The sequence below is a fragment of the Rousettus aegyptiacus genome, unplaced genomic scaffold, assembly GCF_014176215.1.
Source record: "Rousettus aegyptiacus isolate mRouAeg1 unplaced genomic scaffold, mRouAeg1.p scaffold_m13_p_1, whole genome shotgun sequence".
In the NCBI taxonomy this organism is placed as follows: Eukaryota; Metazoa; Chordata; class Mammalia; order Chiroptera; family Pteropodidae; genus Rousettus; species Rousettus aegyptiacus.
In genome coordinates, this window is record NW_023416284.1 from 164,637,012 (window position 1) to 164,709,100 (window position 72,089).

Consider the following 72,089-nt stretch of genomic DNA (forward strand, 5'->3'; position numbering starts at 1 on the left):
CCTAGGGCTGGTGAACAACCAGTGAAGGTATGAAGAGTATTTATCAAAGATCCTGAAACCTCAGCTTCCCAGATTCGCTTGGACCTCAGGCCTAATGATGGAATCTGAGGCTGTCCCAGAGGACAACTGCTTAGAGTTGCTGAGGTCCTGGCCACAAGGTGACAGGAAGCACAATGGCCACACCCCACACAAATAAACCACATCTAAGAATGTGCAACCTTTTTCACAATAAACAGCTATCGTATGCCCATGTTTGAATATATATGTGTATGTATGCATGTTGCAAAGTACTGAGGCAACATTTAAAAAATACTCAATACTTCTGACGTGCATAGAATGACAAGAGATGTAAAAGCAACTTAGAATTATATTCTCTTTTACAAAACTGCTGGCAGATTTCAATCAGAAGGCATAAGGTGGGAAGCAAATTACTATTGTACTTTCAGGTAAGAAAAAATAAAGTGAGGCAAGCTCTGCCTTTGAATCAAAATAGTCATATGTCTAAGTGGCTTCTCTTTCGGGTGCTAAGCACATGCTCTGGCTGTTACTAATGACGATGACAATTACATAAATAGCAGTCACTGTGTGATAGGCACCGATCTAAATGCCTTTTGTTTTCTAACTCTTTTGTCCTGAAAACCATAAGGGTGTTGCCATCCCTATTTCTAAATGAGGGCACTGTAGGACATAGTAGGTGCTCAATATTTTGTGAATGAAATGATTAAGCCAAACTCTCATCAATCACTTTATTTTCTTTTTGCTCTTAATAACAAGTCATTTTTTTCCCACTCCTGATCTTCCTTTACTGTTAGTATTATAAATCTGTTCTTCAAAACTGGCAGAATCATTTCTACAAAGATCAAGAGGAACAGAACACTCTGGTTAATATAATTATGCTCTAAATTAAACCATTAGATCAGAAACTGTTTGGATTTGTGCACAATATCAAAAGACCATGACTCCAAAATCCATTTCTCCTACCAGAGCTATCTGCCTATGCCAAAAACATAAATAAGGAAATGTGGATGGTGTCTGTTTTCCTGAAAAAGGATCAATGCATTATGAGTTTATGATTAAAACAAATGTATATTAAGGTAAATCATGAGAAATGGTTGCTTCTGCTGGTCAAAACCAGTCAAAATCAACAATTTTATATGGTTCAACTTAACACTGATTATAGAATTTTTTTTTGAAAACTTTTTTACTGATCTATAATTAACATTATTTCAGGTGTATGACATAATGATTCAATATTTGTATCTATTGTGAAATGATCACTGCAGTAAGTCTAGTTGACACACACACACACCTCTTCCTATGATGAGAAGGTCTACTCTCTCAGCAATTTCCAAATATACAACACAGCATTGTTAGTTACAGTTGCCATGCTGTGCTTTATATTAGAATTCAATTTTCTAAGCAAATGGCAAAGGAGAGGGCAATAGTTGCTGGAATTTAACTAAGATGGTATTGTTCTATGGTAAATTAGGTCCAATTATTAATACATTCAACCTTTCATAGTCATTCAACTTATTTCTTTTGTATGTCCTTGTTTATTTATTGATTTTAAGATTATGTGGATGGGGAATATTCATTCATACATATTCCAAGTAGTCTTTGACACACTGTCCTTTCTAATAGAATAATATAATAGTAACACATTGCTTCAACTGCTAAACATACTCTGGTTTTTAGCCTATGTAAATGTCTTTTTAAAAACATATTTCTAGAAGTAAATGTAATATTCTATTATAAAATGTGGGATTTTCTTTCTGGTAAGAAGCCCCTACTAAGTTATGGAGAGGACATTTTCTGACTATAAGATAATAACAATTTATGTTTACAATTTGGAATTTCTCATAAAGTTTTAATATGACCACTTAAAGTAGCCAAAAGTATGTCATATCAAGAAGATCTGTGCCTGATTTATTCACTATGAACATAGATTATTATGACTTAATGGTGGGTTAGGGTCCTTAAATGTAACCAACTTATCACCCACTTAGTGATATTAGTATGTTTTAAATATTTCATTCTTCTAACAATAAACCAAATTCTAAAAAAGTAGTATTTATAACATGAATGGTCTTCATGAAATATTTTATACAATGTTATACACTTGTGAAGTGCCCAGAAAATAATCGTAGAGGTGTGCTTGTTAGATAATAAAAAACAAAGAATCCAGAGTACACCCACATGAATACATTCTGCATCCTATTTGGAACATTTTTGAATATTTACTGGGTACAGAGCAATAAGTTACCCACTGTACTCCGGATGCCCGCTATCATTGTAAGAGATCCACGTGCATGAACCAGCCACCCATATGAGGCAGAAGGAAGCAAGTGCTATGAGAACAGAAAGAAGAAATAAGGAATTCTCACTGACACAAAAATGTGAGTAAGCTTCTTTTATCTCAGGTATTTTATTGTTCGTTCACTCATACATTTGCACTTATGTGCCTTGTAACAGTCGCGATCTGGCAGAGGAATGTTTGGGCACTAATCTTCCATTTGTACATATAATCCCCATTCCTCCAAAAATTCCCCAAGATAGGTTTCATCTTCTTCCAGTGACTTGCCTATAGCCTGTTCCTCATAGAGTCTAGACAAAAGGCCCTCCTCTGTGAGCTCCTTGTACTCAGGATACTCACAGTCTTCTGAGTCATGTTCAAAGCTAGATAATGAAGGTATACACAGCCTGCCAGTCTGAGGGTCCCAATCAACCAGTGTGGCCGATGGTTCTTCCTCTGGCCCCTCTACCATGTCCACGTACTCCTGTGGCCAGTGGTCCAAGTCTCTGAGCTGAGGAGTATATGAATACAGCAGTGTTTGTGGGTCTGTGTCTGCCGAAGCCGCCTGTTGCTCAAATAATTTTCCTTGGAGGAACACCTCCTGAAGATTGAGCGTCTGATCTCCAGGCCCCACACAAATGTCAGTAGTTCTTACATCATATTCATATTCAACGACTGTTCTAGCTGTGGGTGTTGTTCCACTGTGTGACTCTTGCTGGGTTAGGGAAGACCCTTTGGTGTGTTTCTCAGAGTCACAGAAAATGTCCATCAAATGTGAAGCATACCCTAAGTGCTTCATCTCCATCTCTTCCTGATGGGGCTCCTGGTCCTCGCTGGGCTCATTCAGGTCTGATGCATCATTGTTTTTTTCCATTGCACTTATATCCTTATGAGAAATTTTAGAATCCTCCAAAATATTGAGGGTGATAAAGTTAATCACAATTTTTTCAGCAGGTACAAAGAATCTTTTGTCAAATTCATTTCCATAAATCAAAATCTATAAAGAGAGAAGAGAATGGTTTTTACCTTTTCACTTTAGAGAGAAATTAAAAACGGCTGTTAAACAGAATTTATACTGTCATCAGATAGTTTTAAAGATCTATTCTTACCAACTCATAAAAGTGAAAGTTATGCTTAGAATATACAAAAATCTCATTCACGTGGAGGGAAGAGACCCAAGATATACAAAATGCATATTGAAGTGGAAAGTGGTTCACTGGGTGGGTGTCTGCCCAGGTCAAAGAGCAGGGCATGACTGCTCCCTCCTCTAACTGGCTGAGGAGCTATTTAATTTCTTGAACATTGATTTTTAATTTTTCAGAATGAGAATCTGCCACGTGAGAGGTGGTGAGGACTCAGACTGAGTTTCTGAAATTGCTTTGTCGGTTACAGTTTACTATGTATTTGCTAATCGGCTGTGGTTACTTGGGCTCCCAGCCCTGTTTTGGATATACTCCAGTTGTGCAATGTGGATGGGCATGAAAACTGGATGTAAAAAGAGAGATAAACATATAAGTAGGAATGATTTTACGTACATCCCCATACACCATTCTTATTATGCTATAATAAAGCCAAAAAGTGAAATCCATTTCCCAGTTTATGGCAGGTAGAGAAATTCTAAATTATGTCAGAAAAACTTGTTTCAGATTAAAATTTTGCTGGGGAATGTGGCAGATGTCTGTTTAGATTGCCAATGAGGAGTTATGTTACAATCCTCATTGTCTATCCCATGACGTGCTTTCATTTAACATAAAATAGGTCCTTCGGTTTCATTCTTTTACAATTTCTTTTGGTCTTGAAAAGTCACATGTGGTCAAATCTGTGAATTTTCCTCCTAGGACAGGTCTCCTTATGCCATTAAAAAGCTAACTCCAAGACCTAAATACAGGCTGCTTGATAGAAATATTTTTAAGTCGAACTAACAGTCCTTGCATCATATACATGTGAACATATACTAATTCCCAAAGAAACTGTTATGGTTAAAATATTCCCAGCCTTGCAAAACCTTTCAGTGCTTGGTCCAGAAGCATAAGTTTTATTCCCCTTACTTTCTTGTGAATGATTAAGTAATGGCCATTTTTTTGCCTAAATGTGTTTCTATTCCATGTCTTTGTCTCCATCCTAAATCCCACTCTCTTCTTTTAGACTCTCGTCTTCTCTCTTTTGGAAAACTGCCAGTCTCCTAGGTGCTTTACTTATTTCTAGTCTCACTTCTCCTAAAGTTGTCTTAGACCCACTATCCATTTGGATCTCAAACACAATATTGACCATTACGCTCCTAATGTAAAACCCTATGGAGATTTTTCTTTGCCAGCAGAATAAAGCCCACCCCACACTCCAATAGAATAACAGCCCAATTCTCCTGTTACTTGGCCTACCCACTCTCCAGTCTTGTCTTTCATAGCTCCTATCACCTCATGATTCAGCGATATTATGTGGTTTATTAAACACCTACCCACCTTTGCTCCTGTTGTTTTTATGCCTACAATAGCTGCCCTTACTTTTACTCACGTTTCATAACCAAGCCCACGGATGAAACTTCTCCTGATCTTGCATGTGGGGTTTCAGTGCCTGCCCTAGATCCTCAGCTTCCCTAGTACCTGCTTTCATCTTAGCCTTCACATGTCATTTTGAAATTCTCATCCCCAACTAGACTTGAACATCTGCAGGGCATGGATCATGACTTATCTTGTATCCTAAGACTTCATCTAATCTGGTCATTAAATATAAAATCTTTGTCAAAGCTAAGGAATCTTTCCCTTTGGTCATGTTGGTGAGTTAATCTAGTAGAGAAAGTGCCTTTTAATTCATCAGTTCTTTAATTTTAAACTCATTATGCCTGTAAAAGGAACAGTATCTACTGTAGAACCTCCGTTTCTATCTTCCTGGACGTGTGTTATTACAATGACTCCTGCCACACTAAGCACTCACCAAATTTGCTGGGTGTTTCTCTTTGCCGACATGGATATATCTGTACATGGAGAAGCCCATCACAGAAAAAATAAACACGATGACAGATGTGGGCAAAACATACCAGAAGATGATTTTAACCTTCAATGCTGATGTTTGATCTGTAAAAACAACAAAAAAAGGAGCGGGGTAGATACTGTGATTTGGTGGGAAAGCAACGGCAATGACCTGGGGCAAGTCACTGACATTTAGAAATTCAGTTTTCTCACTTATAAATTGAGAAGCTTGAGCTAAAAATATTATAAGGGGTCTGAGAATTTTACTCTCTCTGACAGCAGGTGGTCTTAAGGAATTATCTAACTCATCTCAGATCTTTATAGTGAGGATGCGTTAACAACCTCAGTTAACAGATATTCCAACATTTAATGTCTGGCTATGAGATTTACGTTGGTTGTTATATTTGAAGGTAAACATGTCTGAAATTAAGGCAACTCACAGTACTTCAAACCAAACGACAAAATCCTCTTGTGAGGATACCACTAAGTACCTCCACTTTTCCATGCCACTCACTTAACTCAATTCTTTCCATATATTCAGTAGAGGACAGGAATCCATGGCATCACCTTTTATGTGACTAACAGAACTACTATCCGTGTAGGTTGGCCAGACTTTCCGGGTAGGTCTGGAGGTTGGGGATGTGAGTAGGGAGGTAGCTGAGCTGGTGAATGCTGAGGATTCCAGGTGCTGTTGTGCTGTAGGTTCATGTCGAGTAAAAGTCCACAGGGAATGAAAAAACCTGGTGAATAGTTTTACGAAAAGTGGTCCTGTCCCACCATTGATCAGAGTATATAATTGATGAACCGAGCTCATTGTGATAGACCTATATTTGTTAAGCTCCTTTGGGGTACCTGGAAGTTGTGATGGTTAATTTTATATGTCAGTTTGGCTGGGCCACAGTACCCAGATTTTGGTCAAACATTATCCTAGATGTTTCCATGAAGGCATTTTTTTTTTATATTAGGTTAACATTTAAATGATCAGACTTGAGTATAGCAGATTACCAGGTATTGGGCGGGGGCGGGGAGGGAGTTAATCTGTTCCCTTACTCCGAAGAATTCCTGGAAAGCACACTTGTCATCAAGTTCCACACAGAAAGGTGCCAACACCACAGTGCGGTCGTTGCAGGTGGATGAGCATCACTTGCCCCTACTTTAAGGCTACAACTCAGTCCAGTCCTCTTCAAACAATCCCTGGTCTCAGGACTGAACTTACTCTAATTAAAAAGAGCCATTACAACATTGACTGGTGGCATTTAGTGTACATTCGCAGGTGTTGGCTGCAAGAAACCTAATAAATTATACCTGTATTTTAGGGACTGGGGACTGTGGATATAAAAAATGTTTTTTAAAGAATAGTCTCAAAAAAATAATACTGAACTTTTAAAAAAAGTAGGTCCTCATAGAAAAATCTTTCTGGAAAGGTATATGGGGTGATCAACCAGCCAAGACATCAGGTCAGAACCTGAAATGGTGTCTCCTTGTTCCTTTGCTATCTTTCCTAGACTAGTTAGAAGGTCGCTCCATCTGCTTACTGGGAAAGATTTAATTTAATCTGATCTCCAGTTGCTATAGCTCTGCCAACTGCTAAAATGACTTCCATTGGAAATTCATTCGTACCATTTGGCCACTGATCCAGCTGTTAGTAAACATAGCACTTTTTCCAAATACAAAAATGATTTCTTCAATCTGCTTTGTTTTGCCTTTTGTTTGCTTAGCATTTTAGTTTTATTTGAATGTGGGAGGAAGCCCTTCGTTTTAAAGGGAAAGGTATGATAAGGATAGAGATGAAAAAATAAGGCTTTTCACTTTTGACATGTACCCACGAAGGTCCCTTTTTATTCCTTGAGGCAGTTTCGTCATGAAACGTTAGAGGCGTGAGGGAAGAGGAAAAAGGGGTCCTGTCATCGTGCCTGTCCCATAGCTGATGAAGGCTTGTGGGAAAAGGCTGTAACTCTGGTCTTAGCAGCACATTTGGAAGAGAAACAGAAGACCAGTGGGTGAAGAGCCATTTGATGAAGGTAAACTTTAGAGTTTATTTACCATTTCCAGGTTTTGAGTATAAGGGCCTGCCTCCCTGGGAGAGGGGGGAACATAAACAAATAACAAGCTTCTAACTCTATGTCTTCTATCAGGAAGGAGGATCTTCATCCACGGTTCCTTGGCAGCCAAGTTCAGAAAACATGAGGAGACAAGGAAGAGGAAGGAGAGAGAAGTAGCTGTAAGAATTAGGCAGTAATTACTGATTTGCGGATCCCAGGCCCTCGCAGTCACTGATTTCTGAACACAACTCGTGGAGCCTGTAATTTGTGTTCCTGAGTGGGAGCAAAGGATTCTGTCTTAAAGTGTTTTTAGGATACTACTTTGTTTCTAGCAATAAAATTGTCTGAGGTCCTTGAAGACCGCAGAATGTCTACTGACCAGATTGATGATAATTTTGAAGAAGAAGAAAAAAGATGTGCGTGAAAACTCCCAATTGTTATTTCCCAAGGCAGAGGCTTGTTGACAGCAAATGCCAGGACCTGTGCTGAGAGTTCCCCAAGGGGGTGAAAACACTCCCTCATGTCGGCAGAGGCCCAGGCTGCTCAATGCATTTCTGGTGATGGTTGCTTCTGCCTTTGCCTCAATCTGTTTCAGGTAGAAATGGATTTGCCAATAGTTTGTCTATACTGCCACACTTCTGTCTAGTTTTATCAGATTTCTTTCTTCAGAGCAGCTGAGATATTTTTAAGCTTACCCTTCAAAGTACTGACACACTGCTTCTGGGAAGGCTGAGCAAGGCGAGGTGGCCCTGGAACGAACGACTCCACGAGGATGCAGTACAGCGTGTCCGGCTCCAGCCAGCTGATCATGAGTGTGTGGTTGGTCACACACTGGGACCACTAGGTTAGGGAATTGCAGACAGCAGTTAGAGGCAAAGGTTTCCAGTACCACCCCAGACAAATAATTCTATAAGGAAACAAAAGACCCAGACACCATTAATCCTTTGCTATCACTGTGAACAGTTTCTCTGTTCAGCAACATCTTTAAAATACCCTTTCCTTCAGCTCCGTGGAGCATGGTCCAGAACTGGAATTCTGGGAACAATGCTAAATAATAACACGGGGATGGATTTCTCGTTCAACCGTGCCCTGCATTCTTGCTAACATTTTTTTCTTTCTCGGAGAGTGACAGACGGATGTTATACAAGTAAAAGCTCTACATCAAAGTAAGAGGGACAACAACTCCAACGGCAATGTCATACCCCGTTAGCAGAGTTTCTGTAAAGGAACTCTAAAGAATGTTCTTTAAGTGTCTATATATCTGCCTCCATTGTATCTCGGACGGCATCCCTTCTGAATATCAAATCTTTCCATTTTTACATGCAGAGAATTAAAGCATCGGAGTTGTTTGTTCCAACATTAACTACAAAATTGACACAGATTATATGCCCCCATTCCATTTCAGGCTTACCGTTCTGTTTGATTTCGTATTATACACGGACACATTATACTTCAGATTAGAGTATATTTGTTGCATGGAAATAGAACTTTCTTCTGGATTTTTCTTCCACTTCTCTGGAGCCGTTAGAACAATAGAAATGGATTTCTCATTAGGAGTCAAAGCGACTGCTGGAGGGCCAATTTGTGCTTAAAGGAGAGAGGAGAAGGACTTATGATCAAATATAGAAATCTCTTAGGATAAAACTACAGTATAATCTTGCTGGGATCAAAGCTCTGAAGCCCATCTCCCTTATTTAAGATGCCTCAGATGCTCTAAGGTGGGCCCAAGTCATGCCAAATCTTGAAACAATCAGTTCAGGCACCCTGACACAACGTTAAAACAGTAAACTGAGGTGTGTGTACTCAGTTCCTAGTCACATGGATAAATAGTACTTTAGGATGGTAAATACAATGAAAACTGTTTATAACAGTCCTGTGACTTGAAAAGTTGGTTGTAAATAACATTAATATGATAAATGGCAAAAACCAGTCATGGAGAAATGAAGCACGGCTAAAGGATAGAGGTTGGCAAAGTTGTACCATAAAGGTCCGGAAAGTAAATATTTTTGGCTTTCCAGGCCGTACGATCTCTGTTGCAACTATTATTTATATAAACGTAAAAACCATTCTTAGCTTTCGGCCTGCAGGAGAACAGAAAGGGGCGGGAGTAGTTGCTGCATTTGGTCTGAGGGCATACTTTGATGACTTCTGATCTAGCAGGGCACTAGGGAAATGACTTCAGCTTCAGGACCTAAGTAACCTGTAAATTTCATTTTGGCAGCTCTGAGCACATCCTCTTTGCCAAGTCAACCACAGATCAGGGGACAGAATCATTAAAAAGCAAATACCATGGAGATGTTGCCTTAATTCTGAGTTACACCTAGAAATTACATCATCATACTACCGAGTTTATAAGAAGAGACTTACTTTGGTGATCAGAACAATCTTTAATCAGTCTCATGGACATATCGCAATGGCTTACAAGCCAGTAACATTTTTAAAACTCTGTTAGTCGTTCCTCAAATTACACAGTTTCCACTAAATAACAACATAAAACTAAAAATTTAATAATACTGGCATCTAGCATCAATTTTGGATCTGAGAGTGATCTTAGAGGTCCCTTGGCCAAAGTTTTCATTCTAGAGATGAGACATGGATCCAGCGATGAGAAGTACCTTGGTCTCGTCACTCCATCAGCTGATGGACAGAGTGAAGAACAGAGCCAAGCAGAGTATTGGCCTCTCAGGCAAGTCTCCCTATGAGGCTGAGACTGCTAAGAACAGGAGGTTGGATGGACTTGATATTCATATGTGTTTAACAGACAACTGTGTTACTTACTTTCTAAAAAAGGATAGAATCGTCCAGTTTCTGCCCATTTGGAACAATTCGTTCCCCAAATGGCCTTAACTTTCGCATAATATTGATGTTCATAGTCAGAAGTTTCAGCAGAGAGATCACAGTAGGTCCTACTGATGTTTCTGCATTCAGATTTATTCAGCCATTTCTTTTGCCCATATCTGCTGAGAAGGAAACTGAATTAATAATAAGGTGCCCTCTGTGCTTTACAATAGGAAAAAACCAGTCATTATATACAACTGAATGGAACTTAAGACCTTCTCTTCAGAACAACAAAAGTGCCTGTCATTGAGATAAAAAAGAATCTACTTTTTGCTGCTGGCAATTTTTATCATTAGCTGTCAGGAACATGAGTCAGAGTTTCTGTAATCACCTTTCTTTTCTGTGAATTATAATGTGGATAGTACATTTTGAAAGCATGTATTTTATTATTATTCTTGGGCTACAGTAAAATTTTTACATATTGTGCGATCAGTTCTTCTAGTAATTATCTACGTAAGTTTTTCATCCACCATGCATATAAAGGTCAGTTTGATGGATTGTTCTAAGAAAAATCAGTCATTTTCTTTCTTGGAAGAAAACTGACCTTGGCTACGAAATTTAAAAATCTACTTGCCATCAAGGGTTTGGGGAAAATCACTAGGCCGAAGTATATACCAAGGTCTACATTTTCAATAATTATAAGATGATGCTAATGATGATATTAACTAGGTTGTTCACATAGACTTTTCCTTTCCTTTATTAAAAACAGAACATATAGCAAACAGGGAGGAGAAAATAGTTTTACCACTCTTCAGAGGGGAGAGACTGAAGTATAGAGTTTAAGTGACACAGGATGAGCTGATAAAAGAGATAGGGCTGCATGGGAGGCTACTGAAAGGGTTAAAGCAGGAGTGTTGCTTTTAGAAAGATAACTCTGGTGGTAGCATGGAGAATAGAATGGGTTAGAAGGTGCAACCTAGAGAGGAGTTGAGAGGATACTGCGGTAAGTCCAGGTAAAAGATGTAGGTGGCTTGGACAAAGGTAGTGGCAGGGGAACCGAAAATAGGACAAAAGGAAGAAATATTAGGGACAGTGCTTAGTGATTCAGTGCATGCAAATGATGAGTGAAATGAAAGGTTAGTTAAGGATGATGCCTCTTTCTGTCTAAGATGGGTGAGATGGGTGAGACAACATTTACCAAGATAAACACAGAGAAGGAGTGGGTTTGGGAAATGGAGAGAGGGCAATAGAAGGAAGGAGGGATACGGAGTTCAGTTGGCATGTTGAGCTTGAGGTATGTAAAAGAATTCCAAATGCAGATGCTCATAGGGGCTCAGGAGAGAAGTGTGGGTGGGAGGTAGTGATTTTGAAATCAATGGCATGTAACTGCTAACTGAAGGCGTAGGCATGAATGAAATTACCCATGGAGACAATGCAAAGCCTAGGATAAAATTTCAAGAGCATCGGGATTTAAAGGTTGGATACAAAGTATACCTAGAAATAGCAGCTAAAGAGAAAAGGAAAAACAGATATCACAAAAGTCAAGAGAAGAGAATGTCTTGAGAAGGAGGAAATTTCAATTTTATCAAGTGCTGCCAAAGCTTAAGGGTATCATCCCTTTTAAGAACAGAGCAGCAGAATCCTGAAAGTAAATGTCTCCTTTTTCATATGTACTATACTTGCCACAAGACATTAGAAATACTATAGTCAGGTCTTGTTGACCAACTTCTTCATCCAAGTTATCACCATTGCCTAAGGGCTTTCAAACTTTTTTTGACTGTGAGCCACTGAAAGAAATACATTTACGATGTGATGCAGATTACAAAAACATACATATATCTAACATACTAAAGCAAAGTTTTTATAATACCTAATTTTTACCAAATGCCATGTATTTAGTTATTTTCCATTCTAATCCATTCGATACCATTCTAGTCCTTTGTATTAAAAATAATGCTAGTTATGTCCCTCAAAATTGATTTCATGGCCCATCAATAGATCTTGACTTATATTTTGAAACATATTGGCATTGCCTATTTGACTCTCCCTCTGCAAACTTCCTCAGACTGACAAAGGCAGGCAGCTTCCCACAACACATGTTGATGAAGGGGAAACTGCTCTTTACTGGGTTCTGTACAAAATGCTTTGTAAGTCTGACAAGCTCATAGACATGAATCATTCAACAAATACTCTAGTGATGATGTTTATGATGGCAAAAAGTCATGAGGGACCCTCGGTGGTCTCGACTGTTTTCTGGTGATGGCAGGAAACACTTATCAAGTGCCTGTTGCAAGCCTGCCAGTACTTACTATTTGCATGCTTTATCTCATTAATTATCATAAACTCCCTAGAAGGCAGGTGCTATTATTTTCATCCCATTTTACATACAAAGAAACTGAGGCTAAGATTAAGGAAACTGCTCAAGTTCATACGACTAATAAAAGGTGTATCTGGGATTTGAATCACTTTCTGATGCCAAAGCTTGTGTTTTCAATGCTCCACTGTATTTTCTGCATAAAATTCTTTTGGCAGATACAATTTAAACTTTTGTTGAAATTTCGTCTTTTACTTGGAAATAAACTTCATTTGAAAGTATGATGTGTAACCTGCCCAAGGTTAGCTGGCTAGATTCACAGCTTGGCTATGAACCCAGGGTTGTTCGACTCTGGAGCTGAGCTGGGAGCCCTGTCCATGAACTACACCTCCCTGCATTCCTGTCCACCTCCCACATGCACCGGCATGTAAGAACTCCGATGTGGCAAGTTTGTTTTTAAATATTCTTTTTTGAAAGTTGCACAACCTAAATTGTCTGCTGTCACAGAGCAGTGATGAATCTGCCCATTAAAAAAAAAAAATCCTTTTGTGAATCACGTAGACATATAAAGGACAGACCAAGCTCTTTGCTCCACCTAATGGAAGAGGAGGCACACACATACTCATGAGCCATTTCTGTTTGTACAGTGACGTCTTCTTTCCTAAAACCCTAGATCTTGGGAAATGCTGCAAAAATGACAATGAAGTTCTAGGTAAATGAGATCGTTGTGAATAGCAGTTGAAGTCTTTCATTGCCTTCAGTGGTCAGAATTTTTTTGCAAAGACAAAAATGACTTTATTCTTTTGTAAATGCGGTACATTTTTAAAAAACTCAGTTAAAACAATATAACCAAGAGGGAAATAAATAACTCTAAAACCCATTACCCTGAAACATTTGGTATACGTGATTCTGCACATCTCATTATGTTTACAGATAACTGGAAAGATAATTAGATAGCTGAATATATTGATAAAAACTAGATTATATTGTACATATGGTTTTAATAAAAGTCATAGCTATAACTTGATTTGAATTTTAATATAAAAAATAAATTAGAATGAAATTATAGGAATTGCTATAGTTCAAATGTTTCATTATAAGATATTAGTTTCTAAAATTTTTAAATGATTTTTTTGAAAAAATATTGAGTCGTTATTATTTATATTTAAATCACATTTAATGATTTCCTGCTATGAAAATCAGTACACTTATAGTTCTTTCCTACCTTCTGATTTGTTATATTATTTATATTATTTATGTTATATTATTTATATTTGTTATATTATATTTCGGTTCAAACATTTACAAAAGTTTGATAACTGTATTTTCCAAAACCATTTAGCCTTTGTTCTCCATTTAGATAGTTTCAATGCATGCTACTAGTCTTCGGCCATAATCGTGTCATTACTAAGTTCTTTATTTAGGTTAATCTTTTCCTCTCTGTCAGGTAGATATTATCTTTAGTTAGTGGTTCTCTCCTGCCCCCCGAAGAAGCTGTCAGGGGAATGATATCCCCAATTTCCACCTGCTTGAAAATATATCTGTTGAACTTGCTAAGAGTGTTAGGCCACGCCCATTTTCCCTTCAGAGATGCACTGCTGCCAGATGGAAAACACTCCATCCCCTATCTCCTGGCCCGACCTGAGTCCTGCTTTTGCTATGATGGCCAGAAATCATTTCATGAGTGAGGGTTTGTCACACGCCGGTTGACTGAATCAATTTGCTGAGAGCCTGCCCACCCTCGGGTGTTGGACTGCAGGAGCCCGATGTGGCTCAGGGCATGTCTGTGAAGTCATGGCCTCCCTGGACTGCCCCCATCCCACTCTAGGTTTCCCCTTGGGCTGTGACTGGGTTTCAACAATGAATGTGTCACTTAAACCTGATTTCTCTTTTGGCTCCTCCTTCTCTGACTTTCTGTGGCTCCAAACAGGAGCTCCATGGGGACAGGTCCTCAATTTCTAGTGGCAGAAATCCTTAGATTCCACATCCTCAGATTGTTGGGTTAGCGTCTTAGTCCTATGACATTTATTCTTGGGAAATTATTTTCTATTGTTGAAGTTTGAGAACATATAGTTTTGCTGTCAGCTTCTGCAGTTCTTTCCTAGAGATTTCACAGTATTTGGTTGGTGCACTTCACCGTCTGTGGTTGGGGTTGTGGCTGTTTCCTTCGTTGCTTTGAAGGTGGGCATTTTCTACATGATTTACATTCTTTCTTCCTTGCAACGAGTTTTGAAGGAGAAGTGGAAAGTAAAAATTTCCAGTCACTACTCTCTTTAAGAGGAACAACTAGTTGCACAGAATTCTGCACTCAGTTTCACTTAAAAATGCCTATAATTCCAGTAAGTTTGGACATTTCGGGGATGATGGATTTCCTTGTTTGCTCAGTGACAGAAAAAATATTCTGATTAACTTCTTTTCTCCATTTAAGTAACTTCCACTTGTGTAAGCACCCGATGCTCCTGTCTCTATGAAGAAACTGGTTTCTCATTTAATCTAACATAACAAGAAAATTTAACATGAAATATTTAAAACTTTTTTCAAATACTTATTTAATACAAAAGATGGTTTACCTTCACACAATTAATAGGAGTCTGAGTCTTGTGTTAATAAATTAACAAAAGAAAAAGAACTAACTTACATGAAATACTGCATGGTATAAGTAACTTCCACTCCTGGTAGGCCCTCTGGTGGTCTCCATTGTAAGATATTCTTCATGTTGATGGATAAGAAGGTGATATTTGTAGGCTTAGGCAAACCACCAGACACACAGGGAGCTGAAAAAGAGTAGAAAGAAATCGAGGTCTTAGTGGAGAAAAAGGAAAGCATAAGCCTATTGCTTTCTCTAGATATGGCCTTCCAGTACTCATGCCCTGTATATTTCCTCCCAGACAGAACCAGAGCTGACACTGTGACTCACTTCAACCACCAGAAAGTGGCAAAAGGGACTCTAGGACTATGCCTTAAGAAAGCCTGGCTGCTTCCACTTTTGCCTTTTGGAAGCCCTGAGCTGCCATGTAAAAATTGGGTTACACTGCTGGAGATACTATGTCGAGAGGCCATGTGACAAGGGAGAGGTTCAGTTGTCCTAGCTAAGCCCAGCCTTCCAACTGAGGGGCCAGAGTCAAGCCCTGTGGACATTCCAGCCCCACCTACCATAAACTAAGCTGCATGAGAGACTTCGAATTAGACCAGCAGAAGAACCATACAGCCAAGCCCCAGTTAACCCTCAGAATTGTGAGAAATAATAAAGTGGTTGTTTTAAACCACTAAGTTTGGGGGTAGTTTGCTATGAACCAGTAGATAATCAAAACAATCCCTTTATTAGATATAGAAATAAAATTTAGGATACATGCCCCTGAAAGGCCAGAGTTTTGGTGACTGAAGTTGGGGTTAGCTTTATTCAAGTATCTGTAAAGCAATAATTAGAAGAGAAAATAGTGAAAGAACACAATTTATTTAATTCAACACTGATAAGTTCACATAACTGCACTTTAACAAAAACTGTATCCTAGAGGATTATTTTGTAAAAATCCTCTGAAGAGAAATGATAAAGAATTGAGGAGCTATCAAAATATTAGAAAAGGACAGAAAGAATGTGAAGGGTAGTTTCTTATAAAGGAAAACGGGTTATCCTTGAATTCAAATGAATGAAAAAAAAATTCAATGATAACATGTAAGAATAAAAATATTCATTTAAACTATTGGAGAGATCACAAAATACTGAGTAATAAACAATCAGATTTTATGAACTTATCCTATCATAAATTGCATATTCTAGTCAATGAACTTAGAAAAATATCAAATTTTGATGCTAAAGATCAAACTTCAGAAATAAAATTTAACCAAGCCACTGAAAGCTGGTCAAATCTTGGCTAAAGTCCCATAATTCTAATGTATGTTAGCTAGGACTCATGTCAGAGAAAAGAATTAGCTTTATGTTTGTGGTAATCCTCAGCTAATATTAGCTCTATACAATGTATTGTAATTCCACATGCCAAATGAAAAGAAAAAATTCTTTGCTTTTGAAATAAACTTAGTAATATGACCCTGATGCTAAATCAAAATAATCTCAACATGTGACAGAGAAACAAAAATATAGGCAGTTGAGTATATGTTTATGTGTGTATGTGTGTGCGCATGTACTATATTTATAATGACTCCTACTTTAAACTTTGGCTATTTGAAAAAATATCTCAGTATTATTTTTAAGAAAAAAGTTAAATACTCAAAGAGAACCACTGTCAACTGATCACTGTGTGGGTATATGTGCAGTAAGAGTAAGGAGATCTCATAAAGACATCTTGCTCAAAGTCTGCCTCTGATTTCTATTCTTCTAACTCTTTGGAACCATACCATATCAACTGGTGCTGGCTTTTTCTGGAAATTATATACAGTGAATAATAATCAGTGCAATACTGCTCTGTTCTAGCACCAGGTTCTAAATTTTAATCAGATTTTTGAGGACGAAACAGAGAACATGGGGAGGCGGCACCATGAAGCATATTATTTCTCAACCCTTTGAAAGTAAGGAACACTTATAAAAAATTCCAAGGATCTTTCCACATCTGAAATGCAGTAGTAGTTCCACATGTTTAGATGACACTAACATGTGAAGAGTGGTTATCATCTTGTAAGAACTAAAATTGAAATGGGCTGTGAATTATCATATTGCAGATGTTAGCCGATAAGGAAGTAGAATATTCTGGTTTGTGGCAATTTGAGGTTGGAGATATAAAACACCAGTTATCCTAGATAATATAGTTCAGGCATATTTTCTCAGTGTTTAATCTATACAAATCTTTATCTTCTACAACCCTGGTTTCTGTTCATCTTTTAATATAAGTAAACAGTTGACAAAACTCTCAAGATGCCTAAAACATACCCCAAAAAGTTTTAAGAAATAACTTAGAATAAAAAAATGGATTGTTCATTTCAATTTAATTTAATTTGAATTTCTTGGTCACCGCCATGAAGGAACAGTAATTTCACTTTTCTGAAATGAACCATACTCTGGAATCTGCTGTCAATCATTAATGTTCATTGATTCAATAGATATTTTGTTTAATGTTTTGTAATCTTTAAAATAATCCTCTAGAAACACTATGCCAATTATCAAAATGTTATCAAACTGTGGTAATAACAGGTTAAATAAAGGGAATTAATAATGTGACAATAATATCAAAACATTAAGCAATTTTTCTATCTTGCCATTTTGAAAAGAAAATATATTTCATCAAAAATGCTGTGAAATGTGTATACATTTCCTCTGCACATCTACATTATGAGTAAATTATATGTGTCACCAAAATTTTGATAGCCAGCCTCCAAATTGGCTCAGTAATCCCTTCTGCCTGGCATTCGCAGCCTATATGAGTCCCTTCCCACATGGTATCTGGGTTGGTCTGTATGGCAGAAGTAATGGTACGTCATTTCAAGATTAGGTTCTAAAATACACTGTGGCTTCTATCTTGCTTTCCTTCTCTTGGATCATTTACTCTGGGGGAAGCCAGCTGTCTAATTGTGAGCAGCCCTATATGATGAGTAACCGAGGCTCCCAATAGCCCGTGAAAAGTTGAATGACACCTCCTGCCAAGGCGCACCTTGATGAGCTTAGAAGTGGATCCTTCAGATGACTGCAGCCCCAGCCCTGACTACACTCTCATGACAGACCCTGAGCCAAAACCCCCTAAAGGGAATAACCCTCAGGAGCTGTGTGAGGTAATTAATATTTGTTGTATTACGTTGCTACGTTTTAAGGTAATCTGTTACACAGCACTAGATAACTAATACAATGAAGATTCTAAAAATGAGAAAAACTAAGAGAGATTAATTACTGAAAACAAGTAAATTAAACTGAAAGAAAAATATGGTCCCCTCCATTCCCTATGTTGTAAATTACTCCTGCTTAACAACAACAAAATGTTCTTTTTAATAGGCCGATGCTATCTCTATAAAGAAAATTAAATATCCAGTGAGAAGACTGGAAACTTATTAGCCTTTTAATAGCAAGTGAAGATCACGGGAACAATTTTTTGAATTTTTTTAAAAAAGATTAATGATTAGTTAAGCTCATTGTAAATATACTGGCAAGGATTCAGAGTATTAAACAGCTTTAATAAAAATAAATTTTCAAATGGATATTGTTTTGTACACTATTTCCGGTGAAAGAATATCCCAGCTTTTAATCCTGCATATTTTTCATTTAGATTGACATTATCTTTTTGATTGCACAGGCAGAAAAACTATCAGTTTAGAATCATCCCCTTGTTAATAAATCAAAGCATCATCCAGGGGCAGCCCAGCCATGAAAAAGAAGGTCACATTGTGGTATCAGCCCATCTCTACACCTCCCCAGGACACAAAATATTTCTTTTTTATGACATGGTCTGCTAGTTTCTAAGCAAATTAAGCCAATTAGTCCTTTTTTTGACATCTTGTCTCTGCTTGTAGAAATTTTACTTCCAGAAATGGATCTTTATCAATTGTTGGGGTTTGCTAGTGATTTCTTTATATGTATTAGTTATAATTTTTGTTAGTTATAGAATTTTAATGATTTGTATTTGATCGATGAGAATAGATGGTGAGGTCTGACCTTTCTACAAAGAAGAGTTATAAGGACTGCTTGCTCCTTTGGATTAGTTCTGGTTTCATTAGGACACAAGTGGTCTCTAGGTATAATTAAAAATAATGTTGAGAGTGGGAACCATTCATGACAGGCTAAGAGATTCTATTTTAATAATAGATATGCAAATAAAACTCGCAATCTATAGGGGAGAAAAGATTGGATGGGGCAAGAATAAAACTGGAGGGACCAGTAACACCATAATTACAGTAGCCCTAGTGAAGAAGGCTGAGCTTGCACCCGAATAGATGCTGACTGTGGATACGGAGGTGGGTGGGCAGCTTGGAGCTCTATTTTCAAAGTAGAAACAACAAGAGCTTCTGATGAAGCAAAGCTGCAAGAGTTTCCTGAGTAAGTTGAGTTGCTGTATTGTTAAAGCTAAAATAACAGATGAGGGTTTATCAAGGAATTCTTGCCTTTTATCTGTTTTGATGACACAAAGGAGCAATCAAAAATAGAATTAGCACTTTTTTAAAGGAGAAATAGCACATTTAAAAAAGAAAAACAATTGGTAACTAGTATATTCTTAAGGATTTTAAATCTTTGCAGTTTTTAGGCATTGTGTTTGTTTCAAGTTTGGAAAACATAAAGAATGGATAAACATTCCAACTGAGGTAAGTTACCTTTCTAACTTGCCAGCACTGATAAGATAATCAACACCAAAGTGAAAATATGTCACGCCCACATTGATATCAGGAGTCATGTGCCAGCTTATAGGTAACAAAAGCATTTTGCTCACACAGATTCATGGCCTGGAAATATAGCTCTGATTCTCTGAGGGTCCATTGATTTCACCTCCAAAACCATAAACTGTTGCATTGATGTACATAGTTTTATTTCTGGGAGTGCTATACCATTACAACTTTCGTTTGGTACATAAGATTCTTCACAGTCTGGTCTGTCCTCTCCCTGTGCAATTCCTCCAAATGTACTGCGTCAACCAGAGTGTGGGCTTTGAGCAACAGAGGGACACTTGATGTTACCCCATTGGATTGTGGGTATTTAAGATGGCCTCTGGCATAACAAAGCTGTCCAGAGTCTGCAAGGAGGTATTCACTTAATGACCTTCCAATAATGACCTTCCAATAATCAGCTGTATCTTATAAGCCACATCATTTAGTTTTGTATACCCTCTCAGTGTTTATTTCCCTTTTGTTATGTCTTGGCCTTTGGAAAAGCCTTCTAGTTCAGCTTTACCTATGTTATAGCACCACAGGGAGAAGTCCCGTGTCTGTTCTCAGGTTCTTTCTAGTAGAAAGAAAACAGATAAATGGCATTAGAAATGGGTAAACCTATGAAAACTTCTTTAGTAGAATTTTAGAACATGCGGCTGCTCCATTGCTCCTAAGAGTTACCTTGTATACAGGTATAGTGAAATGGTACGTGACATTTTCATAATGGCCTCGAAATTAATGCTAAGGTCATCATCTAAGTATGTTGCAGTTTTAATTATATGCCTGATAGTAAATTGTATTTCCATTTCATTATACTGTGGGAAAAGCCTAAATGCTTTTAATAAATTAGTGCCTGATGAAGACCAATAAAAAGCAGTGAAGTTCTCAGAGTGAATTCACAAAGAGCCAGGGTAACCAGTCTTGTGGTTACCCAACTTTTCTTTTAGAGGGCTGAAGCATTCCAACTTTGCTGTTATGGATGATATGTTCATCCCCTGGTGAGGCAAACAACCAGACTTGTGGGGCCTTCTCCTTTGGAGCTATTCAAGTATCTGAATCTCATGACTAACTAGAGAAGCCTCAGTATAGAGGAAGCCCTGCCCAGCCTTGCACAGAGAAAGTCTCCAGCCTGCCAGATCCTCTGTCCTTCAGAAGCTGGAACGGAGTGAAGGAATAGCTAGGCTGTAAGCTGTTTGATGTCGGGGACCATGTCTTATGAAGAGTATTTATATCCCTAGTGGCTGGCAAATAAATGCTTTTGAACTGAAATAACCAAGGACTGGTGGGTCTCACATAAATCATGGAATCAGGTTAGAATTCAGATTTCCATTAGCATTTGCATGATGGTGGAACAGCCTGAATCACTAAATCTCGATGGCTTAAAATCACCTTGGTAAATTTACATTATACACAAGGTATTAGCATCATCAGAAGATACTCAAGTGATGGTTTTTAATGAAGAAATAGTAGTTCACAGCAAGTGGTTACTATATATTTCAAGTGTCTTTTGAAATAGGAAAATACCTTAATATGGTGTAAGAACCACCAACCTCCCCTCCCCCCACCTCCCCTCCCCCAAAAAAAAGAAAAAGAAAAAGAAAAAAAAATCACCTCCTGAATGAGTTTTCTATTATGGGGAAGGAAGTTAAAAAGATTTGATGTACAAAAAGCCCCAGAGGGTGATTAACCAATTCCAGGAAGCAAAAGTTATAATTAACTCATCCTAACCATCACCAAAGGAGAGCCAAACAGTATGGCCGCCTTCAAACAGATTATCTTAAGTATTGTTCTCATGCTGAAAGGGAAGCCATATTTTCTTTTGTTTCAAGCTATAACCTATTTCTCTTAAAAAATATGAACTCCTCTCTCCCCCTCTCCCCTCTAATTATATATCAAGTGCCTTTAAAAAGTCATCTAAACAGAACTTAAAATGTGATTCAGGAACTGTTTACTTGAGAAAAGATAACTGTCTTCTATTGAAGATAGAGCATATTTTGGTATTAACATCAATTACTTTGAACTCGATTATCTTTTATAACCACCAACCCCACTATTGTGTCTGTTATTTCTTTGCCCACTCACTGCTGTAAGTGTGTGCTGCTTCAATGTCTTTATAATAATACTTATATACATTTATGAATACATAAATATTACATTTATAAGGGGCACTGCCACCTGCCCTATCTCATTGGCTCCTAATAATCACGAATGTGAGTAGGTCAGAGAGAAGTACTAAGAACAAGAGTTCTAGAACCATCCTGGGGCCTACTCCCTGATCTAACACAAGTTTTCTGCTTGTAAGCAATTTTTTACAAATTTATGAGGCAGATAGTATTATTGTTAAATTTTAAAAATGAGGAAATTAAGGCATAATAATACTATCTGCCTCATAAATTGGTAGGGATGATTAAATAGGATTCTTTATATGGAGCTCCTAGAACAGTGCCTGGAATGAAGAAAGAGCTCTATAATTATTAGCTCAGTATTGTCCTCTGTAGTTACTATTATAATTTTAGCTTTGAATAGGCAGAGGCCCAGAGAGGCTGAATGACTTGCCTGTTTTTATTCAGCTATTTGGCGGATACTTGAGCCCAGGGTTCTGACCATGACAGGGCTTTTTCCAAGTGGAATACTTACCTCCTACCCTCAGGAGATGCTCCAAAAAAAGTGATGTGGGAAGAAGGGATTGTATGATCATTATAAATTTTGCATATTACAGATGAGTGCTTCTAAGGAAAGACTGAGAAATTCAATGAGGAAAACAGTAATATTTTCTTCTTCACTGAAGCTTTACCTGGTGGAACTAACTGTACATAGTAACATTATGCATTGGACAATTAGTTACTGGGCACCGTCTATATGCTAGAAATAGAAATTGATAGGTACTAGCATAGGGTAGTAGAGGACAGAAACACACAGAAGGCCCTATGCTTATGGGGCAGATGTTTTCTCAATCTGGGACACAATCTGCCAATGTTTATATAAACATGCATATACCTGGCAGGTTACATTGGCATATATTGATGGATTGTGATGCATAAGTCATAGAGAAAAAGCAGTGCTATTTCTGATGAGTGATGCATAAATCATAGAGAAAAAGCATTGTTATTTCTTTATAGCCACACCTCAGTATGTAAATCTTTGTGCTGAAACATGTCTTTGAATATTGCTGTTGGTGCTTGATAGCAAGTAGAACTTTAGAGACTACTTTTTGAAATAATTATATTGGAGTTTACCCATCAAAAAGAGTGTACATCTTCCAAGCAGTTCCCTAGGGAGTGTTTACGATTATTCTCATGATACTGCTCAGCTCATGGCACCTGAGGCACACTTCCTTTCAGCTGCAATTATCTTCAGAGGTAGCTAACATGCAAGAAGTTCCATCTCATTATTTTACAGTCACAACTTGTTTTTGCCCAACATAGCATTTCCCAGATTTACTACCCACGTTTGTCGGAAGTGCCTTTGCATGCTTTTGAAATTAAATTCCCATATTGAAGATGGAGGTTTGCTACTTAATGGGTAATTCTGACCAAGGTATACCAAGCTCTACACGAAACTCAGAAAAAAAGTTTAAGAAATATATTGGGAGTTTTTTGTGCATAGCCTTCTAAAACACCTATTTTGAAGACGCCATTCTTAATTTGCATATGACAGCCCCATTGTTTGTTAGAAAACCAGTCCTACTACCCTCCTCAACTCTTGTATGAATGTCTTCCCTTCCCTTCCCGTTTGGAAATTAGCTTATTAAAGGCAGTGGCTTGATTTTCTCCACATTTTGCAATCTCCAAAGCATCTTGATTGGTAGTAATAAATGTCATAGTAATCATGGAAAAGTGGATTTGAATGTGGGTTGGAGTCTCTACTACTTGATAACTTGCTTCAGAAAGGAAAAGATGAAAGAAAGAACAGAGTCAAAGATGAATCATTTGGGACCACTAATGTATTGGAAAGAATAGCCGTCCGGAAATCCAAGTTCAATCAGTGAGTATTTATTAAACATCAACATACTTCGTCCACTTTATTTTTCAAATCATATTCACGACTAGTACTTTTTTTTATCCTTACAGAAGCAATGTAATTCTTCCATTTATAGCTTCATCATTTGAAATTTTCAAAGAGAAAATCAATAAGATGTGAGGAAAAATTAACAGAAAAAGGAAGAGACTTAAACATAATTATTTAGTGGAAGTAATTAATAGTATTTACTTCTGTTCATGGTTGATTGGAATTTTGAGGCAAATGAGGTTGATAGTGTGCTTTTAGACTTTCCAATCGAACAAGACGAAGATGAAAGTGTACAGTAGCTATCAAAAATGCTGTCAGAAAGATGAAATATTTTTCAATAGGCTAACTTTTCTCTTTAGTGACAAGTAGATGCTTTGATGTTTCAAGGGTGACCAGGATGAGGATCAGATATCTTCACGGTTGAATTACGCCTTGATAAAGTTGTGTGACTAAATGCAATAAAATGAACAGGGGTTCACATAGGCCTCGCTGAAGATCAGCTCTTTGAGGTACTGATCTTGCCACAGGGATATTAAAAAAACACTGGTCAAGGTAAAAGCAGAACAATGAAGAGGCCACCCGCGAAGAAGAGACAAAGGTAATGGCAACACTGGAACTTCTCCAGGAACAACTTAGAGAATGGATCAATTAAAACATTCCCTTTGCTCTTGCTCATTGAAGCTAAGAGCCTTCAAAAGACTGTCGACTCAGGAAGTGGGAAATAGCATGTAAGACACCAGCTCTATTTTAGAAAACCACAGCTGTAACATTTATGCTTTTTGATAATTATTTGTGGTTTTATTCAGTATTGCAAAGAGCCGCAGACCACAGTAACTTGTTGAGCCTGCCAATGACCTTGAGGTCAGGCTGCCTACAGCTACAGACCTCCTAACTCCTACCCACTTGGTAATACCACCCTAAAAAAAATCATCCTTTTCATGGGATTTTGCTATTTATTGTTGAGTTCTATTTATTGATTTGTAGTTTTATAAAGAAAGAAATGTAGGTATTAAAAAAGAATACTAACTAACTAGTAATTAATTTATAGATAGAAATATACTTAGAGCAGGAGTCAGCATTATTTTCTTGCTAAGATCTTAAATGGAAAATACCTGAATTTATATTGAATCATAATTATTTCACATAATATAGATGGCAACTTACTTACGACTGTTGAATTTATAGTTTTTTCCTAAAAGCATTTGAAGTATTTATTCATAGTAACACATTTACTTGAACATCTCATTTCTTTTCTAATATATCTTCTCAAGTAGAGTGAACTTGATATTTTTATATGTACATTTATATATGTATATAGGATAGTTATATATAGATACATATATATATATATATATATAAATATATATATACTGGCAACGCTTGTAAGTGCAAAGTACTCTTTTTATAGGAAGCCCTGGCTAACTCTTAAATTAGATCAGCTGCTTTGTTCTGTGCTTCTAAAGAAGTTTGGTTTCCTCAATTCTGGCATTTATACTTTAATCTAATAACCTATCTGAAACTAAAGGCTTCATGAAGGAAGAGGCCTTATTTTCTTGTTCACCTCTATGCTCCTGAAAGGTATAAATGATTGATTGAATGAATGAATGAATGAATGAATAAGTCCTCAAAGGAAGGTTACTTAAAAATCACATTATGTCAAATTATATATTAACTTTTGAAAACTCAGAATAGATGCATGAGGGATTAAGGTAATTCTTTTTCATTAAATCTGATTACTTCAAATACTTCATTTCCCTGAGTTATTTGCTCCTGAAATCATGTAATATTCTATTTTGCACTTAAAAACTATGAGCCAATTTTTGAAACAACAAGGTTAGCATTTAATAGTTTAGTAGACCTTTTGCAACATATACATTTTAATCTAAAATGGAGGAGGGCTGGCTTGGAATTATCTGGATAGTTAGCCTTGAATATGAAAACAGTCATTGTTGGAGCAAGAGTAAGGATTTTGCAATTGCAAGTGCCCCTCAGAGCAGCAGAGGCAGGAGGCACAGATCTGAGAAGAGTGAGCCCTTCTGCTGAAGAAACTTAAATGTCGCTGTCTTTTTACACACCCACTGATGGCTTTTAATTTTAATTTTCTTACTGAGGTATACTTGGCATAAAACATTATATTAGCTTCAGGTGTACAACATAATGATTCAGTATTTTGTATATATTGCAAAATGGTGGCTTCTCTCTGATGTTCATGTTATGAAAAGTATAAGAGAAGACCTCAGCTCTGTCTTCAACATTCTCAGGGGAGCCTTTCAGGCACGACAGTGATGCAAAAGTTTCCCTTTGGCAGTGGATGCAGGCAGGTTGGGGAAGAGAACTTGCTGCATAGGGTTGAAAAGGGAGCTTTTCCCCACTTTAGAAGCCAAACCCATGGATCCTGCTCACTATTCTCCCAGTCTTTGAGGGTGTGGTAGGTGTCATGAATTCAATTTTGTCCCCCAAAAGAAATACGTTAAATCCTAACCCCTAGTATCTCATAAAATAACCTTAATAAATATAGGGTCTCTCTAGGTAATCAAGTTAAAAAGAGGTCATTAGAGTGGGTCCTAATCCAATATGACAGGCTACTTATAAAAAGGGGAAATTTGGACACAAAAAGAGACATGCGCAGAGGGAAGATTACACGCAGAGATGAAAAGAGTACCATGTGAAGGCAGAGGATAGGAAAGACAATCAACAAGCCAAGGAATGCCAAAGACAGCCAGCAAGCTAGGAGAGAGAGGCCTGGAACAGATGCCTCCTCACAGCCCTCAGGAGTCAACCCTGCCAACATCCCGATTTCACACGTCTAGCCTCCAGAACTGTGACATAGTAAATATTTGCTATTTTAAGCCACCCAGTTTGTGGTACTTTGTTATGGCAGCCTTAGGAGACTAATGCGGTAGGTAATGACTTAGAAGGAATACTGGGAAGAGACTCAAGAAAGTAGCAGTTGGATGAGACTTTAACCCCGAGTTTCTATATCAAAAGGAATTCTGAAAGATAAAGCAGAGGAAATATTTAATTTTAATCTCTCCAGCCAGCATTCTTTTTTTTTCTAAAATTCTCTTGTTCTCCAACTTCATATGTAATTGATTATAGTGATTTAATTCACTTATCAGATTTGTGTCAAATAATCATAAATGTGGCCCAAGAAAAAGTAAAGCTGTCAGAACATCACAATCAGAGCATAAGTATAATATTATAATTAAGATGGATAAAACAATTTTGCTTTTTAAAATTTATGCTACTTTTTTTTTTTTTTTTTTTTTTTACCATCATGGAAGTAAACATGTGAATGGCACCTGGTAAAATTATATGTTGAATAAAGCCTATAATGAAAGGTGCTTTTAACCAAAAATGCAAATTTTCCGAGTAATATTTTGTGAAAGGTACTATGTCAAGCACTAAAAAAGGCAACACATAGATATGCAGTTTTATTTAAAATATTATAAAAATACTTAATGCTTTATGTTGAAATGCTTATACTAAAATATTAATTTTTTAGCATTAATAATTGCAGCTTTCTATTGTCTGTGTTTTCCAAAGTCTGTGCATAAATGGAAAATAGTGCCCTACCTATGGTTCTAAGAGTCAGAGCTGTATAAAAAGATATGTAATGCTCAGAGAAATATGGCTCCCCTCTCATCCCTACCCTACCCCCTCATTCCTCTATCACACCTCCTCCCTTAAGTAACCCATCTCCTTCATTGTTCTCTAGGGAGCAAATACTATCTTTCCTGAATTTATTCTATAGGAAGCTAAATAAAAGTCATAAGCGGTAGGATTGCACATTCTGAAGAGTGAGGCTGGTGATACCTACAGTTGCATGTTTGGATCGTGGGTTATATAATGCTCTCCAAACATACTAGGGATGGGCCTAAAGCTATACGTGGGGAGGCCATACAAATATACATATGCAAGAAATCATCTCATGTCTGCTCCAAAGGCAATGGGAAAGAAACCGGAGGAGGCAGTAAAGAGGAATGGACCCTTCAAACAAAAACAGATAATCTCTGACAAAAAAATTGACAAAGAAGACTGTTAAAGCAAAAAACTGTGTGTAGCTTGAATAATACCTATCTAGAAAGTGAAAAATTCTTTTCTTCTAATCCTCTTGATTTTGAGAGTTTCAGCCTGACTGAGGAATACCAGATTGCACACCTCCTCTTGAATGGGGTGCCTCTCATTATCCTCGATGAGGAGAGGGAACTTGAAAAGCTGTATACCCAGGCCCCCCCTCTCCTCTGAAGATGCCCTCTCCACCATGGGAGCCTAATCTGGTGCAGGCTCCTTCAAGAATTGTGTCAATCTTAGATGTTGAAATGCCACCTATTTGCTATGACTCAGATATTTAAATTTCTTAGCACTTTATAGTTTGTATATATGTGTTTTTGTATTAATAAAGCAATTCTTTTATTAACAGACAAAAATAAATGACAAGCTCGTCTGATGCAAAAAAAAAAAAAAAACCCATTTGAGTAGGCAAATCCTGCATTAGTTGCAATAAAGAACCCAGATTTAGACCTGGGTTCTTGTCTATTAGCATATGGTATGTTTAAAACAAGGTGTTTTCATGCTATGAAGAAAAGTTGGAAATAATTTAGTTTTGAAATGAGTTTGGCTAGTATGTTCAGGGCCTACCTTTGAGGACTTCTGATTTGTGAAGCAGAAAAGAACTATCCTGTTAATAAAAAGCAAAGTGTTAAAGACTATCCTTATGTGCTATGTTTCATGTAAGAAAGAATGGGGATATGAAAAAAAAAAAAACAACCACACACATATCTGTTAATTGGTGCAAAATAAACACAGGAAGGATAAACCAGAAACTAAGAAGACTGGTTATGTATGGAAGGTGGTGTAGATCTATTCTACTAAGTCATAGGGATGAGGAGGGAGCATCTGCGTGTACTATTTTTGTACAGCTCTGACTCTTAAACCATAGTAATGTTTCCAATACTCTTCAAATACCTCCAAATCAACCAACGATTAAAAACAACCATCAAGTAGGGGAACTCCAATTGAAACAAATAAACCTAACCTATTGGAAATGGATAACATAACCACAAAAAGGATGTGAGGGAAAAAAAGGACTAATCTAAGTAACTTTGGTCAATGGTATCTTGACAGGATATTGTAACACTAAAGGCCAAAAAACTGTATATAAGTGTATATAAGTGCTATCATCTAGAAAGTAAATGTACTTCTCATAGGAACATGGGTTAGAAAGTCTGAAACTATACTAAAATTGAACAAATAGGTAAATCTGTTGTACATGTGATGTTTGGGTTTCTCACTGTTGGAGAAAGAAGTTACAAATAAAGAAAAGAAGGCTGATGTGGACTCTGTGCTGTTGGATTAGAGTCAGGGATATTAGTGTAAGCTCATCATATTTTATATATATGTATGTATGTGTATATATATGTGTGTGTGTGTGTACACAGACACACACACACACACATGCATAAATACAGACATACAGATGTGTATAGATGACTAGGTTAGCTCTGTCCACTGAGAGAGCTCTGAAACAACATTCCAGTAGAAACCAGTTTCCCCGGCACCCAGATCTTGGTTCCAAATACTGTTCTCTTGTAGAAAGACCTAAAGTTCCTTGGGAAGGGGTTGATTCCAGGCCTGGGAAGGGAAAATTCAAAATAAGCTAAAAAGCAATGAGGTGCTCAAAAAGAATGGATCTTGTTGAAAGGACATAGGAGCCAAATTAAATGAGTTTTAAGTGGCCAAAGCTGGAATAATTTGAGCAGCAAATATAACAATAATTGCATTAGATTATAACTCAAAGAATAAAGTAAATGTTTTTGAGTCTATATTGATATATTTAAACAAATAAATAAGTGGGAGAGAAGTTCACAGCTCTTCCTTGCAACAGAATTCCAATTAATAAATGGAGAAGGAAAGAGAGAAATTAAAAATCACCATTTGGCATAATAGTTATTGCAATCGATATCTGCTGAAAGATACTAAAATTAGTGGGTGTAACTTTGAGGAGAAACAGGATATTTGCATGATCTTAAAGTATTTTCTACAAGATATTTATTAAACACAAAGTAAAAAACATTAACTATACAGTGAGGAACCTTCCAGACACCACCTTAACCAAGGTTAAATCACCGATAAGAAAGCATATTGATATTACAAACCTTTTGATATGATCCACTGACAAAAATAACATAATTTGCATAGCATTCATGAGGAAACATCAAATAAACCCAAACAGAGGGACATTCTAAGGAATAGGAGGGACATTCTAAGGAAGAAGTGACCAAAAGTCTTCAAACGTGTCAAGGACATGAAAACAAAGAAAAGCTGAGGAATTGTCATAGATTGGAGGAGATGAAGGAGACATAACAACTAACATAATGTAGAATCCTGGACTGGATCCTGAAAAAGAGCATTGGCTGGAAAATGGATGAATTTTGAGCAAGGTCTACAATTTAGTAAATATACCAATGTTAATTTGCTAGTCCTGAACATTGTACAATGGTTATGTAAGATGTTAAGATCAGGGGAAACTAGGTGAGGGATTTATGGGAACTCTGCAACTTTTCTATAAGACTCAAATCAATTGAAAATAAAAAGTTAAAAAAATGAAGAAAGTTTAATTAGTTCATGGGAATCATTTGTTTGTGTATGAAGTATATCCTGGAACGACTTCTCAGTGAAATAAAATACCTAATGCTGCTATGTTTATATCAAAGGCGAGACACTTCAACAAATATTCCCACTGTACTAATTATAGTATACTAGTTACAATAAACATGAATGTAGTAGTAATATTTAGATTGTATTCTAAAGCTCTAAAACTTTAGTTAGGCTCAATTATTCATAGACATAATGAGCTCTATTATTTTTTCCTTCTTTGGAAATTTTGTAAAGATTTTGAGGATTCTGTTCAAAAGTCAACTGTATTTATGCACCCAACATAGGAACACTAAACACATAAAGCAAATATTGACAGATATAATGGGGAAAAGTGGCAACAATACAATAATAGTAGAGGACTTTAATACCATACTTATATCAATGAATAGATTATGCAGACATAAATCAATAAAGAAACATCAATAAAAAGAAACATCAATTTAAACAGCACATTAGACCTTGCAGACTTAATAGATATATACAAAACATTTCATCCAAAAGCAGAATACATATTCTTTTCAAGTGCACATTGAACAATCTCCAGGATAGATCATCTGTTAGGCCACAAAACAAGTCTCAATAAATTTAAGAAGACTGAAATCATATTAAACATCTTTTCTGACCAATGGTATGAAACTAGAAATCAGTTACAAGAAGAAAACTGGAAAAAATTACAAATATGTAAAGATTAAATAATATGCAACTGAAAACCAATGGGTCAATGAAGAAATCAAAGGAAATATTAAAAAAATACCTTGAGACAAATGAAAATAGATATACAACATACCAAAATCTATGGACTGCAGCAAAAGCAGTTCTAAGAGGGAAGTTTATAGTGAAACAGGCCTATCTCGAGAAAGAAGAAAAATCTCAAATAAACAATCTAACTTTACACCTAAAGGAAAAAGAAGAACAAACAAAGCTCAAAGTTAGTAGAAGGAAAAATAATAATAATGATCAGAGCAGAAATAAATGAAATAGAGACTAAAAAGACAATGGACAAGAATAATGAAACTAAGAGCTGGTTCTTTGAAAAGATGAACAGAATTAACAATGATTCAGATAGACTCACTAAGAAAATAAGAGAGGGATCGAAGAAATAAAATTAGAAATGAAAAAGTAGAAGTTACCAAAGAAATACAAAGGTTCATAAGAATACTATAAACAATTATACTCTAACAAATTGGACAATCTAGAAGAAATGAATAAATTCCTAGAAACATATAATCTTCCAAGACTGAATCCTAATTACTAGAAAGGAGACTGAATCAGTAATCAAAAAACTCCCAACAAAGTCCACGGCCAGACAGTCTCACTGGTGAATTTTATCAAACATTCAAAAAAGATTTAATACCTGTCGCTCTCAGATTCTGCCAAAAAGTTGAGGAGGAGGAAACTCTTCCAAACTCATTTTATGAGGTCAGCATTGTCCTGATACCAAAATCAGACAAGGATACCACAAAAAAATAAATAAATAAAATACAATTACAGTCCAATATTCCTCGTGAACATAAATGCAAAAATCCTCAACAAAATACTAGCAAACTGAATTCAACAATACATTAAAAGGATCATACACTATGACCAAATGTGATTTATTCTAGTGAGAAAAGGATGATTCAATATCTGCAAATCAATCAATGTGATACACTAGAAAAATAAAACGAAGGAAAATTCATAGATCATCTCAGTAGATGCAGACAAAATTCAACATTAACATGATAAAAACTCTCAATAAAGTGGGTATAGAAGGAACATACCTCAACATAATAAAGGCCATATATGAGAAGCACCCAGTTAACATTATGCTCAATGGTGAACAATTGAAAGCTTTCAATTTGATCCTTTAAGGTCAAGAACAAGACAAGGATGCCCACTCTCATCGCTTTTATTCAACATAGTGTTGGAAGTCCTAGCCAGTTCAATTAGGAAGCAAAACAAATAAAAGACATCTAAATTGGAAAGGAAGAACTAAAACTGTCATTATTTGTGGATGAGATGATTTTATATACAGAAAAGCCTGAAGCCTCCACCAAAAAAGTGTTGAAGCTAATAAACAAATTAAGTAAAGTTGTCGGTATAAAATTAGCATGCAATAATCTGTTGCATTTTTATACATTAACAATAAATTAGCAGAAAGAGAACTTAAGTAAACAATCCCATTAACAACTGAGTAAAAAAGAATAAAATAGCTAAGAATAAATTTAACCAAGAAAGTAAAAGATCTGTACACCGAAAGCTATGAGACACTGATGAAAGAAATTAAAGAAGACACAAATAAATGGAAAGATATTCCATGCTCATGCAGTGGAAGAATTAATATTCTTGAAATGTGCATATTTCCCAAAGCAATTTGTAGATGCAATCAAAATTGCAATGGCGTTTTTGACAGAAATAGAAAAAAGAATCCAAAAATTTGTATGGAACCACAAAAGATCCCAAATAGACAAAGCAATCTTGAGAAAGAAGAACAGAGCTCAAGGCACGATGCTTCCTGATTTCAAAATATATTATAAAGTTGTAGTAACCAAAACAGCATGGTATTGGCATAAAAACAGGTAAATCAGTGAAGCAGAATAGAAAGCCCAGAAATAAACCCACACATATATGGTCAATTAATTTATGACAAAAGAGCCAAGAATATACAATGGGAAAGGATAGTTTCTTCAATAAACGCTGAGAAAACTAGACAACACATGGAAAAGAATGAAACTGGACCACTATCTTATGCCATACACAAAAATTAATTCAAAATGGATTAGAGACTTGAATGTAAGACCTGATACAGTAAAATTTAGGAGGTAATCTCCTTGACATCAATCTTGGTGATTATTTTTTGGACGTGACACTAAAGGCAAGGGAAATCAAAGCAAAAGTAATTAAATGGAATGACATCAAACTAAAAAGCTTCTGCACACCAAAGGAAACCATCAAAAAAGTGAAAGGGCAATCTGCTGAATGGGAAAAAATATTTGCAAATTATATATCCAATAAGAGGTTAATATTGAAAATATGTAAAGGATTCATACAATTCAACAATCAAAAAACCCCTAACGATCTGATTTTAAAATGGGCAGAGGATCTGAATAGACATTTTTCCAAAGAAGACATATGACTGGCCAACAGGCACATGAAAATAAGCTCAGCATCACTAATCATCAGGAAAATGCAAACCAAATCCACAATGAGTATCACCTCATCTGTCAGAACGTCCATTATCAAAAAGACAACAAATAACAAGTATTAGTGAGGATGTGGAGAAAATGGAACCCCCATGCACCATTGGTGGAAATGTAAATTGGTGCAGTCACTATTGAACAGTAAAGAGGTTCCTCAAAAAATTAGAAATAGAACTACTACATGACCCAGTAATTCCACTTCTGGGTATTTATCTGAAGAAAACAAAAACACTAATTTGAAAAGATATATGTGCCCCTATGTTCATTGCAGAATTATTTACAATAGCCAAGATATGGAAACAACCAAAGTGTCCATTAATGAATGCATAAAGAAGATGTGGGGGGTGTGTATGCTTAATGAAATACTACTCAGCCATAAAAAAGAATACAATCTTGCTATTTGTGACAACATGGATGGACCTTGACAATATTGTGCTAACTGAAATTCAGTCAGACATATAAAGACAAATATTGTGATTTCACTTACATGTGGAATCTAAAACACACACACACACAAACAAAGAAAACCAAACCTGACTCATAGATAGAGAACAGATTGGTGGTTGCCAGAGGGGTGGGGGAGTTGGGGGTGGGCACAATAGGTGAGGGGATACAAACTTCTACTTATAAAATAAATGAGTCACAGGGATGTAATGTCCAGCATGGGGACCATAAGCAATAAATTGCATTAACTCTGTGTGGTGATCCCAATGTATACGAATGTGGAATCATATGTTGTACAGCAAAAAACTAATATAATATGCAAATCGATTAAAAAAGAAGTATCTCAGGGGAAAAAAATCTTTTTCTCTATACCAGATATACAGAAGAAAAAAAAATCAGGTTAATGTATCATTCTGGTTTACTGTTTTCTAGCTGGTAGAGTTTAAACCTAAAAACAAAACCAAAAAAAAAAAGAAAACTTTAGTTACCTTATGTCACAGATCAGTTAAAAGTTTTGTTATTTCCGAAAAAACAAAGAGCACAAATCTATACATGGTCGCACCTGCAAAGGAAAAGACGACTTGCCCAGGAGAGAAGGTATGACTTTAAAAACTGCCTCTTTCTAGCTCCTGACCCTTCCGGGGAAGACAGACCCTTTCAGGGAATTAGGTTTTTTAAAGCGCAGACATCACCTCAGCTGCAGGGAGTTCCCTGTGAAAGGGTCACAGGTCGCGGTGGCCGAAGAGCATAATCGAGAAAGGGCTTCTCCGCGCGGCCACGCAGGGGTGCTGGGAGCCTGCGACGTGCAGCTGAGAGCATGGCGCACGGTCACATTCCCCGACTGCTCGTTCCGAGCTGTGGGTACCAGTCTGAGCGACCCCCGCCAAACCTCCTCCACCCCACTGCAACCCCCGCAAGGGACCGTGGGAAACGCCGGGGGGTGCAAGCTTGACGCAGAAGCAGGCGCAGCAGAGGCGGCGGTGAGCTGGTGAGTTTCCCCTTGGGGCTACCTGCGCAGACCCCTCGCTTCCTGCTCCGCTTGCGGAAAAGCGAAACTCAGCGGGCGGGACCGAGCCGGGCCACGCTGTGCTGTCCGAGCTGCGTCCGCGTCCCGAACTTGGCAGTGCCCGGGGGCGACCCACCTACCTGCGCGTCCCGACGGCGCGGCCGCGAGTAGCAGCAGCGGCGGCAGCAGCAGCTGCAGGGCCAGGCGACCCGGCGCCGAGGCCCTTCTGGCCTCTGCCCTCGCTGGGAGTCGGGGGCCCGGCATGGGTGGCGGGGCCGGGTCACATCTCAGAGGGCGGCCTGCAGCTTCCGCCAACCCCTTGGGCCGCGGACGGCGGCGGCGCGGCCTCCCCACGGCGCGCTGGGCGGGCAATACCTGCTGCGCGCCGCGCTGCTGGGGGCCCGGCGCCCAGGGAGGCGGTGCCGGGTCCGCGCCCCACCCGCCTCCCGCCGAGCTAGAGCTCGAAGCCAGGGCGAGGGGAGGGTCCCGGCGATGTCTACTCTTCAGCCACTCATCGTTTTAGTTCTGAGAGTCTATGAGAGTTTCCACAGCCCCAACCAATCAGGCCACTACTGCAGGTAAAACCTCACTCCAGTTAGGAGAGAGTGAGGTGAGCAAGTTGAGAAGTGATTCATGGGGAGCTCGGCATAGGGAATGCAAACAGCAGTAAGGGAATGGCTATGTGTAGAGACAGGGAGAAGACAGGATCGTTTCATAAACTATATAAATGTCTAATCAATGTAATGTATACTTGAACTACTAAAAAATAAAAAGGTAATTCTGGTTGGTGAGTCAGGTTTGGGCCTGAAGGTCCTGTCTCTATAACTTGAAATCTCAGAGTTCAATGTTGGAAGAATAATGAAATGGACATTTATTTCTCTGCATATTATCAGGCACTCTGCCATACATTGTATCGGATTTCATTTGATCCTCACCACCTGCAATTCAGTAGTGTCTGATTTTACAGATGAGGAAAAGGAAACTCAGAAAGTTGTGATTTCAGCCTGAATCAAATCTCCCAAGCCTGCCAACAGTGGTGTGGAGACTTACAAACAGGCCTGATTCTAGGTCCCATGCTCTTCATAATGGGAGATCAGGGGTTGAAATTAAGAAATGTATTGAAATTGTATAAGGAAAATCTGAGAGCCAGTCTCAGCTATACTCCTTGACAGGGTGTTATAAAAATTGGGCACAGTATGAAAATAGAATAAACGACTTACTTCAGATGTGTTCTCTCTTTTTCCCTCACAAATAGCTATTTTCAGATGTACAAATAAAGAGAAACGACTCTAAAATTAAATCAACTACCTTTATCTTAGAGAAAAGAATCTTCAGTAATAAAAAAAAAAAAATCATGTTTGTGGGAGGGAGTTAAAGGAGTTAAAGGCCCTCTAAATATGCTACTTCCTCCTCCCCAGAAAGTCTTGGAAACATAGGATGAATCCAGGTCAGGTTGTCCCTTTGGCTGGGACTTGTCTTTGTGATACAGAACCTAGGACTCTGCAAACCACATTTCTTTTTGTCTGCGGGGTCCTTCAGGTTCCACTAACAGGAACAATACTGAAGGCAGGAGGAGGAGCCAAGCGACCTGCAGCTTCTTATTTGCTGCTCTTGCCAGCAATTCCCACACAGTGGCTCTACCCTGGCGTGAGCAGCTGAATGTAGCTCTAGTTTCCATCTTCTTCCTGTGCCCCCGGCATCAGCCTTATTCTACTGCCTCAGAAATACCAGCAATGGGTTGGCCGTGCCCCATTCCCAGAGGTCTGAGTTCGTTTCCTGACTGCTTCTGCCAGGACATAACCCCACTTCTTCCCTTTGTTCCTTCAGCCCCAGGGCTGGTAGTTGCTTCCTGTACTTACTCCCTTTGTCTGTCTCACAATCCCCTTTACTTTTTTTTAGTTCAACATCTGTTTAACCAATTCCTCATAGATTCTTCCTGGTATGCTTTCTATTTTCCTGGCTGGACTCTTACTGATTCAGTAAGCGTTTAGGAAGGACTGATCATTAGGAAGGACTCTATTGTATTAGTACATCATCAGCATTATCCTGAGTTACTGTTCTTACTAACTATAAATTATATTACTTTAGCTCCATCATCATCATTTTAAGTCTAGTGGGTTAAATATGATGTATATTTGCCACAAAAGTATTTTGGGCCAATCATTTTTTCAGTATCTAAGCTTTAGGATTTGTGTGCATTTCTGTTCAAACATAAGTCGTTCCTGCCCCTGCAGGGACTAAAGTGAACATATATATAACTTCCCCTCTCTTATTCCCTCACCCTTCGTAACTTGCAAAGTAACAGCTCCTTGTTTCCTCCCTCTAGGATATGGGAAGGGTATCTGGGACTTGGCTTCCTTTGCCCTGCAAGTGGTCTGCCCCTTGTTTGTGAGTCATTAGTCTAATGTAGGGCTCTCCAACCGTTTTGGCACCAGGGACTGGTGCTCCTATGAGAATCCAATGCCCGATGATCTGAGGTGGAGCTGAGGTCCTGACGCTAGTGCTGGGAGTGGCTGCAAATACAGATGAAGTTTTCCTTGTTTTCCGACCATTCACTTTCCGCTGTGCAGCCCAGTTCCTAACAGGCCTTGGACCGGTACTGGTCCATGGCCCAGGGGTTGGGGACTGCTGTAATGTATGCCCTTCCTTTCCCCTCTCCCTTCCTCCTAGGATCCCCTTTGCACATGTCAGACAGCAAGTCAGAATTTCACTGGTCTCATATACCTGTTAAACTCACTACTCTCTCCTCAGTATAACTGGTTTTGGAGAATGAGTGTGACCTGAGAAATTGCTAGGTGTTCAATTGATGTTTTCCATGCATTGAATTAAAGTACACAGTCATGACTTTTCTTTTGTTTTTAGCTGTGACTTGGAACTCACCTTAGGGAAACACCTTAGGGAGTTTCTTTTGTACCTTTAAATTCTTACCCACCCCTGTGAACTTCAGGTAGAGGTCATCTGAGTCTCTCCCCCCCCCCCCCATCTAAACATTCCCAGTCAAAAACCTTAGTAGTTCCTTCAAGAGATTTTTGAAATGATTCAACATCTTCAAATAAATCTTTTCTTCTACTCATAAAGATCACTGCACTTCTTGCCATGATTTACCATGCTGACATTTTAATTTTAAGAGCCTGATATATGGGTTTCTGGGCTTTCTGGTCAGAAAGGTCACAAACACCTCTCACTCTCATCCCCGACACTAAATCACAAACAAAAAATACAGAGTTTTCCTATTCCAGTTTAACTCTAGTTTCCAGGAATAATAATAATAATAATAATAGTCTTCTTTCTCCTCAGTCATTGTCATTGTCATTGTCGTCATCGTCATCATCATCATCATCATCATCATGTGAAGTTACTGAATTCTTACTTTAAGCCAGGGATTATGCTACGAATTCTACGTTTACTGCTACCTTAGATCCTTACAACAATTCTATAGGTTAGTCACATTACCCTGAGTTACAAAATGAGGAAACAGGTTGGACAGGTAGTTCACTTAGCAAGTGACGGAACTGGGATCTTAATCTGATTTCGAAGTCTTTATTTTTAACGACTTCCTTATATGCCTCTTGCACTTAAGAAAATAAAGCAAATACATTTGAGGGCTGAACTGTAAAATAACACATATTAATATGTATACTTATTAATTTCGAAAAATGCAGCATTGGTGTGATTTACATATTGTAAACTCAATTGTGAACGGGAGCAGATGCCCACTTCTGGGCACGCAAGTATGGTCAGGGGTGGGTTCAGTACTAAAGCGAAAGCTCCAGAAGTGAACCCGAAGACAAGAGGACAGGAGGTAGTTAGGGGAAAGAGTTGGCCAGATGAAGTTCTCTGAAAAGGGTTGGGGGTGGAGACAAATTTGAGAAAATGAGAAAGTCCTGGTGAGATAATCAGCATCCAGTATTGGGATTTCTAAAATCCGTTTAGTTTTCTTTCTCACTCTCTGTGGATATTTGAGGCTACTAGCAATTTTTATGTTATGCCGTCTGCTTAAATACAAATAATACCTAATTTTTGAATCCTGTGGAATCCAATCTCATCAAATCTTCAACTTTTTTCACGTCTTTTTTGAGAAGTGGTTCATACATTTCAAAACATTTTATAATTGTATATTATAACGTGCATAGTATAACGTGCATACAGAAAAATGCACAAAGATAGATGTTACAGCTCAATGAGTTATCACAAAGTGTTGATTAGCATTACCCAAGTCAAGAAACAGAACTTGCCGCCCCTTCATTTCTCCCCCAAATTAGTGTGTTGTATCTCGCTTCTCTTACTCAACATTATGCTATGAGAGTCCTCCATGTTGTTACCTATAGCCGTAGTACAACACCGAGAAGTTATCTATTGTATGACTATGCCACTATTGATTTTCTCACTCTATTTTTGATGATATTTAGATTGTTTCTGATTTGGAGCTATTAACTATAGTGCTGCTTTGAACATGTTTGTGTGTGTCTCTTGCTTAGGTGCACATACTTCTGCCAGAATCAGACCCAGAAGTGTAATTGCTGGATCATAGGACAGATGTAATTTCATCTTAAGTAAATAATACCAAACCTATTTGCCAAAGTAGTCATAACAATGTACATGCCCATCGATCTTAATGAGAGTTCTTCTACATTCTTGCTAACGCTTGATATTTTCAGCCTTCATAATTTTAGCCATTTTTGAGGATATGTATTCGTATCTCGTGGTTTTAATTTTCATTTTTTCTGATGATTAATGACAGAACTTTTTTTGTAAGTTTATTAGCCTTTTGTGTCACCATGGATCTGCCGAAGTTTCTTCCCTATTTCGTCTATCAGGTTGCCTTTTAATTTGAAGGAATTTGTTACATATGCTGAATATAAGGCCTTTAGCAATTATATATGTTGCAAATATTTTTCCTCTCGTTGTGGCTTGCCTTTCTAGTCTCTTGTTAGAGTAATAAAAGAAGTTCTTAAATGTAATACAGTCTAACTTACCAGTTATTTCTTTTATGGTCATTATATATTATATCCTGTTTAAAACATGTTATCTCACCCTAAGGTCATGAAGATAGTCTTCTGAGTTATCTTCTGAAAGCTTTATCATTTTATTTTTCACATTTCAAGTTATGATATTGCCTAGAATTGATTTTTATATATGATGTAAAGAAGGGGTTCAAGTTTTATTTTTTATGTGAGTCCAATTGACCCAGCACTATTTACTGAAAAATCATTCTTTCCTTACAGCTTTTCAGGTCCAACTTTTTCATAAATTAAATGTCATTCATGAATGGGTCTTTTTATAGACTGTACTCTGTTCCATTGGTCTGTCTATTATTCTGCCAGTACCACACTATTTTAATTATTTAATCTTTTTGCCGATAGGGCAAGCCCCTACATTTTATTCTTATACCATGGCTTTTTTTTTAATCTTTCACATTTCCACATATATTTTAGAATCCCTTACTAATTCCTGTGAAACAACTGGTTGAGGTTTTTGTGATGAGATCCAGGTGGATCCTATGCATGTATCACAGGAGAGGAAGCCCAAAATTAGGAGCCTGAAAGTTTATACAGGCTACGCACAACTTAACCACCACTCTCATTTTCTGAGAGAGGGAGAGCAGCCCTATCTCCCTAATGTAAACAAGTACTTTGGAAAGTAAATGAATTCTTCCAGGAAGGCAAAGGAGAAAGTCCTTACCCTGGACTGCAAACATTGGCTCTGGGGAAGGTAAGTTTTGTTATCCTTTGAAGGGGAAAACATAGCTCCAGGTCTAATACCCTTGCAATGTGAGGAGCAAATGAGTCTGGGGAACAGGAGATATTCTATGATGTGCCAGTTTCCTTTGCTCAGGAAGACAAACTGCCCAGAAATGTAAAAATATTCATGGAGTATTGTTTTTTTGACATTCCATTCTCTGAATATACCACATTTGATTTATACAATTTCCTGTTGATGAACATTTTGGTTGTATCTTGTTATTGAGTTGTATAAGTCTTTTATGTATTCTGGATACCAGTCCTTTGTCAGAGGTCTGTGTTGCAAATATTTTCTCTCAGTTTATGGCTTGCTTTTTAATTTTTACAGTGATGTCTGCAAGAGCAAAAGTTTTTCATTTTGATAAAGTCCATTTTTTCAAGTATTTTCCTTTTCAGTTTTATTTTGGTGTCCCATCTAAGAAATCTTTGTGTAGCCAACATTGAAAATGTTTTCTCCTATAAATTTTATGGTTTTACCTTTTACAATTAAATCTATAATACATTGTGAGTTAAGTTTTTGCATATGTCATGACAGAAAAGTAGAAATTCATTCTTTTTGCCATGCAGATGTCCTATTGTTTCTGTACCATTTGCTCAAAAAAAATTTCAGTCCATGTTAAATTGCTTTAGCCATTTTGTTGAAAATCTATTGACCATGTATAGGTATGGGCCTATGTCTGGATCTCTGTCCTTCTCATTGGTCTGTTTGTCTATTTTCACACCAACACCACATTATTTAAAAAATAAGCTTTTTAGTTTTTATTTAGATACTTTTGTGCAGAAAGTTTGTAAAGATATTATGGAGAGTTTCTGCATATTCCTCACTCAGTTACATTGCCTTGGTAAAGTTTTAAAACTAAGAAAGTTATATTGGCATATTACTTTTCAGGAAACTCCTGACTTTATATGGATTTCTCTAGTTTTCCATTTCTGTTTCAGGAGCCAGTCCAGAGTACTACATTGCACGTAGTTGCCATGTCTCCTCAGACTCCTCTGGTCTGTGATAGTTTCTCAATCTTTCCATGTTTGTCATGACCTTGGCAGTCTTAAGAAGTATTGCCCAGGTATCCGATAGAGTGAAAAAAAATCTACGGATAATTTCAAAATATTAATATGAGAGTTCAGAAAGGTTTCTAGACATGAATTCAGTACCCAGACAGTAATTTCACATTTAAACACCTATATTAGACAGGTAGAAAATGAAATAAAAGCATTGTTTATAGTGGCATGAAAGATACCTAGGACATGCAAAAGCCTTATGGAAAAATGTATGACACTGAATATTTTTTTAGATGGGGAGCTATGGATCGTGGTTGTGGATTGAGGATTCAATATCTGTTAAAATTAGGTCATAGATTCAATGCAATTCCACTCAAAATTTTAACGAATTTTTGTGAAACTTGACAAGGAAATTATAAAATATGTGTGGAATTACAAGAGTCCAGAATAATCAAGAGTTTTTTTTATTTAAAAAAAGTTCAGATGGAAAGACTTTCCTTTTCACATATCAAGACTTATTGTAAAATTACAGTAAGACAACATGGTAGACTAAAAGATGAATGAAATGGTGTATAGAGTCCATCACTTATGGACATTAGATAAATGACAAAGGGGGTATTTTAGATTAGTGGGGGAAAGAATGGGATCTTCAGTAAATTCTGGGAAAAACTGGGCATTTATATTATTTCATACCACATACAAAAATATTTTGAGGTGCACTGAAGAGCTGTTATGGGTTAAATGATGAATGATGTTCTCTTCCCCTCAAGTTTATATCTTGAGGTCCTAACTCTCAGTTCCTCAGAAAGTGACCTTATTTGAAATAGGGTAGTTCAAATGTAATTAATTTAGGATGAGGTCATACTGGAGTAGGTAGGATGTGCCTAAAATCCAAATGGCTCGTGTCCTTATAGAAAGGAGAAATCTGGGTGCAAACATTTGCATGGGAAGAATACCACATACACAGAAAGGCAGATATTGTGGTTGTGCATTTACAAGCCAAGGAATGCCAAAGATCACTGGTAAACCAGCAGAAGCCAGGGCAGAAGCTAGGGCAGACTCTTCCTCACAGCCCTCAGAAGGAACCAACACTGCTAACACCTTGACTTCAGACTTCTAGCCTCCAGAACTGTGAGACAATACATTTCTATTATTCAAGCCGCCTTTGTTAGGGCAGCCATATATATATATATATATATATTCTGGATAGTGGGCAACTTGCACTTAATTTCAAAGGATATTCTTTAATGAAAGGATTTGTAATGGTCATTTTCTGTTTGGAGATCGAGAACTACTATGGAAAATGGAAACAGTACAGACAAACAACAGCTTCTGGAAAGGTTCATAAATAGGCACAGAAGTTACTTCAGTCAGTACCATAAAGAATGATGGTAATAAAGAAGATGAAAATCCTTGCAAATGTCTAATGACCTTGGCATTCATGATACCAAAAAGTTCTCAGAGCAGCAACTGTTGGTGTAATAATTCAGCTGGTGATTGCACCTACCAGGCATGTTAATTAGCCAGAGTATGGGAAAAGAAACGAAAGAGTCCTGTTTTTCTGACATGGAAAGACAAAGCACAACATTAATACTCCACTTTGGTCCAAATCCAGAGGTAATTTGGCTTCACTCAGTTATAGCATAGTTCCCTCTGCTGGGTAGTTTAAAGAATTTAGATTTGAAGAGTTTCGAAAATGCTAGGTTAGCATGTATGTCATTTTGAAATTGTTATTTCAAAAGGGGCCTAGAATGACCAAGATAATCCTGAAGAAGGGCGAAATTGGACATTTTATACCAAGATATCAAAACTTTATACTGTAAAGTCATAAATCGATAAATTAGAATTTATTAAAATTAACAATTGCTATTTATCAAAAAAACTCCTTTAAGCAACTGAGAAAGTAGAGAGCAGAAGAAATTTGCAATACATATGTATATTAAAAGAATGTGGAGAATCCAAATAACTCTTATAAGTTAATGAGGAAAAGATAGACAATCCAGTATAAACATGAACAAAAGTTTTAACAGGTACTTTAACAAAAGAAAATATCAAAGTAGACAACAGGTTCTGAACATGATCGGTAATCCAGGAAATGCAAATTAAAACCACCATGAGAGCTGAAGACACTCCCATTGGGATGCTTACACAGTACCAAGTGTTGGTGAGGAGTTGGAGCTACATCTCCTCAGTTGGAGCTACTGGTGTGCGTTAAATTTTCATATATTGCTGATGTGAGTGGTAAAGCTACTTTGGAAAATAATGTTTAGCAGTTTTCCAAACAGGGCCAACTTCAGACCTGCACAGTCTCTTAGGGTCTGAAGAGCTCGATGCATGGTAAAATGCTCTGCTGTCCATATCTTGAAATTCTTAGTGATTTTATCTTTCAGCTTGTTTTTTGTAGGTGAAGTTTTATAAGACTACGGAGCATGCACCTGAGCAAGGAGATAAGTGCAATTTGTATGTCTGCTGCCATTCCTTGCTACCCCGCTCATGTAGAGCATTCACCATGCCCATGAGCACAGAATTCTACTGGAACCACATGCCTGGGAGTTCAGAGAGACTCAGAGGAGTGGAAGGTAAGTGGGGGACAATGGCGTCCCTGAGAAGCCTTGTTTCTGCTAGAACCAGAACTTGGTCTGAACATAGGAAGAAGGCAACACTTTTTTAAGGAACATGGAAAACCAAAAAATCCTATCAAATCCTTTCTTACTCATATTACTTCCTTGCATTAGCCAAACATATATGCTGCAAATGATAACATGGAAGGAAACAGAAAAATAGGCCAACTTATAGTTCTTTTTCCTTTTAATCCTCCTTTCTCACCCGTAAGCTGAGGGTAGAAAGTGTTGGTGTAACATGCATGTACCAAGAAGCAAAATAAAAATAGCTGAGTTAGTTCAATGCTTTATTTTCACTGTTATTTCAGAATGAAATACATATACATGTACAAGCTATGAAATATGAATTGTATAATTTCAGTGATTCTGCACACAAGTTAAATGCTCTTGTATTTAATACTTGCATTTAATACTGCCATTGCACAATATAAAGGTGAATGGTGAAATTTATGCTAATATCTAAGCATTTTAATTTCTATTTAGAGTGACATTAAGTAGCAAATAAAAGAATACCATGACAAGTTGAAAGAGATCATACAAAAAAAAAAAAGAAGCTTTATATTTAATACCTTCAGTGGCACTTTCCCTGACTTTTTGAACAAGGAGCCTTGCATTTTCATTTCGTACTGGGCCCTGCAAATTTTATAGCTGGCCCAGTTTATGAATCAGTAATTTGAAATCCTGGATATATACGTAACAAAAATAAATACTTATTTTTGCTAAAAAAAACACACATAAAAAAGTTAACAGATTTTTTTTTGTATTAACCCCAAACAAGAAAAAACCCCAAAGTGCTTTAACAATAGAACGTATAAGCTGTAGCATATTCATATAATGGAAGACTGGACAGCAATGAAAACAAATGGATTACAGCCCCATGCAGCAACCTGAGTGAATCTCACAGGTATAATGTTGAACCAAAGAACCCAGACCCCAAAAGAGTATATACGATATGATTTCATTTATAGGAAGTTTAAAAAACAGGCTAAATAAGTGTGTATGATAAAAGAGGACATTACTTTTTGAGGGTAGAGAGGGGACAAAAGAGAGACTTCCGAGGAGTTGGGGATATTTTCTTTCTTGATCTGGGGGTGGTTAATCTTACACACATATCACATAGGTAAAAATTAAATAAGCTGTACCCTCAAAGATATGTTTTAAACCTGAAATAGAGGAAATAAAAAGAAAAAAGTTATCTTTCCTGAAGCTGTATCCTCACTGAATACTGTGATGAATGTAAAACTCTACACTCTGTGTGTGTGTGTGTGTGAGAAGGAGGGGGCTGTGGAGAGGAAGGGCATGAGCCCAGCTTAGCTACCACTGGGAGGCCCGTGTCCTGTCGTATGTGCTTGGGGTAGGGGGCTGGATGAAGCATGTGACTATCCACATTCCTGACTCTTTGCCTTTTCGTGGAAATAAATTGTGAATAGTGGCATTTTGTAATTGTAGACACTATTTTACTTTGGATCTGAATTCCTGATTTAAAGATGGACTATAATTAAGTTATGTTCAGTCCTGTCTGAAGTGTGAAGGTTGAGCTTAGGCTTTTAACTTCTTTTCATCCTTAGAAATACTATTAAAATTGCTTTTATAGAAAAATTTTTATTTTACTACTTACAATCTCATTTTTAATTTTCTCTGGAATCTCGATTTCACAAAACAGTTATTTTTATCATTTTCTTTTCTCTGTATTTGAAATGTTCTTCCCGTGATGTATACATGATCTGACCCCACAAAATGCAGGTGCTTGCTCAACTGTCCTCAGAGAGACCTTGCGCGATTGCCATTCAAAAGAGCACTGGTCTCCTTGTCAAATTCATTATCCTTACCTGTTTCACTTTTCTTTTTGGCATTTACCATGATCTGACCTTATGGGATATCTGTAGATGGATATCTGAACAGGTTTGTGTACATTACTGTCTGTCTTCTCCAATAAGAATGCAGTCTCCAAGAGGGTTAGAATTCCTCTTACTCACTGCCTGACACTTAGTATAGGTGAACAATAAACATTTATTGAATGAGTGACAAACCTTATTGTTAAGACTAGGGAAAAATCTAATTTTGGAATTTTCCATTTTCTCAAATGTTGAACACTAACATTAATTAAATTTTATAATACGACTTCAAACATTGCAACTCTAGAGAGATGAATGATTATCCTGAAAGTAAAAACCCAGGAGAGAATATGGAAGGACAGATATTATTGGTAGAACCTGGTTGGTATGAATACAGAATCTTTCTAGAGTTTCACAGGGTTCCCAGGGCTTGGAAGGACAGAAGCAGAAGTCAGCATCAGGAGCAGAGTGAGCTCCACCCTTCACCATCTGTGTGCACTGAACATCAGAAATGCACCCAGCTAGCCACAGGATGTCACTGTTCTCTCATGCTCTCGGGTCTGGGTGTCCTATGGAGAGTCTCTGTGCATGAATATGCAAAGTCCCAGTTTACAACCGTGACAGAGGGCACAGACTCACCTGTACAGACCTCCTCAATATGGGATCAGTTACTCTTCTTACATAAAATTGATTTTCAGTTCTGAGAAGCACAGAAAGGCTTAAAAGAGATGAGTGATCTCAAGTGCAGCTCTCAGTTTTAGTCTCAGCCCTAAAACAGTGCTCAGGAGAAGGCACGCAGCTGCCAGAAGGAACACAGCTGCCCTTCATCTTTCAGACTTGAGTGACTGACCCTCCTGCAGGCCTGAGCCTGGAAGCAAGGACTGAAAATCATTTGGGTTTCACAGCTAGTTTAGATGACATTCAAAGATGACTCCCAAATCCTTCCACTGAAATGAAGAAATAAAAACAGGAAATGAAAAGATTTTTAATGACCAGTTTACGTCAAAACAAAAAAGTTGCTTTCCTTTTCAAAGAACTTGACTGCATAAGATTCCAGTTTGACTCTCAAGTATATCTTTAGCCAGCTCCATTAAGATTTCAACCTACGGGCATTACTTGTGTGTCTACCACACTTATAATGTAAATGTAAATATAACAAAGTAGGCAGGTTGCTACGGCTTCCTTCCGCATCACTTCTCCCGCACTCCCTTTGAGCCTGTGCTCACGTTTATCATTTATATTAAGGTTCCATAGGACCTTTTCACGCTCCCACAAGGAGTATTTCCTTTAAAATGTACTCAATTATTCAACAGTTATTTATTGAGTACCACCTTCTAAGTACTGAGCACTGTTTTAGGAGCAGGGGACACAGCAATGACACAACAGAAAGTCCCTGTTACTGTGGAAACCACGTCCTAGTGTTGAAATAGAAATTAAAAATTTAAACTAAAGGGAAACCGCCCAGATGGTTTCTGTGGCCGTCAACCAGTGAGTGGAGGTACATTTGGGCTTCCCGTCGCCAAGAGGGTGGTTTGCTAGCTCAGTGAGTAAACAAAGCTCTAGTGAAAGCCACACATCCCAACACCAGCTGCTGTAATAGTCTTAAAGAGGTGGTTTTTTCGTATCCATTTTTGCTCTCTCCGATCATTTCACAGCTAGCCGAAGAGATTTTTTTGAAGGCAAATCTTATCTTGTAGCTTTCTTGCTTCAGACCCTTCAATGGGTTATCATCACTCTTAAGATACCAGCAGCTATCTTCACCATGGCTGTGATTTAGCCCCGACTGCTTCTCCAGCCTCATCCGGCACCATCCTTCGCCTTGTTCCGTTTCCACCCTCTAGAGATTTATTGGCCATTTCTCAGTTCCTCTTATTGCTAGGCACTTTTCCTCATCAAAATGCCTTTAGATGCTGTTTCCTTCTGCGGAAACGCTCTTCTGTAACCATCCTCTCCTCCTCCTCACATACACACTCACCCTTTAGTGTCTGCTTGAACTCCAGTCACCTCTGCAGTGAAGCCAGTCCCCCGGATTAATAATCCATAGCTCTAATAGCAATGACGTCCACTGTACCTTTCAAGTGCCTAAGCCTGTGTATTGCCTTTCATGTTATCCTTTCCCAGTTACTACTGCTGAACCTTTTGACAGTTGTCCCCTACAACAGGAGTTCCACCCCCGAGGCCGTGGACCAGTACTGGTCCGTGGCCTGTTAGGCACCTAGTCGCACAGCAGGAGGTGATCAGCGAGAGAGTAAGCAAAGCTTCAACTGTATTTGCAGCCCCTCCCCATCGCTAGCATCACCTCCTCAGCTCCACCTCAGATCATCAGGCATTAGACTCTCATAGCAGCATCAGTCCCTGGTGCCAAAAATGTTGGGGACCACTGCCCTGCAACATGCAGGGATCTCAGTTCTCCACTTACCACCCTTTGTGGGGTTTTTATTGCCAGCTGGCCAGTGGCAATCTATCTCCAAAATCTCATATTAGAGTCTTCTTGCTAGGACCATTTCTGCAACCAACCGTTTTTGGTGGGTCCCTTGGAAACAGCTCTGAAATGGCGATTTATGGACGGTAGTTTCTTGGTGAGTGCTCCGAGGACCAACACTGGTAAGGCAGCTAGGGAAGTGGTATTGGTAGAAAGAGGTCGAACTGTGATATAGTTGCAACAGAAGCTTCAACCAGTCCCACAGGGGCTCTGAAGCTGGGAAGACCCTTCAGAGTTGTCTCATTTGAGCCAAGGGGTTGTGAGGCCTTGTAACTCTGCATGCATCAGTCACCAGGTGCTGGTGTTTCCTGGAGAGGGGACCATAATCTTGGGCAAAGCCGCTCCCATTAGCCAAGGGCAGTTCCCTGGAAAGGACACACCTGTGAGCCAGCACTTCCGGCTTCTTGGAAAGGAATATCCCAAGTTGAAGTGGGGATCTGGGTGGTGCATTGTAGCATCCATACGGCAACCCAGCCAGGCTTTTCACACAGTGGGGTTTCAATAACTTATTAATGTGCACTTTTATCTCTATAAATCCAAAACTTGCTATTGTGAACTGATTTCACTTTGCTACTACTCTCTCTGCTCACAGATTTAATCTTCGTCGACTCATTCTTTTACTCTTTTGAACATAAAACATATGTTCCTCTGGTAGAAAAGGAGAACTTGACTAGAAAGCTTACTGCATACCAGACACAGTGCTTGGTGCATTATGAATGCCTCCTTTTCAAATACTAACCTTTATTTCCATTCTTTTCAAAATTTGTCGAATCTTTAATGTTCTCTCTTCGTTTCACCTTTTGATTTTTGAGTGTTTCATAAAGTTGTTCTAACACGTTATTTTTAAATGACGACTTCTGGTGATGGTGTGTATGTTAGTGGTAATAATAAAATGAAATATTGACAAAAAACAAAGATATTTTATCAATACTATTTAAATGTATTGTGAATCACTTTATTATTTTTCAAGTCGCTAAAATTGATGCATCCTTATTATTTAACATTAACTTTGCTATCACAAGAACTTTTAAATAACTGTCTTATATATTCCTGTGTATATCATCTATAGATTTCTGCAAACAATAACCAAAAACAAGAATGAATTTTGCTTGGAGGGAGTTGCAGATCTTTTATTTATTTATTTTCAACATTTTATTTATTTTTCCCTGTCCCCTCTGGTAACCACTAGTCCATTGTCCATGCCCATGAGTCTCTGTTTGTTTGTCCTGTTCATTTGTTTCTTTTGTTTATATCCCATATATAAGTGATATCATGTGATTTTCAACCTTTTCTGTCAAGAACGAATTTTTAAATGACTCATTCCACGGCTCTCCACATGCTTACTAAATCCTGTACTGCACACTCTATAATTCTCAAAGAGATATTTATTTCTGTTCTCCTGTACACCCCCCCCCCATATGTAGTGAAACAGAAATGGGTACCACCTGGATTGGCATAATATTCTTTTGTCTATTTGACCCAATATCTTTAAAACTCTTATATTATTATATTTTAGTCTTTGAGTCTATTCACTCTTTTGGGCTATTTCCTCATATGAGTCAACTATTCCAATATTTAATCTAGTGGGATCAGCACAGGGGTAGAATCTAGCTTGGGGTCTAGAATGAGATTCAGCTTTCCCATATGTGAAAGAGCATTAATGTTTATGTCACATTTCGCTGCGAGATAGTTAAGAAAAATCTGTGTAGAAGAGTTTGAAAACAGTAAGATGTTTTTAAAATGAAGGTATTAGAACTAAAAAGAGAAAATAGAAGTAGAAAGAAAAATAAAAGACATTAACTGGCTGTGTTCCGAGTACTTTTTACAGCTTCTTTCACAGCTACGCCATGAGGCAGGTATTGTCATCCCATTTTAAGGACAAGGACACCAAAGCAGAAAAAGATTAAATAACCCCTTGATGCTACTGACTATTAACTGTAGGAGCCACAATTCACACCTAGCTGTTAGATTCCAAGCCCTGCCTGCCTCCTTTTCACTACACCAAAGCGAACTCTCAATTGTGAACAGTGTGTAGATATCAGTTTACCACTGTGAATTCTTCCATTTGCTCCCCTCCTGTCTTGTTCCTAGTCATCTCTGGCAGTATCCTTTGAAATCTTAGGGAGGCAATGGATTATCATTTAAAACCTCTTGCTTTTTGCAGCGCAGTTTGCTTTGTTCCCCATATTTGTTTTAGATACTGAAATCTGAACTTGGAAATGTGTGTTATCACTACTAGTTATACATTTTTTTTTTCTATACTAATTTCGATCCTTAGAAGGAAGAAATCAGTTTGAGGATTCATCTCACAGGTCAGTTCCAGAAGGTCAGGAGGTGCAAATGAGCTGAGCTGTTGATTCAGTTGAGGTAATTTTGATGAGCACATGCTTTCATGTGGGTCTATAATGTGGTTCATCTCCATAAAATCCCAAGCTTTATGGGTTCAAAAGCATTAACTCATGTCTTAGGAGCATCCCATGTAGATTATTATAATTCTTGTTGTGCCGCCTGACCATCTGTTTACCTACAGGAATTACAATCAGATGGAATGGCCCCGCTCAAATCTAGGCTCAGAAAAGAAATATGAGAATACCTGAGTCCTTTTCTGTTTTGTTGAGGCAGTATTTTTTTGAATACTTTGCTCAGTGTAGTAAAAAGTATGTTAATTTGTGATTTTTCTTATTTACAATTGATCAGAGTAGGAAAATAAACAGTTATCTTTTTCCCCCTCTTGTTATTTGATGAGACTATATCAATGATCTCATGCAGCATGCTTGTAAATTAATGATATTTAAATGATATTTAAATGCTTGCTGCCTTGTATCCTATCAGAGTGTCTACTTAATTTCATTTTTCAAATTTAAATCACAGGGAAAATATACAGCAGCTCTATTTCGTCACCTAGTCATGATTTTATTGTGGAAAAAAGGGAAAATGTGAGGCAGAATGTGTCCAGATTCCCTTTATTGTCCTCCTTCTCTGATAATCAAATACTAATTTTTCAATGCACCTTGATAACTGAATGGTAGCTGACCTGCAGTATAGTTTAGTAAAGAGCTTGAATGACCTTAAGAATGTCATGATTATTAAGACCACAATGAGATTCCTGCAAAAATCATAATGATCAAATGTTAATTTCTTAGTTACATATAAACAATATAAAAATACCAAATTTCCACTCCTTTTATCCTATTTCTTTACTCACATGACCTCATATGACCATATGACTCCATCCAGGTATAAAATCTGGATGGAGTCCATTTAATATAAGAACTACATTTTTTTCTTCTCTGAAAATATGAGTGTACTCTCACAAAGACTGATTAGCGTACAGTGCACATGAAAGTAATATCATGATCTAATGCCTGTGTTGGTTAATTATCTCCTATTTCATTGTCACAGATTACACACTTTACCTATGGGGTCACTGGAAAACCAGGCAACGTAGTGTAAATCACACTGGGAAAACAGCCGAACCTCAAAAAGATCCCTCACTTCTTCCTTCCCTCCCTCTTTCCTTCCCTAACTCCCGAAGATATTTATTGAAGCTTACTAGTCTTGAAGACACAGAGATGAACAAGCAGACACAATCTTTTCCCTTACAAGACTCATATTCTAGTAGGTAAGATAGATATTAAACAGATAATTTCACCAAGAACCATAGGATTGTAACTGTGGTAAGTGCTATGTCTGAAAATTCCTGGATCCTATTGGGGGAAATGTGGAAGTACAACTTTTCACTATTCTTTTCTTTTCTTTTTTTAATTGAAATATAATTGGCATGTAACATTATATTAGTTTCATGTTTACAACATAATGATTCAATATATGTATTTATTGCAAAATGATAGCCACAATAAGTCTAGTTAGCATCCATCATCACATAGTATTTTCTGAAATGGGATAACTTTCCTTGTGACTTTGCTGTCCAGAAGAAACATTCTAGAATTCATCAGACCATCTCACATCACCTTCTTTTTTCCTCTGTACTTCTTGACCAGAACCAACAGTTGTCTGTTGCTGTTTTGAGCTAGTGCAATTTTGTGGGGAAACAGTCATAGTTCTAATGCCTTTTCTTGGTCCAAAAACCATTATACACCTGCCCCCCACCCCCTCCCTGTAAATGACATTTTAAAAATCACTATTTATGCTTGTATTCTGTTTTTCTTAGACATATTCTTAATATCATCCTGCTGAGAGGCATGTATTTTTTCAAGTACTGCTAACTTCTAACTAAAGACAAAGGTCTGATTTTATGTAAGTTCAAAAAGCTTCAAAGAGTTTTGTCCTTAAAATAAGGCTGATAGATAACTAGGGTGAGCTGCAGGGAGAAGTGGAGAAGAGAGGCATTCTAGTGTTGGGTTTAGGGGTGTGAAAGTGAGGGATGAGTTGGCAGAAACCCCAGGGCCCAGAGTCGTGTGTGCGATTCTGTACTCTCAAGTTTGGCTTTGAAGTGTAGCTATGGAACTTATCATCAGTTGGTTTCTTTCTCTCTTAGTTTATTTATAGAATTTCGCCCCCCCCCCCAAAAAAAAATATTCTGTGAATACTTAGTCCATAGGATGTTAACAAGTATTACATGGGAGAAAAACAACGCAAAAACTTTCCATGGTCAAGTAAGTTTCTTTATTGCCAAACTTCTTAGAAATTTTAAAACCCAAGGCACATTTTTGATCACCAAAAGAGGAATCCTAGGCAGTGTATATTCAAATTTATTTGATGATAAACGTATTTTTTATAGAACATCTTGTAGGAATACTATAGCTTAGAATGAAGTTTGAGAAACATAGGCTTAGATTACTTTGTAAACTAACTTATTCACTTGGGGATAGCAATAGATAGCAAGGAAGATGTTTCATAGAATGTAGAATAGTAGAGAATAAAATGAGTCTGGGATTAAAGTGCTGCTATAGATAATTCACAAAATGACTAATTCACATAAACAAAATCATTGAAAATTGACAGTTATTATTTAATTTCACAACAGAATGACTAAGATGGGCACTAGTGTAGTTTTTATATATACTGTGAAATTTGGCAATAGCAATCTGTTTCTAGCTATTTTAGTATCGATTACGTACAGTTAGAGCCATTTTTATTTCATTTCTTTCAATTCACCAGAGTTGATTTTTTAAAATTCTAGATTCACACATTTGATTTAAATATCACTAGTTTGTGGTATTCCCATCCTTCTTTTATTGGAAATAAATTTCCTGGTTAGGATAGGGCTTCACTGGAGATAAATAAAAGTGAAATATAACTGAATGCTACATGATTTCATAACTGTAAAAACATATTGACCAGTTTGAATTGGTCTATGAAGATCCCTTTCTGTTTATTTCAATATCAGCTTTCCTAAGTACTCTAGTTCCTTTGTTCAGTGGGACTTTAAGGTGTCTCTTCGGATTTAACATATGTTGTAATTCAATGACAAATTCCATTTCCATTTCCTAATTTATTGATAGAGGTTCTCTCTGGCATCTGAAAAAAAAAGTGTACCTTCTGTTTCGAAACTAAATTCTTAAATGTATTTTTATCATCCTTTAACTCATTCTCTATATAGTAAAAAACTTTACAACAGATAAAGTAGAAACACATTTTAAGTAGCTAGAACTGCCCCTACTTGAAGTTAAAATGAGGGCCTACCTCATACTCCAGAGTGAGGCAGTAGAATTGAGAGGAATGGGTTTTAACTTAGACATTAAAATTGAGAAGTCTACCAATGTATTCAAATAGAAATATTTTTTAATTAAAATGCTCTAAAATCCTTGGCCATAAACTGTATCAGATTAATAAATTATTACAAAGAATTTTCAAATAATGACACGTTGTCTGAACCTTAAATAATAATGAAAGAGAAGTGGAACTTAAGATCACCTCTGTCCTAGGGTGTCTTCATATCAATCCAGCTCATGGGACACTCCTTACTGTCAGATTGAATTAATTTCTTTCTTTCTTTCTTGTGAGGTGAGGGGAGGGGTGGAGGGAGGGAGGCGAGGGAGGGAGGGACGGGCGGCGAGGGGAGGGAGGGAGGGAGGGAGGGGGAGGGAAGGAGGGAAGGAGGAGGAAAGGAAGGAATGAGGAAGGAAGGAAGGAAGGAAGGAAGGAGGAAGGAAGGAGAGAGAGGGAGGGCAGGGAGGGATGGAGGGGAGGGAGGGAGGGAGGGAGGGAGGGTAGGGAGGGAGGGATGGAGAGGGAGGGGGATGTACGGAGAAAAGGGCTTTTTCCTTCTCCCCTCTTTCTGCATTCTTCCTTCCTTCCTTCCTTCCTTCCTTCCTTCCTTCCTTCCTTCCTTCCTTCCTTCCTTATTCCCTCTCTCCCTCCCTCCCTTCCTTTCTTCCTTTGTAGAAAAAATAATAATCATTAAAATATAATTATGGTTATATTTTAAAGAACCGACACTCTCTGCTCTAGGTAGAGGTTTCATTTAAAGGGGGATTATAGTGGTAGTAATTAATGGGAAATTCATGCAAATGCTAATGATTTCCTATGGTTCTTGAAACATTATACTTGAAGAAGAGCTCTCAGAAGAATAAATTAATTAAGCCCTTATAATTCTGTAAGGTAAAGCTGAGACCTGCCAATATCACATATGCAGTAAAGATCAGGAGTGTCTGACTAGGTGATCGTTTTTATTTCTGTCCCCTAGTTGCCTTCCCAAGGCTTAGAAAAGGGACCAGAAAACTATAGCATGTAATCCAAACCTAGTCTGTGGGCATAATTCGGCTGTTTTTGCAAGGCCTAAGGGCGAAGGATAGTATTTATATTTTTAAAGGATTGTAAAAATGAAGGAGAATATGTGGCAGAGACCGTACATGGCCCGCAAAGCCTAAAATGTTTACTATCTGGCTGTCTTTGTCCATTCGGGCTTCTGCAGGAAACCACCGGACTGGGTGGCTTATAAACAACAGAAATTTATGTCTCACGGTCCTGGAGGCTGGGAGTCTGAGGGTAGGGTGCCAGCACAGTCACGTGAGTGCTTTCTCCTCAGTGGCAGATGTTTCCTTGTGTCCTCATCTGATAGAAGAAGAGAGCTAGCTGTCAGAGCTTCCTTTTTTAACGACACTGACCTCATTCATGAGGGCTCCGTCTTCACAACCGGTCATCTCCCAAGGCTCCACTTCCTAATATCATCACCATGGGCATGAGATTTTCAACATATGAATTTGGGGGGGACACAAATATTCAGGGCCTGCTATAAAAAGGGTTTGCCCATCCTGGGCTTAGTTCTTATATATGGTTTTCATGCTATCTAGAGACTACTAGTATAATTCATTCTGGAAAAACATGTGAAAAAATTACTAGTAATTCAAAAACTTGTCAAAATTCTTGTAACATATTCTTAAAAACAAAGCAGGTTAGGCTTACTCAAGAATATGAAGAACACCAGCTTAAAAATGGGTCGTACATGGCCTTTGATCAACAATGTGTCAGAACCAGCTGGCAAGAGTTGATTGTGCACGTATCTTTCCAGCTCCAAGTGTAGTGATGTCAACTTGATAGCTTGAAATGGACCATGATGGAAATAATCACACCACAGAAATTGGCAAGATCTACAAATTGGGGCCTTTCTCCCCGAAAAGTTGATTTCGAGACATTTACTAGTATAACACTAAATGTGTATCATTTGATGTGTGAAGTCATTTATAACCCAAACTGGTGCACTTATTCTAATAAAGAGAATTGAGTTTTGTAATTTCATAGAAGCTAATTTTTAACATTATATTGAAATATTTTTCTTAGAACCTAAAACCAAGGGTATATGTAGATATACATCATCTACATAAGGGGGATAATAAAATTAACTACATTAATGTATTGTTGTGAGAATTAAATGTGTTAATATTTATAAATTTCCAGTAAATTTTCAAAGATTAAACATTTAAAGCAGTGCCAACACATGCTAATTATTCTGTCAATGTTAGTCTTTATATATCCATATCCAGATTCTAGCTCCTTGGAATAGATCACATTCACAGAATCCCATCTAAGTTCTGTCTGGAGATAAGTTGGGTCTTGGAGTCAGAAGAATGGACTGTCCATCATCTCATGCAAGTCAACCTCAGCATGTCTGACTCTCCTCATCTGTAGAAAAAGCTCAATGTCACCCACCTCACTAATTAGTTGGAAGATGAGACAATATAATAAATGGGAAGGCACTTTGCTAATGATAGCATACCATACAACCATAAGGTGTTATTATCTTAACAATAATATGATCCTGAAATGTACGCAGAAGACTCAGGCTGACATTCTCCTGAAAAGAAAAATGAGTCACATCTTCCTTTGCTTCTTATTCTCTTCTGTCAAAAGTGGTAAATCACTGCCAAAAATGTAAATGAGGCTTTCATAAAGACTCGTATAAAAGTTTTTATTCCACTTGGAAGAGCTTTGATGGCTCTTTGTGTTATAGCAAAACTAAACTATTTTCTAGAAACCAAGATACTGAACTCTGCTACTGTAGAAAATAAATGTAAATCTGTTCAATATAGTTCATTTATTTTCTATTATGTAAAATATTTTACCCTTTTAAAATGCAATTTATGCTATGTACTTGCATAAATGGTTTTATATTGATACAATTTTATTAGTATGGCAAAATTTCTGAAGGCATTTGTTGTAAGGTACTATGCTAAACATAATTCATAAGTTGATTTAAATATTTAAAAAATGAATAAAAAAACTATGAATTAACTTTACAATGTAAGATGGAGTTGGGTAAGAGCAATACTTACTATTATAAATATTTGCTACTAGTTCTCGATAGCCTTGTTACTCCGACTTTAATGTACATACGAATCACCTTTAGTTTCTGTTAAAATGCAGATTCCAATGCAGTGTAGGTTGGAGCCCAATACAGTGTATTTCTCACAGTCTCCATGCTGCTCTTCTGCAGACCACACTATGAGTAGCCATAGAGGCTATGCAATATTTAGCAGGAGGAAAAATTTCTTTGAGCCTCTGCAGATTCTATTCAGGCTGACTGTTGTTGAGGTCTTCAAGAGATAATGCCTCTCTTTTTTCATAATTTCTAAACTAGTTGAAAAATGAATCCAAAAGGTAAATATTGAAGCAAAAATAACACCCTTAGTACTGATGAGAGTCTAAAGTGGAGGATGTAGCATCACATGAGAGCCAAATGGCCTTAGTATAACCCACAGGCAGGCCAACTTTCCCACCTGCCCAAGCAATGCCAGACTGTGCTACATGTCTACAAGAGAAAAGCAGAGGAGCGTCCCTGCTCTCTCAGACTAGCTTACTTAGGAAGAAAGGTGGAGTGAGATTGAGAATGCCTCCTTATTCTTACTAAATTGACCGATCAGGTAGTTAAAGGGATGGAGAGCATCCTGGAGTTATAGTCCTTCACAGAAAGGAACCTCCAGGGGACAGAAGAAATAATTCCCATTAATATCAAGGGCTGCATCATCAATCTTTTTTTAAAAACAGAGTTATTTACTCATTTATTTTATTTTATTTTTCAATTTCCTGCAAATATCTTCCTTCTTTTATTCCACAGTGCCTGCATTCATGACTTCATAGTTTAGTTCTGTATACTTTGTTTGGTACTGAAGATTAGGGAAGAGCCAAAAGCCAGGCCTAATGTGGGCACCCTGTGAGTTAACAGAGTAGATGAGACACAGGACCTAGTGTCCCAGGAAGAACAGAGCAGTAAGGTCATCATGCACACCTGCTGCCTTTGCACCGGGCAGCTGTGCATCAGCAGCAACTCCATCTTTAACCCATAAGAAGAAGACACCTTGGGAGGGGGCAAACTCCCCAGGGACCAACAGCAACCTCAGGGGTTTGGAGGCCAGGCTGTACCCGTTTCATTGGCATTTTACCTGAGCTGTGCTTTTGTGCTGCCCAGACAGAACCCCTTGCAGTCCAACACTGGAGGCCAGACACAGTTACACAGTGAAAGGGAGGGGAGAGCAAGGGAAGGACTTCAGAGGTTTCTTCCAGACTCACTGCTCTACCAGCTGCCTTCCCTCTCCGTATCAGACAGATAGTAGATGAAAAACATCAATGTAATAAGTAGAGTTAAATCCATATCAGAAAGAAAAGAATTATGGAAAAAATATAGAAGAGATGTTCAGAGAGTCACCAGAATTAAATGGAATCGATAAATCAGAGATAGAAAGCAAAATATACCTAAGAAGATATGGAAAATAAGCATGTGAAAACACACTTAACATCATCAATCATTAGGGAGCTCTAACCTAAAACCACAAGGTACCACTACACATTTGCTACAATGGCTAAAATCTAAAAAATGACAATGTCAGCTATTGCTGAGGGGGGATGTAGGACAACCAGAATGCTCTCACACTCTCGGTTATAATGTAAAATAGTATCATTATTGTGGAAAATAGTTGACCAATCCCTTAAAAACTTAAAACTTATACCTACCATAAAACTCAGACATTCTACTCCCAAGTACATACTCAAGAGAAATGAGACCATTTTCCATACAAAGACTTATTCAGTGTTTATGGCAGATTTATGTGTAATTGCTCCAAACTGGAAACTATCCAAATGTCTATAAGAAGATGACTGGACATTTAAAAGACTAATGTATTTAAAGGAAATATTAGTTTTGTTTGGAGGCACACAATGTGTAAAGATATAATTTTATGACATCGATGGTCAAAAGGGATGGGATGGAACTGTAAAGGAACAGAGTTTTCTTTTTTAACGTTATTGAAGTTAAGCTGGTATAAATTTATAACTTTAGAACGTTAAATGTAACCCCCTTGGTAACCACAAACAAAATAATTATAAAATGTACACAAAAGGAAATGAGGAAGAAACAAATGTTTTACTACCAAAAATAAACACAAAGAAGAGAGTTATGCAGGAAATGAAGGACAAAAAATGCTTAAGGCATATAATAGGCAAATAGCAAAGTGACAGAAGTAAGTTCCTCTTATCAGTAGCTATTTAAATGTAAATGAATTAAAATCTCCAATCAAAAGACAGAGATTGGCAGAATGAATAAAAATGCATGATCCAACTCTATGCCATCTATAAGAAACTCACTTTAGATCCAGAGACACAAATAGTTTGAAAGTAAAAGGATGAAAAAAGATATTTCACACAAATAGTAACAAAAGAGAACAGCAGAGGCTATAGTCACATCTAACTAATATCAGACAAAATAAACTTTAAATCAGTAAAGCTTACAAGAGACAAAAAAAGACATTATATATTAATAAAAGTTTCAATACAAGACGATATAGCCATTTTAAACATTTATGCCCCTAATAACAGACTGTCAAAATATATGAAGCAAAAACTGACAGAATTGAAGGTAGAAATAGAAGTTTTACATTAATAGTTAGCTGGAGATTTCAGTAGCTCACTCTCAATAATGGATGGAACAACCAGACAAAAAGATAAGTAAGGAAATAAAGGACTTAACATATATATACAGAACACTGTACCCAACAACTACAGCATATATATTCTTAAGTGCACATGAAACATTTTCTAAGATGGACCATATTTTAGGCCACAAATTAAGTCTCAAAAGATTTTAAAAAGTAGATATACAAAGTATCTTCTCTGATCAAAGCAAGATGAAGTTAGAAATTAATAACAGAAATAAAACTGGAAAACTAAAAAGTGTGGAAATTAAAACATCATGCTATTAAACAAACAATGGGTCGAATAAATAATCAAATAAATAATTGCAAAGGAAATTAGAAAATACTAGGGATAAATGAAAATTAAAACATTGAAATTTATGGGACACGGCAAAGGCAGTGCTTTGAGGGAAATTTATAGCTATAAATGCTTACATCAAAAAACAAGAAAGATCTCAAATCAACAACATAACTTTATAATTTAAGACACTGTAAAAGAACAAACTAAACCCAAAGCTAGCAGAAGGAAGGGAATATTGATTATTAGAGCAGAGATAAATGAGATACAGAATAGAAAAAAAAAGAGAAAATCAATGAAATCAGAAGTTGGTTCTATGAAAAGATCAGCAAAATTGACAAACCTTTAGCTTAGCTAGATGGACTAAAAAAAAAGAAGACTCAAATCACAAATATCAGAAATGAAAAAGGGACATTACTACCAACTCTACAGAAATAAAAAGGATTATAAGAGAGTACTGTGAACAATTGTATACCAACAAATTGGATAACCTAGATGAAATAAAAAAATTCTAAAAACACAAAAACTACCAAGACTAAATCACAAAGAAATAGAAAATCTAAATAGACATAACTAGTAAGGAGATTGAATCAATAATCAAAAATCTCCTGACAAAGTAAAGCCCTGGACCTGAAGGCTTCACAGGTGAATTCCACCAAACATTTAAAGAATGCATATCAGTCCTCCTCAAACTTTTGTAAGAATTGAAGAGAAGGGAACACTTACTAACTCATTCTGTGAGGCCAGCATTGCCCTGATGCCAAAGCCAGATAAAGACAGTCCAAGAAAACTACAGACTGATATCCCTTATAAACATTGGTACAAACATCCTCAAAAAAAAAAAAAAAATACTAGCAAACTGAATTTAGCAGCATACTAAGAGGATTAAACACCATGACCAAGTGGGTTTTATTTCTGGAATGCAAGGATTTTTTAACATATGAAAATCTACCAATGTAATAGAGGCATACATACCTTGGAGATATCGTGGGTTCATTCCAGACCCCTGCAATAAAGCAAGTATTACAATAAAGTGAGTTGTAATCTTTTTACTGGTGGAGGGTCTTGCCTTCAATTTGTAGAAAACGCAATATCTGTGAAGCACAATAAAGTGAAGCACAATAAAATGATATATGCCTGTACACCACAGTAACAGAATAAAGAAAAAACCCACAAGATCATCTCAATTGACACAGAAAAAGCATTTGACAAAATTCAACACCCTTTAATGATACAATCACTGAAGAAACTAGGAATAGAAGAAAACGACCTCAACATAATAGAAGTCACATATGAACAACCTGTAGCAAGTGTCATACTCGATAATGCAATATTGAAAGCTTTTCCTCTGAGATCAGGCACAAGACAAGCTTGCCCACTCTTGCCACTCTCATTAGCCAGAGAAATTAGGCAATAAAAATAAAAAGTATCCAAGTTGGAAAGGAAGAAATAAAATCATCTCTGTTCACAGGGCTGCAAGGGAAGATCTGTTCCATTTCTCCCAGCTTCTGGTGGTTTGCTGGCAATCTTTGGTGTTTCTTGGCTAGTGGAAGCATAACTCCAGTCTTTACATGGCATTCTCCCTGCGTGTCTGTCTCTTTACCTGGTGTCCTTTTTTATAAAGACAGACTCCTATTGGATTAGGGACCCACCCTCCTGCAGTATGAGCCCATCTTAGCTAATTACCTCTGCAATGACCTTATTTCCAAATAACATCACATTTTGAGATATTGGTAGTTAAGACTTCAACATAAGAATTTTTTGGAGACACAATTCAACCAATAACAGCAATTTATATAACTTCTCCATGCCTTAGTTTCCTCACCTGTGAAACAAGGATGTCAATAATACCTACATTGTGCAGTTGGTATAAAGATTCGACCATTATAACATGTAAAGAATTTGAGATGGCACACAGTGAGCGATTGGTAAGTGTCAGTCATCACTATTTTCTCTCCTATTACATGTGCAGATTCTGATCCTGGAAAGATATTCTGTTCTAGATTTACAAATTCATAGTGCTCCCACCTAGACACTATCCAAAGTTTCTAAACACACATATAAAATAATACAAAGCAGAATATGCTAAGTACTAAAGTCCTGAGTGGGTAAGATGTTTACATGCCAAGCAGTCATAAAAACCTTCATGGAGATGTTGGCAGACCTTGAAAATGTAGAGGATGATGTCAATCCTTTTTTCAAAATCCCTTTTCATGCATCTGATTTGGGGGGAAATTACTGATCTTCGAACTTCAAATTCTCATCTATAAAATGGGGATAACACAATTATTACAATGATTAAATGACACAGTGTAGATCAGATGCCCCCCAATACAGCAGGTGTTCAATGAATATAAACAAATAAAATACAAGTCATGCTGTGGGGGAAGACTTGCCAAATTATTAAGATGCGGACTGTGGTTTTCAAGCAAAGAAAAGCTGGGCTTATTAGCTCAGTAATTTTACATCCAAGTACAATGACAACCAACTTTCCAATGATGACACAGGAGCACAGGGACCATACTCTTCAGGGACCTCTTCTGCAGTTGCTGCGTGGCCCTCAAACAAAGCTGGTTTTAAGTTGAAGACATTATCCTGAATTACAGCCACATGAGGTCAGTAGCGTGCTGTGCGTCTACAAAAAGGCAAACACAAACAAATGAACAAAAAACAAAAAACAAAACCAAAAAACTGAGCCCCTTTGGCTATCTTTAATCCCTAAATTGCTTATTCTAAACCAGGAGTACCTTATTCCTTCAATCTTTAGTGATAAATTGACAGGTTAACTTGAAGAAAGTATGTTTGTGGCTTACAAAATAGACACTACTCTTAAAGATTTATTTACTGTGATACTGGTGTATTTGAAGAAATGGATTATTTTTGTAAAATCTATGTTTAAGATATATTATCACATATATTGCATTTAAATCACAACTTTTCTAAGAAAATATACTGTCATTAGAATATAGGAAGCATAATTTCAGATGTCTTTATTATTTGGGATGGCACTTTAATATTTTGGATTTCATCATTATGGACAATTTCTTCTCTTTTTTGAGCCCTGATTTCTCATCATTAGAATGGGGATTATACAGTTCTTGTCATAATTAAATGAGACAATGAAGGTAAAATGGCTAACCTAAAGCTCTAAACACTATGTGGTTCTTGATGCCCAGGGTCCTTCCTGTTTAGGAGAATCTAAAGATAAATGGGAGACAGGGCTCGTAGACCCCCATGGAAGTCAAAGGGAGACTGATCCTTCTCTACTCATGACCCCTGGCCACTAGACCACCAGTGGGTGGACAAAGGGTGGCCAGTCACGTGCTCCCATAGAGGATAGTTATCTCAAAGGCCCAGGATCACTTAGATATTATTTGTGATGGTGACTGTGAGGCTTTTATATGCCAGTGAGGACTCGAGATCAACAAAGATCAGCAGGACACTGGCTAGGCTTTGCCAACCTCAGTTTCTGCCTAAGCACAGTTACCCCAACAATTCTGGGAACTAATTTATATCTTTTGAACAAGTTCATGTTTTCTTTAAATTAGCCAGCAAATCTTCTCTTCTTTGTATCCCAAAACACTGAAGAGTGCAAACTTCAACTTAATTTTATAGTAAACGTGCAAAATTACTGGTTAAAGAAAGATTCTAGCTGGTGAATAGTTGAGTTTCTTCTGAGTTTTATTTCAGAATGTAATGATTGTGAAAGAACATCTGGATAATTGAAAGGAAAGCTGGATTGTTGATATCATAATATAAATAACATTTCCTAGGCACAGAAAGCAAAGTTTCAACCATATCGTAGTTGTTAACTAAGAGATTGGCTGTGGGTAATCAACATCACGGGTTCTCTGGTTGAGTTAGCTTGGTCCTGAGTGGCTTTTCTTCTGGCTTGAGAGGTTGCACCCAAGCTCAGTTTCCCATGGAACCAGTGACTTCCTCTCTCATTCTTTGACCCCTGTCAGACCTCAAATGAGACTAAATGGAAATCCCTCTGAAATCCACAGGTAAGAGGGCAGCAGGAACATCACGCATGTAAGACATGTATATATGTAGACATGCTTCGGTATTAAACACAGATTCCTATGTGCAAATCATGTAACAATAGCATATGGCCAGTAGCCATTGTATTAAAAGGTAGTACTTTCTCTTCAGAATTAAAAGCATCATTTGTTCAGTTTTTAAAGTGTAATGTCATCTATTTTTGAGAATTTTACTGTGATTTAAGACCAATAACTAAAAAACAATCCAACAAAACAAAATAGACCTCAAATCACTGTTACTTGTCTCTTCAAACTGCTCTTAATGCATGACATCACACTCACCAGGACGATTTTCTGAAAAAGAGAACTCCCATTTCCTCCCTCCCTCTCTCCCCCCTTCTCTTTCTTCCTATCTTTCTTGTGGCAGGTGTATAATGTTTGGTTTAAAAGCACTCTGAACTTGGAAAGGTAATTTTTTTTTTCTCCTTGTATTTCTGCTGCCTGAGCCCTCTCCCAAACACACACACATCCCTTTGCCTCAGGAGTGAAGAGGTCAGAGACAATAATCTCATACGTGTCTGAGGAAAATGGGTTTGTCACTCCATAATATGAGAAGACGTGTGTATAATCTGTATTCTAGGTTGATGATAAATCCATCTTATAAAATGGGTTAATTTAAATGCTGGGTTTGAACTGTTTATTATATTGGAAAGGGGGTTTTTAGGGGACATGCAAGATGAAGGAATTGATGGTAAGAGAAGACTTAATTTATAGCTTCTACTAGCAGTAATATCTGAAGCCTTAAAAAGTCTTAATAGTGCCCAATTACATAAAACCAAGTTAATGTTTCGTCGATATTTAAAAGCCACTTGGTGGGCCATGTTGAGAGACCTATGTTTTGGAGCATGTAAAGAAACAGCTGTCATCTCATTTGTAGTATCCAATTGAATGATATACTTCAAATTCAAGATATGTAATTTCAAATTATAATGTTTATAGACATTTTTTCATCCAGAGTATCCTAAAAAGGTTAAGATGAGATAAAATCATGGAATAAAGGAGACAGCTAATTTCTCTCAACTCCTTTGCTTAAAAAAAAAAAAAAAAAAATTCACTCTTTGAATTTAATGCTTTGCATGATGGTTCTTTCCCTCTAATTCTTAAATATTTTCCAAAGCCTTAAATGACTCCTTTCTTTACCAAGCAGAGACACACCTTGCAGTAGCCCCTTCGCTTACCAACTCTGACATATAAGCCTCCACACTGATGTATGTCTGGAATATGGTCAAAGGGATGTTACCTTTCAAAAACAAACAAAGGAAAAATATGTGACAGAATCTAATAAAGAGAATGTATTTAACATTATGGCGTAGCAGAAACAAACAGGTTACTCTTTTTTGTATCACTTATGTTTGTACATCACTAGATGAACCATTTTTGAGATACCTCTGTAGCAGGCAAAGCTAACAGCTACGTCACATGTATAGCATTCCACTCAGTAACATGCTTCAGAGTCCAGGTTTAGAATTTTAGAATTGCAATTTACAGACATGCTTGCCTCTAGATAGCAGAAGACTTTTTAGTTGGATAAAATCATGGAGAAGGCAGCACATCATTCTACTGCAAATATTTTTGTCTTTTTTAAAACTCTCTATTTGTAAGTAAATATTACTATTAATATGACAGTTCTTCCTTATATTGCTCTATTTCAAATAATCTGAAGATCTTAAATTCCTCCTCATACCAATCAGAGTCATACATAGTAGTCCCTTTCCATACCTACCCTAGAGCTCAAAAGGCAACCCTCTGAACAATTAAAAACACCTTTTTAATGTGGAATATCAAGGTTTATGATGACTCTTATTGAATTCTCCAGTCTCTAAAGCGTAAAGTGTTGGGATGAACATGGTCTGTGGAGCCTGACTGATCTGTGTTCCAACAGCAGGTTAGTTAGATACTCTGGGCTTGACCTCACTGAGCCTTGCTTCATTCTTTGATGAAATGGGTAAAACAATGCCAACTTTATAGAGTCGTTTCAAGGATTAAATGAGAATGATAATAATAGCTAAGATTCATGAAGGAATTTCTATGTGCCAGAAACTGTTGGGGAGGAAAACTTTTCCTCTGCCCTCTTATGTTCAGTGTCAGGGGGCCTGTGAATTTAACTGACAAAAGATAGATTAACAGGAAAGAAGGAATATAAATATATTAATATTTTTATGTGCACAGAAGTTCACGGAAAAGAAGTGAAATTCAAAAGAATGGTTAGACTTGGGAGCTTAAATAACATTTTAACCAAAGAAAGAGGGTTTGGGTGTCAAGGGACTATAAATTGTAGGAGAGTTAACTAGAAAATATATGAGAGAACTAATGGAAGATAAAGGTTACTTTAGTAAGGTTTGTTTATGCAGATTCATCTTGTCACTGACTCTGTCTCTGGTGATGAAGGTTGCTTTCCCCATCCTAGCATAGGAGAGTAGGGAAAATCTATGCCACCTTCACAAGGGGAAATTTATGCCCTGCTTTTAGGCAGATAATGGGAAGGCAGAGAACTCTTCCTGTGTCTTTTGATTCTTAATTGCCTTTAGCTCAAAATAATCTTTATGCCAAAGTAGCATATCCTGATCCCTGCAGTACTGTGTTGAGAATTTGACATAGACTAGACATTTCGTGCAGATCAAGTGTACGGAAAAGGTGTCATATTAATCAGGCCAAAGAAATGTGAATTTATTCCCCTTTCCTATGTCATTACAAATTCTTATAAGAATGATTTCTAATGAAAACATAGTAGCCTAATAAACTTTGCCATTTCCCTATAGTTGAAGAGCATTTCACTTGTTTCTACTCTTTACTACAACAAATATCAGTGTGCCTAAACTTATATCTGCGTTTTGAAATTTTCACCCTTAGTATACAGATCCAGAAATACAATTAACTGATTCAAAAGATACGAACACTTTAAAGCCAATTTGCTTTCCAAATTGGTTGCCCTAATTTATCGATCTCATCCCATCCTTGCTACTACAATTTAATCTTTTTCTGGTTGGTAAGTGTAGAATGGTACTTTGTTTTAATTTAAGACTTTAATAGTACTAATGAATTGAAAATTTAAAAATTTACTAAAAATTTGTATTTTTAAAAAACTGCATATTTATGTCTTTTTTTCTATTTATCTATTGCTTTGGTGTTTTTCTTGTTGATCCCTAGAGTGCTTTATATATTAAAATTATGAACTCTTTGTTTGTTATCTGTTGCAAAAAAATCACACCTTGTTGTTTGTCTTTTAATTCAGTTTATGTTCAATTTTAAGATTTAGAAAATTTGTTTCATGGTGTAAAATCGACTAGTCTTTTTCTGTTATAACTTCTTCCATTGGTTTTATCATCTAAAACTTTTCACCTCCTAGAGATCAGAAAAAAATATATATATTGTTAAAGTGTTTTCTTCTAAAGTTTATTTTTGGTTTGAGTTTTTCAATTAAATTCATTGGTCAATCTAAAATTTGTTTTCATGTGTGGGTGAGAGGAAGATCAGAGTATCCTTTTGACTGTACGACAAAGACAAACCCACATTACTTGAGTCCCATTAAAAAGAAACGAACGAAGACATCTAAAGAACACCCGGAGCCAAGAAATCATTTAATAGATTTTCTTCTTGGAAAAACTGTCTTGACAAAGGGAAAAACCTAGAAACCTTTTATGTAACCTCAGGTTTCATCCAAGATTATTAAAACAAAGGGAAACCTCTTTTCTTTTTATCTTAGTTATTTAAGGCATACAAAATATTACTTTTACCTTATCCTAGAGTATCAATATCTGGTACTTTTGGTATATAAAAACTCTGAAAATTATATATTAATATCTATATGCGCACATTCCTCATTTGGCCACTGCTCACCTCCTACACCTTGTGAAAATTAAATGATTCTCCAGGCGAATGAGGAACTTATTGTTGCAACACAAAGCACTTGCTGGATTAAATTCTCTGCCCTGCTGCAGAGAGTTAAGACCTCAGAAGGGTATCTTGATTGAGATCGAATCATATACATAAATAAATCCTAGCCAATGCCTGATTTGAATAGATATATGGGAGTTGGGGACAGAATTGACCAGATGCTGGACCATATGATAAACACAGTGGGTCATAGTGTGGTATAAAACTGGGCATTTATATGGTACAGCTGGCCATGCATAATCCTCTACTAATTTATAAGGCAGGAGCATCTGCTGTCTAGCTGCCACTCTTTCCAATTTTCTAATGGCCTTCTCCTTGAGTCTCTTGTTTAATTGAGCAGCCCCCCCCCCCCTTCATGCTGTGGGAAACAAGGGGGGAGGCGGTCACCACCAGGGAAAAATGACATGGCTCAGAATTCTGCCTGTCAGAGAAGAAAGAGAGAAATACCTCCAGGAACATTCTTGGTCTCATTCTGAATAAGACTTGTTTGTTGGATGGTGGCATTTTGAAAATGCTCTTTTAAATGGAGCATCTTGGGCTCCCATTCCTGTATTGAGTCTTTCTCTATAAGAAGTTTCTCTCTGCCCCTTAAATTACAAGAGGAGAATTTAAGCCAAATTAAAGCCTCACAGTGCTTTCAGTCAGAGTTAGTATTAAATTCTGTTTAATCAGATTAACCAGTATTATTGGGGCCACACAGGCAAAATTGGGAGGCAGGAACTATGATGCCCTCCTTGCCCTACAACTCCCTTCAACAAAAAAACCTTTGAGAGGGCCTGTGTCCCTACTCACTATTCTTTCCTTCTGTCGCCACTTTTCTTTCTTCTTCCTGCTGGGGCAGGAAGTTATGGGTTATGGTGATAGCATGTCTTTCGTTACCTACTAGACCAGGCCCTTTGTTTAACTCCCCCAATGTATTAGTTGATGGAGGCTTAGAATATTTTTATTTTAAATGGAACTTCTACCACTGATTCAAAGGAATGAATACGTTAATGACAAAATTTTGTTTTCTGGGACACATAGATAATATAGTTTAAAGAGGTGGACCACTTAATCTTCAAATAATACTATTTTGGAAGAAACCCATTGGGTTAGGGCTTAGAAGAGGCTTTAGTCCTTATTCACTAAGGACTTATGCCACTAAGAGTGATGTTGGTCATGTCACTTAGCCTCCCTGAACCTGTGTTTCGAAAACTTCACAGGGGGCGGTGGGGGAGAGGGGGGATAATAAAACCTCCAACTAATTTTACAAAAAAACTTTTATGATATAAGATGTTAGACAAATATAAGTGATTGCGATTAGATCCATAACATGTGAAATATTGGAGCTATAAGTAATTTATATAAGTTATAACATTTATCATCCACACTAGGAAACTTCTGAGAGAGAATGAGGGTGAGGACTGCACAGGAAGCTGGGATAATAGTAAATTGTCCTAGGAAATGTAGGCATATGGTCTCCTTGGCCATAGGAGGCTCTGGAAGCCATTTGCTCTAATTGCTCATAAGATCAGCTTTGTCCCTGAACACTGAACACATAAGAGAGGATATAAAAATAAAGAGTGAAAGGTGTTCCATGGATATGTTTTTATGTGTTTGAGGAAATCGAGCACATTCAGAACACTCAATGAATGTTACTTTTGATGACCTTTCAGTATTGTCCTTTGACCCAGTATCATCTTGGCCATTTATACTCACTGGATTCTTCTGCCTTCCCCATCCAATAGTATTAAAAGAGTAGTTAAAAAAAAAAATGCCAGTGGCTGAGATGATATCTGCAGTGCTTTACAAACAATGGGCAAGGGGTAAGGCAAGCCCCCTGACCCTGATGATCTCTCTTTACCCTCTCCTTCACTTTTACCCATTTCTCCTGGGGCTTGCATGCTCTTCCTGAACACCTGTGATCTACACACCATGTCTTGCTCCAATATGAGACCATATTCACTGATGATGGACCGAGTTTTGATATAGTAAGGTTTCCCAAACTTCCCTAATTATAAGAATCACCTGAGGTACTCTCCTGGTGATTCTGAGTCAGTAAGTTTGGGGTGGAGCCTGCTGATCTGTATATTTAACCAAGTTCCAAGGAGATTCTTATGATCACACGAATATGAGATATATCGTTTAATAAATATGAAAGTAGAAAGATGCCCTCAAGAATCAGTGGTTCTCAAAGTGTGGCTCTCCAGCCAGCAGCATCAGCATCGTTTGGGGACTTGTTAGAAATACAAATTATTGGTCCTATATTTAGCAGGAACTCAAGAGGAAGCACAACAATCTGAGTCGTAACCAGCCATGCAGATGATTATCATGTAGGCTGAAGTTTCAGACCCCTGGTTTAAACCAATCTTTTTTTTTATTGTCCTTCATTTATAGATGAAGAATATTGGCACGCTCTTCTCTCACTTTGGGACCTTGGATGTTGAGGTTAAGGGGGCGGGAATGAGGGGGTGGGGACAAGGGCTGTAATCCCTAGATGATTGGAAACAGGCTGGGAAAACAGATGGTATGGGGCTCCTAAAAATGTGGCATCAGTGGATATGGTCCTCAATCCCTTCTCCCTACACCCAGAGTGAGGGGTCTTGTCTCTACAGATAAGGACTCAAGCTTGCCCAGGAGACTGCTAAAAGACACAGGCTTCTGAAGAGCCACGCCCATGTGGTGAACCAAAGTCTGGGTGTTAATAGTGACTCCCCATCTAAGAAATCCCCTGAGAGCCCAGAGACCAAGAAGCCCCAGTTCCCTCCAGGGGAAGACATATTTCACTCTTGAAGAGGTTTCAGCTCTGCTTTCGGTGGTTAGTCTCTGCTCATTCTCAGGGTGGTTGATGAAAGACTTTTCTAATTAGTGCTACAGAGGATCGTCTAAATTTGTAACCTGTAGGTGGATGTTACTGTGGTTTGATCACATGTCTTCTGCTGTCTCACTGGTGGGAAAGAATGAATGCTCAGCTGTTAGCCCAGACATTCTTTATGATGCTCTAAAGCAATGTTCCCAAACTCCAGTCATTGACTACAATTTTCACAATGTTTTCAACATTCAACATTCAATATATACTATCATTTATTTAATACTTTTCATTTATTCAACCTGAAAAAATAAACTCTTTCTTCTGCTCCTGGATCCCATCCAGGATACCACATTAAATTCAATCATCACATTATATTTAGGTATTAACCAGACCTATTGAACAATGAACCAAAGCAAAATGATGATATTCTAGTTACTGCTATTGCTGTAAGTATTAAAGCCCCTTGTCTTCCACCCAGGAGTTTCATGTCTTCTGCCAGGGTCAAAGAAACTTTGACAGGCTAACTTGTTAGCTTTCAAGTAGGGTAAAATACCAAACTTCTTACAGCTCTTGACAGCTTGATTGTTGTACCATTGAAGTATTCAGAGATGCTGTGTAATATATTGAATTAATAAATACTTAAAATAATTCAACTAAGTTATAAAAGATCTCTTAAAATAATCATTAAATGTTGCCAGATTTATAGATAGAGTAATAAGGTTTATGAGTTAAACTTAAATACTTAAAAAATAAGAAGGAATTTGAATTTGTAGTTTTCATAAATCAAATATTAATTTAAAGAAAATCACAACATCCCCTAAATAATGTTTTCTGGCGTAAAATCACTATTAAGGATGTCGCATGTTCTTGTGTTGAACTCACAAGTTCTTGGGTTGTATAGTCCAACACAATTCAAACTCAAGTTTTGATCATAGGCAGAGACCACTTGATAAAACCATTTTCACTCATTTCATCATGAGACCTACAGATCCCTGCCTCTTATGAAGAGTCTCAGTTTTTGAGACTTGTCAAA

At 37.4% G+C, this 72,089-nt stretch overlaps 1 protein-coding gene across 6 annotated transcripts; it reads right to left on the reverse strand.

The window, feature by feature from the left end:
• Positions 1 to 2,406: 2,406 nt before the first annotated feature.
• On the reverse strand, positions 2,407 to 35,274 carry IL20RA (interleukin 20 receptor subunit alpha). Of its 6 annotated transcripts, none has more exons than XM_016165859.2 (7): positions 35,127 to 35,274; positions 15,032 to 15,167; positions 10,080 to 10,261; positions 8,713 to 8,816; positions 7,997 to 8,141; positions 5,225 to 5,364; positions 2,407 to 3,290 (listed from the first exon to the last, which is right to left on the reverse strand). In XM_016165859.2, exons 1-7 carry the CDS (start codon positions 35,248 to 35,250, stop codon positions 2,502 to 2,504), a joined length of 1,620 nt encoding a protein of 539 aa, XP_016021345.2. In that variant the 5' UTR covers positions 35,251 to 35,274; the 3' UTR covers positions 2,407 to 2,501. The 6 variants fall into 6 exon arrangements, with proteins under 6 accessions (XP_016021345.2, XP_016021343.2, XP_016021344.2 ...); XM_016165857.2 differs by having other exon boundaries at positions 8,713 to 8,888; positions 35,127 to 35,272; XM_016165858.2 differs by having other exon boundaries at positions 8,713 to 8,888; positions 10,080 to 10,258; positions 35,127 to 35,270.
• Between the last annotated feature and the right edge of the window lie 36,815 nt (positions 35,275 to 72,089).

Bases quoted from the DNA above. Each gene is read 5' to 3' on its own strand.
- IL20RA (XM_016165857.2), bottom strand. From the start codon at position 35,250: ATGCCGGGCCCCCGACTCCCAGCGAGGGCAGAGGCCAGAAGGGCCTCG. The intron at 8,142-8,712 runs GTAAGCCTGAAA...TCCCTAACCTAG, and splicing joins ATACGAAATCAAACAGAACG to TGGTCCCAGTGTGTGACCAA. The intron at 5,365-7,996 runs GTAAGCTTAAAA...TTGTTTTTACAG, and splicing joins GTGTGTCAGTACTTTGAAGG to ATCAAACATCAGCATTGAAG.